Below are 70,708 nucleotides of genomic sequence, written 5' to 3'. Positions count from 1 at the left end.
TTCACCTGCTGGACCATTTCCCTCATCTTGCGCTGTGCAGTCTTGGGGAGGAGAGGGGAAAAGCAAGAGGTGGGGGTCAGGGCACTGTTTCTCCCACCACCACCCACCCCCGAGCCCCCACCGAGCATCTTGCTGCTCCCAACTTGTCACTCTGGACAAGCCATAATTAATTCGGGGGGCGGTTTTGGGTGTTGTTTTTTGTTTTGTTTTTTTTTTTTTTTTTTTAACTTGTGCTTCCTCCATCGCTCCTCGAGAGCACCTGAATTTTTCTGGGGGGCTGCGATCCTGCTCGAGTGGACAGGAGACAAGGTTATGGAAGATGCACCCAGGTGGGATGCGCATGGATTTGCCCGCACCGGGGAGTCCATTCACACCCCGGGTGCTGCTCTGCACGGCATCCAAAACACCCATTTTTAGATCAATCGAGCCAATCTTCAATTTCAGTTCTCGCACAGCCAGGGGAAGCTACCGAAACACCTTCAGTGCCTCTTGGGGGCACAGGGACCTCCCAAAAGAAGAGCAGCATGTCGCTCGGGTGGTGCTGGGCTCAGCCACCCCACGCCTTTCCTCAGTGGATGAAAGCGGCCGGGGAAGATCAGGTAAAGCCACAGCCAAACCGTACCTGACTGGCAAAGAAATGCCCAATGACTTTAACGATGACGTCCTCGTTCTTGTCCGGGGTTTGGTCTCGTGGCACAAGGACTTCCGCGCTGGTTAAGTTTTAGAGTTCGTTCACCTGGAGCGAACCACAAGAGGCTTCTGTTGTCGAAGAGCCAAAATCCTCCACTGCCGGTGTCACCACGGCACCAGGCACCCTGTGTGTCTCCCCCTTCCTTGGGACCAACGAGAACCACCACCAGGACATGGGGGCTGAGGGTCAAGACATCGCTGAGGCCACTGAGCACCCGGGATTTGTCCCCCTGGGGTGGGCAGGGGTGATGGGTGATGCCCAACTTTGCATCCCCGGGGCACCACCCCCCACCGTTTTGCCACCTTTGCCTGTCACGTGGCCGGCGGCGAAGGAAGGCACCTTGATGTGGACTTCAAGCTTCACTTCTTTCAGGTTAAAGAAGTTATCCTCTTTCAGCTTCCCAAATATTCACCCCTGGGCCTGGGGAGGAGACAGACAGGAAGGAAAACCATCAGGCAGCACCCGCTGTGCCCCTCCATCCCCAAAGCTGATGATGTCCCCATGTCCAGCAGCATCAAAACCACTGTACCCAGCAAAGAGCTCCCCTGGTGCTGAGGGAGGCCAAGCCAGGCTGGCAGCACCGTGGTGACCACAGGGATGGTCTCGTCCCTTACCGTCTCCCCCACCCACAGCCCCCCCCAGCGCACCTTGAACTGAGCCTTGGGCGGCCCCGTGATGATGACCATCCGCTCACTGGCCTTGGGACCTTCTGATGGGGCGATCTGGGGAGGGATGGGGGAGAGGGAGCATGAGCGCGGCCCCCACTTCAGCAAGACCTTCCCTCGGTGGGATGTCCCCCCCAGTGCAGGGCAACCCCACCATGCAGGAGCATCCCCTCCCACCAGAGCCGGGTTGATAACCGGGGTGCTGCAGGCCTGGCCTTCTACTAATGACAGGCTGGAGAGGTGGGCACATGCCAACCTCATGAAGTTCAACCAGGCCCAGTGCAAGGTCCTGCACCTGGGTCGGGGCAATCCAAGCACAAATCCAGGCTGGGCAGAGAATGGATGGAGAACAGCCCTGAGGAGAAGGTCCTGGGGGTGCTGACTGATGAGAAGCTCAACATGAGATGGCAATGCGTGATCACAGCCCAGAAAACCACACATATCCCAGCCTGCATCAGAAGTGTGGCCAGCAGGGCGAAGGATGGGGTTCTGTCACTCTGCTTTGCTCTGGTGATACACCACCTGGAGTACTGCATCCAGCTCTGGAGCCCCCAACATAGGAAAGACATGGACCTGCTGGAGTGGGGCCAGAGGAGGCCACGGAGATGCTGTGAGGGCTGGAGCCCCTCTGCTGGGAGGACAGGCTGAGTGTTGGGGTTGTTCAGCCTGGAGCAGGTGCCGGCCAGGTGGCTCCGTACAGACCTGAGAGGTACGCCCAGGAGCTCTATGGTGGGAGAGAAAATGAGAGTCAGTGATGGCCCCAGCATGCCAGACTTTTCCCAGCCACCCCCAGCCCGACGCAGAGCAGCGTGCCACCACTGTGAGCCCGGCAGGGACACGGGGACAACCCTTCAAGCCCTGAAACCCTGGGGTGATGTGCAGCCCCATCCCAGCACGATGGGGCTGGGAGGCGGATGGGGGGTCCCAGTTACTCCCAGTCCCTCCCCACTGCCACGTTTCCACCCATGTCTTGCCTTTGTAGGGGAAAACCAGGACACAACTCTCTCCCGCTCTGTGTTCCAGCAAGTGCAACCAGATGCTACCTGCAAACCACCATTTCTCACATGGAGGACGAGCAGACCCAGCTCCCCTGCCCAGGCTGGATGCCGCTCTCGCTCCCAGCCCTCTAGTTAAACCCGCTGCGCCGAGGTCATGCTCCCTCTCACATTGAGCCCATGCTCCCTGTGTCCACCCTCTGCTTCTGGCCACAGGCTGCTCCATGGCTCCTACACCAACATGTCCTCTCCTGCCCAGCCAGTCCTCAAGGCCAGCGTGGACACTGCACCTCCTCACTTCCCTCCCTTCACCAGGAGCCTCATTCCTTCTCCTCCATCCTTCCCAGGTCTCTCGAGCTCCACAGTTGAAGCTACTGCCACCGGCCCCAGGTCCTGCTGAGGATGCAGTCAGAAATGACCACTCCACGGTGTGAAACGTAAAGTACTTGGGTGGAAGGAGCAGAGGCCTCACCAGGGTGGCTTCAATAAGGTCCCACAAAGTTTTGGGCTGAAGGGGGTCCCACCAAACACTGCCCTTTGGGACACCTGCCCAGCTCTTCTCCAGCACACCAACAAACGCTCAACCAGATGCTTCCCCAAGGCCGCGCTTGCTCGGGCCGTCGCTGCAGGCAGAGCATCCTCCCGCGCAGCCAGACCAACCGACCCTTCTCAGTGCCCTCCGGGGCTACCGCGCACATCACACTCACGCCCCTCCGCACCACCAGCCTGGCACTCACCCTTCTCCTCCGACCACTCTGCTGCTGGCGTTGCCAGGGGAAGAAAACAGCACAAGTAAATGAACCTGCGCGAAACTAGAAGTTAAAGAGGACCGGCCAGTAAGGATAAAACAATATCCCGTATCTTATGAGGGGAGGAAAGGTCTAAAACCAGTAATTGATTCATTGTTGAAGGATGGATTGTTGGAACCCTGGATGTCACCTTACAATAGTCCAATTCTACCGGTCAAGAAGGCTGAGGGGAGATAGAGATTAGTCGCAGACCTACGAGAAGTCAATAAACGAGTACAGACTCGGCAGCCTGTGGTTTCGAACCCATATACCGTCCTGAGTAAAATATCGCATAATCATAAATGGTTTAGTGTAATAGACCTTAAAGATGCCTTTTGGGCCTGTCCGTTAGCAGAGGAGAGTAGAAACTTATTTGCCTTTGAATGGGAAGATCCGGACACCGGGAGGAAGCAGCAACTCCGCTGGACCTCCCTGCCTCAAGGGTTCACAGAATCCCCAAATCTATTTGGACAGACGCTAGAGAAAATTTTAGGGGAGTTCCAGGCAGAACCCGCAGTACGAATCTTGCAATATGTAAATGATCTGTTGGTATTGGGAGAGAGGGAGCAAAAAGTCAGAAAGAGACATCGATATGTTTGCTGAATGGTTTTTTTTGGAGAACAAGAGTTAAGAGTCTCAACAACACAACTGCAGTTTGTACAAAAAGAAGTAAAGTATTTAAGGCATCTAATTAACAAAAGAAAAAGAAAAATCAATCCAGAACGAATTACAGCATTAAGTGTCCCAAGAACGAAATGAGAAATAAAGAATATTTTAAGGTTACTAGAGTACTGTAAATTATGGGTTAAAGGATACACTCAATCAATAAAATTTCTGTATGACAAACTTGTAAAAGACAGTCCAATACAGCGGACAGAAGACAAACAAGAGTAATTTAAAGAATTGAAGCAGAAGTTAATAGAAGCCCCGGTTTTAGCCCTCCCCTCCCTGGAAAAAAAAAACAAAGATTTTCACCTTCTTCTAAACACGGAAGAAGGGATAGCGCATGGAGTTGTAATGCAGGAACGGGGCGGAGAAAGGAAACCGGTGGCATACTTATCCAAAATGAATGGACCTGGTATGTTGGGGGTGGCCCACATGCATACAGGCAGTAGTGGCCACAGCAATATTAGTAGAAAAAAGCCAAAAATTAACCTCTAGAAGAACCCTAATCATACATACCCCCCACACACTGTAAGAACTATATTATCTCAAAAGTCTGGCCGGTGGTTAACAGATTCCAGAACTTTGAAGTACGAAAACATTTTAATAGAAAAGAATGATTTGACCCTCGTAGTAGACGGAAACCTGAATCCTTCACAACTCCTGTAGGGACAGGCAAGTGGGGAGCCGCATCATGATTGATTAGATTTTATAAATTACCAAACCAGGGTAAGAGAAGAGCTAATACACACACCAATGTCCTATGTAAAAAAACAAACAAACAAACAAACAAAAAAACCAAAAAACCAAACCCAAAAAACTATCCAACAACTTTTTATAGACGGTTCCTCCTGATGTATAGATGGAAAGAGAGCAAGTAGTTATGTCATTGAAGCAACAAAAGGGGGAAGGGGGAGGGAGAGGGGGAGGGGGAGGGGCAGGGCAGGGCCATTTTGAATGGGAGGAGAGGGAAAGGGGGGCACGAGAGATAAGGGGGGGCGAGAGAGGAAGAGAGGATGGTTGGGGGTGTGGGAGCGACTGTGTGAGGGGGGAGTGAGGGGAATGGGTGTTTGTGAGGGGGGAATGGGTTTTCGTGAGAGGGAGAGGCGAAGGAGAGGAGGTTTGCAGGGCTGTGAGGTGCCTGTGAGAGAGGAGGCCCCGGAGGGAGGTGAGTGGAAAGGGCTGTGTGTGGAAAGAAAAGCTTTAAGGACAGGCTGGGCTGGGGAAAGGTGGTGGGCCCCGAGGGAGGGCTTGGGGAGCGGGGCTAGAAGCGTGGGTTTGGGGCAAAACTCTGGGAAAGAAACTGCAGGAAAGGGCCAATCTGAGTATACAGTTTTAGCGAAGCTTCAAGCAAAGGGTGACCAAAGGTGCCTCTTGTCCTTTTGTGGGCTGGTTCTGTCTAAGTTATTCATGCGAGTGGATTTTTGCCACACGGGATGGGAACGTTCGCTTCCCGGGATAGCTGATGCCCCTGGATAACCACTGCCCGCGAAGCACTGCGAAACCCCGTGTTCAAAAATGAGAACAAAGGCCGGGTTTTGCCTCTCGGAAGGATCTCTAAGCACCGTCTCCACGTTATTTTCAGTACCTTTCTGGTTGTTTTCTTTGCCCCCATCCCCGTGATGTCCGTCGGGGGGGCTGGCGGAGCTCTGCAGGCGGACGTCCGTCTCATTTTGGAGAAGGCTGGGCTGGTTTCGGGCGGTCCCGGCTGATTTTGGGGAGGGCAGGGATGGTTTCGAACTCGCAGTGCCCGGTGCGGGGCTGCGGTGGGGCCCGGCCCCCTCGTTCTCCTCGGCGCGGCCCCGCCCCTCTCGCCCGCTTTCGCCGCGGCGACGCTGGGGGGCGTGGCCCGGGTTTGCCCTTCGGCGCGTGCGCGGTTGGGCGGACGCGAAGGAGAACGTTTCCGGTGTGCGTCGGCGGTCGGGAGCTGCGACGGTCGGTACCGGGAGAGACGGGGGGGACCGGGGCCGAGGAGAGCGGGAGGGGGAGCGGGAGAGGGAGAGTGGGCGGGCGGGGCGGCGGCGGCGGCAGGAGCGGTGGTGCGGAGGTGTCCAGGGCCAGTTCGGGGGGTTTGTGGGGTGGCGGGACCGGGCTGGGGGGCTCGGGGGGCGGCCTGGGCCTGTTTGGGGGGGACAGAGCCGAGTGGGGGGTCCCCGGGGAGAACAGGGCCGATTCAGGCTCCCCCGTCCCCCGCTGCCGCCCCCTCACCCCCCGCTCGCTCCCCGCAGGTGGCGGCAGCCCCGGCCGCAGCGCAGGGTGCCCGGGGCCGGCCTGGCCGGGCGCTTGGCTCCGCTCTGGGCTCCGTTCTCAGCCCCCCCCGGCAGGTCAGCCCGGCCGTGCCCCCTTCGCCCGCCTCCAGTCCACGGCCGAGTCCCCCCAGGTACCCCCGAGATGGGTCGGGGGGTGTCAGCGCTGGGCCCCCTGAAGCGGGGGTGGGTGGTGGGCACGGGCATTGCTGGGAGCCCGTGGGCAGCCCTGGGACCCCCTTAAAGCCCACGGAGAGCCCCGGGGCCCCCTTGTCTCCCCCAGAGCCGACGGGGAGCCGTAGCTGTGGAGTCAGCTTAAGGAGTCTGCCCTAAGGACTGCTGCTTTTTGGAGCGTTGGGGGAGGGGGAGGGTTGGCGGTGTGGGGAGTGGAGGTGTGTGGGAGGAGTCCCGTATGTTTGGGGAGCTTTGGGGATGTTGGGGGCAGATTTGTGGGAGTGGGGGAGGGGTCCCCTCCTTTGGAGCTCCCTGGTTCTTTTCTTCCAAACTGTGGGAGGCAGTGGGCGAAGGGGGAAGGCAATAGAGTGAGTTGCTGTATTTCAGTCCTTGGTTGAGAGTCAGCGACTCTGCTCCCTTGCTGCTCAGCAGACTCTTAGCTCCGTGGGGCTCTTTCTCCAGGCAGGCTACGACTACAGAGACGGCCCCACTTCCTCGGAAGAGTTGTCAGCGGTGACGTCTCCTGGGAACATACTGCCTGACGTTGGATAGACCTGGCACCACGCAGCAGCTCAGAGCTCCAGAGCATATGCTTCCACACTCAGTCCCGTCCCCTGCCTGGGAACCCACTCTTTCTCCGTCCCTGCTGGCAGCTCCTGTGGAGGCTCCTGGCCCAGGACCGGCCCCGGTTTCCCCACTGCTCCAGTAGCAGCCATGGGAGAGCGGGGTTGTCCTGAGTGTGTGAGCACCACTAGCTCTGTTGCTGCACTGGGCCAGGGCTCCAGGATGTCGTAGAGGGAGCTCTGAGAAGAGAAGCTGCTCCTCAACAGGCTGCTGCAGTCCTCCGAGTTGGCCAGCGAGCACAAGCTGCAGGGTGCAGCCGCGCAACCCTGGGGTGCCCGCCGTGGGAAATGTTAAAGAAATAAAATGTTGGTCTCTATCCCTGGTGCTGTGGTTCCTCCTGCCATCCCGCGGCTGGGGCTGTGCCCCCCTCACTGCCCGACCCAGTGGGACAGGCTGGCACTGCGGGCACCCACCAACCTGGGTGGGTGGTGGTGTCGGGGGAGCTGGGTGGGCTGGAGAAAGGGAGGAAGCACCTCTTGAAACCAGCTGGGCCCTCTCCAGCCACAAAACCCTCCCCAGAGGCACCAGAGGGGACCCCCAGATCCTTGAAGGGCTGCCCCAGACACCCTCTGGCCTGCAAGACTCCCCCCCCCAGGACCCCATAAGGGCCGCCCAGGACCCCTTATGGACACCCCAGTGGTGTCCCAAATCTGGGTTCTTTACCTGCGGGGCAAGCCAGTAACACACTGTGTGGGAGCAGCCAGCCAAGCCGGTTTCAGAGCACAAGAGGTGAGAGGCAGGGAGCTGCCATCCCACTCAGCTCCATCCCCGCCGTGCCGTGGCTGTGCAGAGAGAACTTGGGGGGAGCTGCAAAACAGCTCAGCCCGGGCTTATCTCAAGATGGCACAGAACAACCAAAACCAAATGGCCCTTAACAAACAAAATGCCCCGAGTCCCATCCCACCACTCCTCCCGTGACGTTGAGTGCCGGACATCACAAATTGGCAACAGAGACTTCGCTATGGCCCCACCAGAAAGAAATATCCCAGACAGTGTAATCCCCTCAGGCATAATCCTGCACCCTCACCGAGTCAGGAAATATAAACCGCAGGGTCTGGGGAGACAAATGGGGAATCCTCCAAGGATACAGCTGGCCCCTAGGAGATCCTTCCCCCCATCCAGGACGCTGTACAGGGTAACTTCCCCGGGATGGAGCGACCTCACCTGAGAGAGAGAGGGTAAGTGACTAAGAAACATCCGTACGGTATAGGGCATGCGATTGAGTTTGTGACTGGTGCACTCTTCTAAGGCATTAATATCTAGCGCCCTCGTGGTTTGTGTTGCTACTTGTCGGGGGCATTTGTAGCTCGCAATAGTGGATCCCGCTAATTTCTTTTAAACCGCAATAGTGTAATCGCCATCGCACACACAGAACTTGCAATAGTGACGTATTGGACCTGTGAGCGAAGTCCAAAGAAATTGTTAATTTGAACCTCTCAGTGAAGCCCTTTTTCCCGTTTTTTCACACACACACAGCAGAGCTATTTCTAAGTTTATGCTATTAATGCGCAGAAATGGGCTGCTTGTCCCAAAACAGGAGTGCTCACACCTTAGTTCCAAAAATCTCCACTTTCATTCATTGATTATTACATATTCAAACAATTAATACATATTCCCTGTCATTCCCTCTAATGACTGGTCGAGATTTCTTTGCTTCCCACGTAAAGGAGTGCGCAGACTCTGTCTTATTTTTCCTTCTTTTGAGTAGGTGGTACCGTTTGGGGAGGTGGTCAATGAGTGGGTGGTCACCATCTCCCCCTGCCGGAACTCCCTTTTACCTGCTTTTCCTCTCATCTTGGCACTTCCGAGTGGTTTTCGGGGTTTGCTGACCAGGCCTACAGTTCATGGCTCTCTCGACAGGAACCCCCTGCTTCTCAACAGTGCTCCATCGCCTGCTGGGTAGTTCCTTAACTGAACCATAGATAAATCGTGTCCAGTAACTATTTCTCTATGTGAAGATGAGGTCAAGAAATAGCGTTGGGGCAGTAGAGAGGACTTGAGCAGCAGCACGTTTCCTTTGTTGCTTCAATGACATTTAATTTTCCTAGTTGATGTCCGTTTTACTACAACAATTCCCCCCTTTGAGACTTATCCAAGTCTTTCTGTACTTGGATGAGCCTCATTTTCTATCCCGTATCACTAATACATAAGATTGAGATAATTGCTTGATAGCGAGACTCTTAAGACATTCGAACAAAACTCACTATGATGACAAAAACCTTTGCAGCCATCCGGTCAGGGAAAACTCCAATGTCATTCCCTGGACTAATCCAACTGCCATTTTCACTGCCGAAAGCCGCGTTATTTGTGCAATCAAACACCGATGGGCGCTACAGTGCAGCACGAAAGGCCAACGCCGACTCTGGCGGATAACCGAGAGGCTTCGCGGCCATCCAACGCCTTCACCCACCCCAATCCTGCTGCTGGCTCTGCCACGGTGGTGCCACAGTGCTTTCCAGTGGGAAAACCAACCAGGGAACAGCACCACGCGGCGCGGACCCAGGTTCTCCTTCACTTTGCACCACCAACCGTGTGGAACGGGTTTTGACGGCTTCAGTTATTTACAGCACAAACCCAGCAAGAGCAGCCCCAGGACTGGAACGTTCAACAACCCAATGTAATAAATTAAGGACAACAACACATAACCCCCCCCACTTACTCCTATAACAAGATAAACATCCTGACTCGTACCAGAACAACAAACCTCACTCCTATCAGAAGAACACTAAAGCCTAAAACTAAGACCTAAAGGATGGCTAGCTAAGACCTAAAACCTACACGGGACTATTACCTAAGGGGGAAACACTATTAAATATGATAACTCTTTCTCTGCCATTCTCATCTTGTGGGTCTTTCGTGAGTGGGGGCGACCTCGTGGTGGTGGACCCTCCGCAGAGCTCAGGTGCTGCCGGAGGCGAGAGATGGTGGGTGGGTTTTCCCAGAGCAGGAAAGGGACCTGGTTGCCGGGCTGAACCGGCAGTTGCCCAGTTGCCAACTAGAGGCGGTCACCCTCTGGGCTTCTGCCGGCTTCGCCGCCCTTTAAAGACTCCTCTGGGGCCTTCCGATCCTCCTGCAGGCGATGGTGTTTCACGTGCGCATTCCTCCCGTTGACTGTCCCAAACACCCTGGAAGGGAGAAAACAAACAGGGATTTTGAATTCCTTTTTTTTTTTTTTTTTAAAAAAAAATAATCATTAGATGACATTTCATTATTTCTACTTTTGTGAGCTTCTGGTCTGTTTTGCTGCGTGGTGCCATACAGCTTGTGCCAGTACCCCCGGGTGGGTGGGACCTCGGTGGTTAAACACGGCAGATCATTAGGGATTAAAATAAGAGAAGTAACGGCGAGACGGCTTAAAATCGGGTCAGACTGAAACTCAAGTGGCTCTGCGTGGCACAAGCGACTGTAGCGCGGGAGCCCTCGGGCCGCAAACCGCAAGAAGGAACTTCAGTGGAACCTTTTTCTCAGCCAAAAAAAACGAGAAACGCTGGGATTCTCGCCCGAGGAGATGAACCGCCCCAGGCCTGTAATGGGAGGAAAGGGCCTTCAAAGGGAGAGAGAGAGAGAGAGACCCTTGTGGCTGCAGTCAGCGGGAGACGGAGGAGCCCCGAGTGCGGAGGAGATGGGAAGAGGATGGAAATGCCGAGTCTCCATCGGTTTGAGCCCAAAGCAGCGGGTTTTGAGAAGAAAAAACGAGCGGCTCACCTTCCACACTGCCCGCAGGGAAACCCAGCCACATCGCCTGCGCCTCCAGCCCCGCACGGAGCGTCCCCGGAATGGCGGGAGGGACTGCCTGTGCCACGGGGCGTCTTTTCGCTGCTCTTCTGCTTCTTGGTGAGCTTTTCATTGGGCCCGAGCCGGCGCCTCTTCTTCGGGCTGCAACCAGCCTGCAAAGCAGACAGCCTGTGCTCATTTCTCCTTCTCCTCAGCAAGGGGGACAGCTAAAGCGAAAAACTGGCTGGAAACATCCCCAAACGGCCCAGGCAGTGAGGGGTCTATTTGTGTGCCGGGTGGAACGTGTTCTATCAGCCCCAGCCTGCCCCGGTGAGCTCCTCCGAACGCTAAAACAGCCCAAACAATGCTGAAACTCGGCGGGGAGGATGGGGTGCGAAGACAGATGGTGAAAGAAAAACCGTATTATTTCTACCGTCCTCAGCGGAACAGCACTTTCCTCCACAAAAGTCTGTAAAATGGGTTTAAAACGTAGAATTACTGAGCACTGAAGGGACATGGTTACCCGGTGTCTACCACCAAAAAAACCCCTAAATAATATGTGTTTCTGTGAGCCAAAGTCCCATTTCCTGGCAAGGAAGGTTTTGGCAACACCCGCGCAGAGGTGGGTCACCAACAGTTCCTTTGACGGAGCACTGGGACGTTACGAAACATCCCCAAATATCATCATCAGCAAGTTTAACACGAAGTGGATCGTTTCCCAGAGCCTGGGACAAAGGGTTCATGGAGGAGCGGCATCTCGCACCCACCCCCGGCAGTTTTCCTACCTTCTCTTCGTCCTCCTCCACCTCATCCGTGCCTCGCTGCAGCCTTTTGGCTGTCCATCCTGGTCGGGTGGCGCCAAACCTGATGTGTTTTTTCCAGGTGTAGTAATATTCCACGCACTGGGCCACGGTCTTCGTCTGAATCTGTCGGGAGAAAACCAGAAGCGATCGATGAGGGAAATACCACAGGAAAACAATGAAGGCACAGACCCAGGACAGATCTATCCAGCACTGTTTGTCCTCCCCTGTGTCTGCGGTTCCCACAGCGCAACGCACAGGTGAGATCAGGCCGAAAACGAGCCCCCTTCTTCTGAAAGGGCCGTAAAGAAGCCTTGGGAGGGCAGAACTGTACGTTTCGTGCCGATGGTCAGCGGAACGTGTCAGTATTCTTCTAGTATTTCCTGTATTTTGTACTGGAGAGATTAAATATTCGGTTGATATTCGGGCAAATTCGGTAGACATTAGAGCCAATTATGTCTTGTACCGGTATCTTTTTGGAATGAAGCGGCATCCCAAGGACAGGATTCCAATGCACCATTCAAAAGACGACTTTTCTGGGTTAAAACTCCCCTCCACGCTACCAACACGTGACCCGCCTCAGTCTAATGGCTTTACCTTCTTCTGGATCAGGTGGAAATTCTTCTTATGCACATAAAAAGCCTCTTTAAACAACTGCTCCTCCTGGGGCGTCCAAGTGTCTGAGCCTGGGAAGAAACAGCCACGTGCAAACGATTAGACCCCTTGCAACCTCACGGAAACGCGCACGATTTATTCGTCACGCGTCCACATGTCTCCTCCTTCGGAAAGCAATTAGCCAACACCGCAGGCAGTTTGTTAGCACGAGCAGTTATGGCTGCCAGCAGAGCAAGCCCTGCACGCAGTAAAGCCGGGGCGCGAGGGAAAGGAGGAGCGTTGGGCGGCGTGGGGTGTCACCGCAAGGGACAGCAGCAGGCTAGAACACAGGGACGAGGCATTCCCCGTGCCAAAAGGCCCCCAGAACAGATTAAAAAGACTATTTCCCTGCCCCAAAAAACACGAACCGCTGCTCGCATGTTTCTAAAAATCACTTCTTTCAATCAGAACAAAGGGAACGGCAGTACCCGCTCGCATTCCCGGAGAAGCAACAAGCTCTGCTTCCACTTTACCTGCGTAATGATAATCAGCCAGGGGATGGGATTCAGGTCGCTGGGGTGCCCCAGACTGCAACATCTCCAGACCCTCCTGCAGGAGTTCAGAGAACAAGACTTAGATTCCCCCTCAACAGGGGCCAAAAGGTCAACTCTTCAGCCCACTGTGGGAAGACGGTGCTCAGTCGATGCTCAGCAACAGCGTGTCGGGGTCACCTCCGCCCACGGCAGTTGATGAGAATATTTCCTAGTCCAGTAGGAATTCGAAAAGAGCTGCTTCTTACCAGAGCTTCATGCAGGCGGTGCAAGGCGTGCTCCAGGTTGGCTCTTCCCCCCGGCATGACATTGGAGCAGGCGAAGTTGAGCAGATTTGTCACTAGAAATGCAACAAAAACCAACAGAAAGTCAGTTCCCATCAAGAAAGGGGGAAAGGTACGATACAAGGCAGAGGGCAAACAGAGGAGACAGACTGGAGACCCAGAAAAGGCACCGAAAAAAAGGCAGGTTATCCGGTATCGCGCTCTCTCCCTTCAGAGCAGCTTTGGGACTGGTAGCTCCAGAGACAGATCTCCCCTCTCCCGAGGTCGCTGCAGCTGATGTGGGACAGCTACAAACGCCCCTGACCGTCTCTCCCAGAGGACGCAACTCAGAGCACCACCGGTTGTTATCTGTTCACTGTCCCACCAGATCTGAGCCACCCTCGGGTGCTACCAGCCATGAAGGCGGTCAAGCAAAAGAGGGAGAGGGTCCCAACGGACAAACAGCTGCTGTGAAAACGTGCAGTTTTCGACCCTTAGTATCTCGGGGGGGGAACTGACAAGAAAAGCGTTAAGAGAAACCTCTGTCCTGTGTTTCCGGGTTCGTTGCGATGTCTCCCCAGGGCTTCCACACTAGCGACGCTCCCTCCTCCTCCTCTTCCAAACGGGATCTCTCCTGCAGGTCTGGGATCTCTGCCTGAAAGTCGCTGCCAATGTTGACGTGTCTGAAATTGTTAAGGCAGAGGAGGTGAGGAAGGAGAGCTGGGAACAGCACGCTAGCACGCACCCGCTTCGAAGGAGGGGACGTGTCAGGTACGGCAGTTATTTCCCAGCACAGCGTCACCAACTGCCCTCTAACAACTCCCACAGTCCCTTCTCGCCACCAACAGCATTACCGTTCCACCACGTGAGCCCTTTTGCGCCCCATCGGGCAAGAAAATTGCCGCTTCCTTCCTCAAACCCTGAGCAAACTGGCGAGGTTCACTCTGAGACCGACAGCCAGCAGCAGAAGAGCTGCGACGGTGGGCCAAGACCACCGTTGGAATGTTGTGTAGAACGCGGGAGGCCGGCAACCGGCATCATGAGGTCAGCCTGAGTGGCAAGCCCAGCCTGGGCTAGCACTGGCCATTTCTGGCAAGCACGGGGGTATACTCCAGCCAAAATAACCCCTCCGTTACCCTCTGCAGCGCTGCGGGGCAGTGGGAGAACTGGCCAAGCCATGGGGAGCAACAGCAAGGACTGGCAGAGCCCCGGTGCCGAACCAACCGTGCACCCGCTCCTCAGCCCCCTTTCCCCAGGGTTTGCGGTTATTCTGACCGCTGGGCCGGAACTCACGGCCCAACGCTGATTTTAGGGTTATCCTTCTTCGGCTAAACCCAAAGTCCCCATCCATTCTGCCCAAAAGATGTATAGAATAAACAGCACAAGTTAAAATCATCGAGATCATCCTTTAGCCTTCCTCGCCGCCCTCATCATCACACACCGCTCCCCATTCTCCCAGAATTTCCCTCCTTTCGGGGAAACTGCTCACTGGACACGGAAGCTGTGGAGATGGACCCTCCGGATCTCCTGGCACAGCTGCCCCTCACCCTGCTCAGAGTTGGCCCCACAGGGATCAAACCGTTCAGGGCTTTTTCCAAGCCAAAGCCAGGAGTGGAGCAAAACCCCCGTGGGTTGTTTCCATCCCCTCTGCCACAACAGCAATCCCAAAGGAGAAAGGCACCTCCTTTTTCACTTTTCCAGACTTTCATTAAAAGGTAGGAACCTCTGAACAACGTAGTTTAATTACCATCAACGTTGGATCCGCGCTCACATTCCTGCGTAGAGCTCACTGCCTGTCTAGCTGGGAAATCTCTGCCGCTCATTTAGTGGCAAAAGGTGGAAACTGGAGAAAAATCTCCAGCGCGACATCAATCCCCGGCATTATCACGATACAGCCTAAAATCAGAAATGCGGTTAAGATCCCTTCTCCTTTGAGCGGCTACGTGAATTGTACCCGTTGACAGATGCATACAAATATTCGTTTCAAAGTTACAGACGTCACGTTTTAACCGCGACACCAAAAAAGAATGACCTGCATTAAAAACTCCAGGAGCGTTTTCTTTCCATAACGCACTGGAATTTCTGAAAAGTCCATTTCCTGCATGGAAAAACACGTCGTTTGTGGATAACAAATGGCAAACTCAGCGTTTGGGGAAGGTGAGCTCCCAAGTGCTGCGGATCCATCTCTCCATCTGGAAGACAGCAAAGGCAGTCAAAGCTCCCCAGCACAGCATCCTTACTGCCTCCCCTTTCCTACAGCCCAGGAGATCCTCGGAGCCTTCCCACAGGGAAAGGGAGGAGCAGACTGATCACCAAGGCTGGCTGGACCAGGTCACCATTGTCACCACATTCGTTTGTTGCCAAAGAACGATGAAATTCGTCCACCTAACGATATAGCAGGTCCCTTCCCTGCCATGGTTCCAGCACTGGAGGAAAGGTGCCTCTCCCGAGGCCGCATTGGGACGGCACTGCTGCACAGAAGGACAGAGATTTTTAAATCTCTTTATTTCTTCCAGGGAAAAACTTGCTTTCTCACTCAGTAAAGGACAAGCTCCCCAGGCTGGGCAGGAAGGCGGCACAGCCATGATTTACTTACAGAGAAAGGACCAGAGGGGTGTGCGGTCCCTGTGCCCAAGGAAAGCGGCCATTGCCAAAGCAGAGGGAAGGACGTGTCTCACCTTCAGCACAGAGAACCGATTCAGAGACTCACTCTAAAAAAAAAAAGCAATAACCACAAAATTATCTAATGGCTTCCCAAACCTGAATTCAGGGCCTCCCTCCGTGATTATAAAGTAATAATGGTCTCAACAGGCAGGCAGCTCACCAGGAATGAGATGGAGAGTGACCCCCATATTCCCCTGGAAACCCTTCGATGAGGCAAATCCCTGAACGCCCTCCCAGATTGTCGGTTCTTTACCTCCATGAGGAACTTGTGGCCTTTTATTGTCATAGTGTGTGACCAGAACAAGCCCCGCCATTCCTCATTCCATCCTTAACAGCCTTCAGCGTTTCACTCCGGTCACCTCCCTGTCCCGCTTCCGTCCCTGCACAATTTTTAAGATGGCGACTGAGAAATTAGGTCTTGTGGTTCCCATTGAAACACCCATTAATTCATACAACCAAGAGCTAGGCAAATGAAAAGGCCGTGTTAAACCTCAGCCCCCAGGGAAAAGAAATGTGCCCGACGAGGTGCTAAAAGGCGCTCTGGCAAACCACCCCCCTCTCCAAACTGCAGTTTGCTCCAGGAAACTGACAAGTTTTCTTCCTCTGCGGCCTTAGCGAGGCTGTAGATTTTCCCACCCTGCAGGGAAAGAAACAATCCTCAAAAGCAGATGTCATTCTGCCTGCAAGGAAAGCTTTAAAATAGGCATTCTGCCTTTAAAATAAGAAAAATAAACGGAACATATGAGCTGGTTTCTCCATGAAAATAACACTTCGCACTTGCACAGCAAAGCAACGCTCATTAACCAATCTCATAAAGCTTCACAGGCATTAAGAAACACTCCGTGTAACACACGTGCATGCACAAGCTGTGATGGAAATGGGCCACGCTCCCATTCCTTGGCTCCAGAGCTCCGGCGATGCCGGGATCATGCCGACCCTCAGCCGCTGCGGGCATCAGCTCTGCTAACACCCCGCTGCCGGGTCAGTGACAGGAATCTGGGAGCAGGAAGGGGATTGTACCACCCAGGCTCCCCAAAATCCCCCGCACTTAAGAGGAATGCAAATCTCGGGCTCCCCTAAGCCAACACATTTCTCACCGTGACCGCTGCACTAACACCCAGAGCAGTTTTTAAGCAGCACCCACCAGGTTTAACCTCCACACCTGAGAAAGTCCCTGTCCTGAGGGCTGCCGGTCCCCTCGGCCCAATGCAGGAGGCAGCAGCAAACTCCTCCAGACAGGGCAAGAGGTGCTTGTAAGAGTGACATCCAGCTAATAACCAAAAAGCACTTAAACCAACCCCAAACTTTGGAGACATTTAGTCTCGGGCCGGCAGCAGCATGTTGCTCAGGAAGGCACACTTCCACGACTCCCCTCAATTAACCGTCACCTCCAGAGCGCGACCTCTGAAGGTGAGAAGTTCCTTTAGGTTGACTCTTGACGTCCCTTTCCCTCCCACAGGCAACGAGACCCCAAGTATTGCCACTTGAGAGTGCGGTTCCCCTTCCACGGGCACCCAGCTCGCTCTGCAGTTTTGGATTATCACCGACCTCTGCACCAGCTCCACCAAGAAGCCAGGTGAGAGGCTCCGAATCACGTTACTAAAGATCCCAAGGCTTGACCTTGTTCCATTTATTTCTAAACCTTTGGCCCTGGATCAATGAGTTCATTGTTTTCAGGGAGTTCCAGATGTAAGCGCTGAGTACTGTTATTGGTGAATCCAGAACTGTCAACAGTGATAAAAAACAGAGTGCAGGAAGACAGTAAGGCCTCCGAGTCCCAAACTCAAATAACAGATGGCTAAAAGGGAAGGAGGAGCACGTAGACACACTCGAATCCTGCTGAAAATAGTCAGCCATGGCCAACAGGAGCTGAGGAGGCAGTGGCCGTGGCCACCTGGCTCGGGGGAGCCGCGCAGCTCAGCACGTATTTCGAGAGCTTTTCAGAACAAGTAATAAAAGCTTGACAGCAGCAGGGAGTGCGGGAGTCGCGGCAGCAGTTGCATCGATAAGCAATCTGTGCAACAGTTCCTAAAACAGGGGCTGCCCACAATCAGAAGTTGACTCTTTGGTACAAACTCCCTCCACACCAGTCATCACACAGGGGAAAAAAAACAACCAAGCTATTGTAGGGCTCAGTATTACCCATTTCTCTGCAGCTGGACAGAAATACACACTTCTGCGGTTTTTCCCACACTGGAAAATTCAAAGCACCCAAACAGGGCGCGCTTTTACAGCCATCAGCAATTAAGTTCTCTGTCCCCTCCAGAAAAGCCTTTTCCTAAAGGCGTTCTCCTCCCAAGGGCAGACCCACAAAAAGAAGCCCTCTCTGCTTAATCCATTTCACAGAGAATTTGAAATGCAAACAAGAATTAAACAGGACGTCTTTTCCCCGCTTCAGGGAAAGCCACTAATATAGACCTTGGCAACATATTTAGCAAATCTATCATTGTAATGCCTTTGCATTGCCCATTTCCACCTGGAGAGCAGGCTGAAAGGACTCTTATAAAAAAACCCAAACCAACCACAAAACATATTCCTGTCTAGGGGGTAATTTTATGAAACGATTTGAACATCTTTTTACAGGTACAAGGCAACAAGAAACATTCTCGAGGTGAAAAAAACCAAACCACCTATTCACCTCTTTACCCCAAAGATCTTTTCACCACACGGATTCCACCACCAATACACAGCTGCTAAATATCCCCGGCTGCTGCCGATCCGTAAGAAACCCTTCAAAATACAAGAGAACGCTGAGCCCAGCGCGCTGACGGTGCTGCCAGGGCTGTGAGTCGGAGCTGGACAGAGTCGCAGCCCCTGAGGTTGAAATCAGCCCCACGTTTAGGCACAGCCCGGGGTTTTAAGCCTCGCTACAAACCAGCCCCCCGCTTCTCAAGAAAAACAGGGAGATTCACCTCAAAATAAACCACGTTCTCGACGCCGAAGGGGCGCTGGTCCATGGCCGCCGCCGCCCTTAGGGCCAGTTCCATGGGGCTTCGCTTCACCTGGAGCAGAACTCGCGGGCGTGAGGACAACGAGCCCCCTACACAAAATCTAAAAAAAAGGAAAAGTTCAATAAGATTTGCTGTTACTCACCCACCAAAGCCTAACCACTACAACTGGCCCTTTCACAACCATGCCTGATCGCAGAAGAAAACTGAAACATCCCAATTCCCGCTTCAAACACAAGGCGTGGAGCTGCCCACACCCCACGTGTGGGCTGGGAAGACAGGGGGCTCTTCTTCTCAAAACCCGCAGGAAGAGAAAGGGCAGGAGTGTTTTCCCAGCCCTGGAAGAGCTGTGGGGAGAAGGTGGGAGGGAGGAAAAGGCTGCCCAGGAGTGGGGTAGGGGGAAGGAGAGGGCTCCATCCATGGGGGAAACGCCGTTCCTGGCCACACAGGCGGCTGTGGGACCACCCTGGGGATGGATTTGGGGGCTCTCCCTGAGGGAAACACTGCTCCCAGCCATGCAGGAGGCTGTGGGACCACCCTGGGGATAGGTTTGGGGATGAGGGGGGATCTATCCCTGAGGGAATCACTGCTCCCAGCCATGCAGGAGGCTGTAGGGCAATGACAGAGATGGATTTCGGGACTCTCCCTGAGGGAAACCCCATTCCCGGACACACAGGAGGCTGTGGAGCCGCCCGGGGGACAGATTTGGGGGCTCTCCCTGAGGACAGCCTGTGGGGAGGAGGGAGGCGGGGGCCGCCCCAGGGCCGGGGCCACTCCTGGAAGGGGAGGGGGGGATCTCCAGCCGCCCACGCGGGGCTGCCCGAAGCCTGAGGAGATGAAAAGAAGAGGAAAAAAGAGGAAAATTCCCTCACCGCCATCGCCTCTCACAGCCCCGGCCCTCCCCGCCGCGCCTCATGGCGGCTGTGTGCGGTGTCACCTGAGCGGGGGGCGGGGGCTGAGGCAGGAAAAGGCGAGAGGGGGAGGGAAGGGCCATTTTGAATGGGAGGAGAGGGGAAGGGGGGGCGAAAGATGGGGGGAGGGGAGGGGAGGAGAGAGGAAGAGAGGATGGTGGGGGGGGTGGGAGCGAGTGTGTGAGGGGAAGAGGTGTTGCGTGAGGGGGGAATGGGTTTTCGGGAGAGGGAGGTTTGCAGGGCTGTGAGGTGCCTGTGAGAGAGGAGGCCCCGGAGGGAGGTGAGTGGAAAGGGCTGTGTGTGGAAAGAAAAGCTTTAAGGACAGGCTGGGCTGGGGAAAGGTGGTGGGCCCCGAGGGAGGGCTTGGGGAGCGGGGCTAGAAGCGTGGGTTTGGGGCAAAACTCTGGGAAAGAAACTGCAGGACAGGGCTAATCTGAGTATACAGTTTTAGCGAAGCTTCAAGCAAAGGCTGACCAAAGGTGCCTCTTGTGGGCTGGTTCTGTCTAAGTTATTCATGCGAGTGGACTTTTGCCACACGGGATGGGAACTTTCGCTTCCCGGGATAGCTGATGCCCCTGGATAACCACTGCCCGCGAAGCACTGCGAAACCCCGTGTTCGAAAATGAGAACAAAGGCCGTGTTTTGCCTCTCGGAAGGATCTCTAAGCACCGTCTCCACGTTGTTTTCAGTACCTTTCTGGTTGTTTTCTTTGCCCCCATCCCCGTGATGTCCGTCGGGGGGGCTGGCGGAGCTCTGCAGGCGGACGTCCGTCTCCTTTTGGAGAAGGCTGGGCTGGTTTCGGGCGGTCCCGGCTGATTTTGGGGAGGGCAGAGATGGTTTCGAACTCGCAGTGCCCGGTGCGGGGCTGCGGTGGGGCCCGGCCCCCTCGTTCTCCTCGGCGCGGCCCCGCCCCTCTCGCCCGCTTTCGCCGCGGCGACGCTGGGGGGCGTGGCCCGGGTTTGCCCTTCGGCGCGTGCGCGGTTGGGCGGACGCGAAGGAGAACGTTTCCGGTGTGCGTCGGCGGTCGGTACCGGGAGAGACGGGGGGGACCGGGGCCGAGGAGAGCAGGAGCGGGAGAAGGAGAGCAGGAGCGGGAGAAGGAGAGTGGGCGCGGGAGAAGGAGAGTGGGCGCGGGAGAAGGAGAGTGGGCGGGCGGGGCGGCGGCGGCGGCAGGAGCGGTGGTGCGGAGGTGTCCAGGGCCAGTTCGGGGGATTGTGGGGTGTCGGGACCGGGCTGGGGGACTCGGGGGGCGGTCTGGGCCTCTTTGGGGGGGACAGAGCCGAGTGGGGGGTCCCCGGGGGGAACAGGGCCGATTTAGCTCCCCCCCCCCTCCTCCGCTGCCGCCCCCTCACCCCCCGCTCGCTCCCCGCAGGTGGCGGCAGCCCCGGCCGCAGCGCAGGGTGCCCGGGGCCGGCCTGGCCGGGCGCTTGGCTCCGCTCTGGGCTCCGCTCTCAGCTCCCCCGCCCCCGGCCGGTCAGCCCGGCCGTGCCTCCAGCCCACGGCCGAGTCCCTCCAGGTACCCCCGAGATGGGTCGGGGGGTGTCAGCGCTGGGCCCCCTGAAGCGGGGGTGGGTGGTGGGCACGGGCATTGCTGGGAGCCCGTGGGCAGCCCTGGGACCCCCTTAAAGCCCACGGAGAGCCCCGGGGCCCCCTTGTCTCCCCCGGAGCCGACGGGGAGCCGTAGCTGTGGAGTCAGCTTAAGGAGTCTGCCCTAAGGACTGCTGCTTTTTGGAGCGTTGGGGGAGGGGGAGGGTTGTCGGTGTGGGGAGTGGAGGTGTGTGGGAGGAGTCCCGTGTCTTGAGGGAGCTTTGGAGGTGTTGGGCAGATTTGGGGGAGTGGGGGAGGGGTCCCCTCCTTTGGAGCTCCCTGGTTCTTTTCTTCTAGACTGTGGGAGGCAGCGGGCGAAGGGGGAAGGCAATAGAGTGAGTTGCTGTATTTCAGTCCTTGGTTGAGAGTCAGCGACTCTGCTCCCTTGCTGCTCAGCAGACTCTTAGCTCCGTGGGGCTGTTTCTCCAGGCAGGCTACGACAACAGAAACGGCCCCACTTCCTCGGAAGAGTTGTTAGCAGTGAAGTCTCCTGGGAACGTACTGCCTGACGTTGGATAGACCTGGCACCACGCAGCAGCTCAGAGCCCCGCAGCGTATGCTGCCGCTCTCAGTTGGCTCCATCAAATCCTCCGACCTGAGAATGCCAGAGGTACAGAGTTGAAACGGGCCCTTCCTCACCCACTGAGTCAGATGAACCTTTTTGCGCCCAAGTTGGCTGGAGACTGCTTCTGCCTCGCCGCCTTCAGGCGGAGCATGGCTGTGAGCAGGGGAGCTCAACACAGAGTGCTTGCTGATTGCAGCCTGCTCCCTCGGGGGAGCACCCGCAGCCGTGGGACGGGAGGAGGAAGGACAGCACGAGGGCTAGAGACAAACATTTTATTTCTTTAACGTTTCACATAGGGGGTACCCCAGAGGGGTTCCTGGCCCCACACCCCACAGCCGCTCAGTATTCGGGGCACTGTTGGTCTTCTGGGCCTGGTGCTGTCACCGCTTGCAGGGCTGGCAGAAGCAGACACGGCTAGTGGCATCTCCACCAGCCCTTCAAGTAGCCCCACAGCCAGGCGCAGCCCTGCCGCGGGCACCTTCCTGTCCTGCACAGCCCTGGGTCTGCCTGGCCACACTCCCTGCCCATGGTCTTGCAGGACTCCTCCGTCTTTGCCTTCAAGGCCTGGAAAGTGCGGGTGATCTCCAGCACCCGTTCCACCTGGTCCATGTCCATGGCTGGGGGCCTTCCGGGGGACAGGTGCTTGTCCGTGGGCCTCTGTGTCCTGTCCATCCCCTACCTGGGAACCCACTCTTTCTCGGTCCCTGCTGGCAGCTCCTGGCTGAGGACCAGCCCGTTTCCCCACTGCCCCACCAGCAGCCATGGGAGAGCGGGGTTGTCCTGAGTGTGTGAGCACCACTGGCTCTGTTGCTGCACTGGGCCAGGGCTCCAGGAAGTGGTAGAGGGAGCTGTGGGAAGAGGAGCTGCTCCTCAACAGGCTGCTGCAGTCCTCCGAGTTGGCCAGCGAGCACAGGCTGCAGGGGCTCTTGCGGTGGCCCTCGGGGGGCCCAGGAGCCCGGGGGGTGCCTGGACCAGAAGGAGCTGTCCCCACTGATAGGACCTATAGGCGGCAGAGGAGGGCAGGGGGACCTGGGGGCTTGGTGGGGGGGGGCAGGGGGTAGAGAGAAGCATCACTGCTCAGATGGTATATGGTTGGCAGGGAGCCCAGTGGGTCCTGTGGGGCCTGGTGCTCCCTCCTCGCTGCCTCCTTGGTTGCCCTGCAGAGGAGGAGAGAGAAGAGACCCGCTGCACCCCGTCTCCTCCGCTGGAGCCCGTGGGCAGCACCCCCTCCTCAGCAGGCGGGCAGGGCTGCCCAGCGCAGGCAGGGCAGGGCACGGGCTGAGGGTCTGGGGCAGGATCTGGGGGTCTCCCCCACACTCCCTGCTTCTCCTGTGTCGACTTGAGCTCCCATCCTTCATCCGCTAGCCGAGAAGCTGCTGAGGGAGGGGACGGAGTGAGCGGCCGGCAGCCCCTGGCACAGCCCCGGCTCAGGGCTGCCGTGGGGTGTGGGCTGTTTGCACGGTGCTCGGTGCCAGGGCCACTCACCTCTCTGCTCCTGCGCGTGGGCTCTTGCATCCGTTATCCCTTGATTCGGCTTCTTCCAGTCCCTCTGCAGGACCCCGGGAGCTGGGTGAGACAGGAGCAGCTCCCAGCCCCGTGCCGCAGCCCCCCACCCCACCCCACGCTGCGGCACAGTGCGGTGCAGCAGTCGCCTACCTGGAGCCGCTTGGTCCGTAGCACAGAAGAGACCGCGCTGAGCCCCATCAAAAGCATCACGAGCGGAGCCAGGTGAGCTGCGGGGGGGACGTTGGAGTCCCTCCTGGCACCAGCTGCGGTGCAGCCACGCAACCCTTTGGTGACCCCATGGGAAACGTTAAAGAAATAAAATGTTGGTCTCTATCCCTGGTGCTGTGGTTCCTCCTGCCATCCCGTGGCTGGGGCTGTGCCCCCCTCAGTGCCCGACCCAGTGGGACAGGCTGGCACTGCTGGCACCCGCCAACCTGGGGGGTGGTGGTGTCGGGGGAGCTGGGTGGGCTGGAGAAAGGGAGGAAGCACCTCTTGAAACCAGCTGGGCCCTCCCCAGCCACAAAACCCTCCCCAGAGGCACCAGAGGGGACCCCCAGATCCTTGAAGGGCTGCCCCAGACTCCCTCTGGCCTGCAAGAGTCCCCCCCAGGACCCCTTACAGACACCCCAGTGGCGTCCCAAATCTGGGTTCTTTACCTGCTGGGCAAGCCAGTAACACACTGTGTGGGAGCAGCCAGCCAAGCCGGTTTCAGAGCACCAGAGGTGAGAGGCAGGGAGCTGCCATCCCACTCAGCTCCATCCCCGCCGTGCCTTGGCTGTGCAGAGAGAACTTGGGGGAGCTGCAAAACAGCTCAGCCCGGGCTTATCTCAAGATGGCACAGAACAACCAAAACCAAATGGCCCTTAACAATCAAAATGCCCCGAGTCCCATCCCACCACTCTTCCCGTGACGTTGAGCACCGGACGTCACAAATTGGCAACAGAGACTTCGCTATGGCACCACCAGAGGGAAATATCCCAGACAGTGTAATCCACTCGGGCATAATCCTGCACCCTCACCGAGTCAGGAAATATAAACCGCAGGGTCTGGGGAGACAAATGGGGAATCCTCCAAGGATACAGCTGGCCCCTCGGAGATCTGTCCCCCCCATCCAGGACGCTGGAGGGGAGCATTTACATCTGAGCACGGCCTTTCCTTTAACCTCTAGAAAAGCCGGCTTTTGCTGAAAACCAAATGTTCCCCTCCCGCCCCGGCCCCCTCTGAAATGAAATAAATAAATAAATAATTAAAATCCTTACAAAACTTAAAAATCACCCTTAGTTTCGTTAGTGTTATATTAATTCTAAAAACTGATGAGCCGCTGCGCTGTGCGCCGCAGCCCAACCTCCCCCCCTCAACGCTGGGCGAGCTCCTCTGGCCATGCCTGGGATGAAAACCCGGTGGCTTTTTGGAAATAAAAAATAAAAAATTAAAAAAAAAAGAATAATAAAACCTCTCTTTCTCTCTCTCTCTGCCTGTGTTAGTCCAACGAAAGGGATAGCGTCGGGAGGCGAGGGAGGAGGAAGGGGGAGGCTGTGGGATGGAGAGAGCCCTCCCCGTACCCCTCAGCTGTGCATCCTCGCAGCGCCGCGGGGAATGGGGGGAGTGGGGTGTGTTTGGGGGGGTCTTTGGTTTGCACAGGGTGGCCGTGGTGGGGGCTCAGCCCCATCCTTACAGTGCTGGGGCGCACGGGGCTACCAGGCACAGGGTCCCTCCCCCAGTGAGGTGCTTTGGTGCATTGAGGTGTTAGATGGGGTGGCACAGCCCCTGCCCGCCCCGGGAGGGGGGACACCGCCTCTCTGGTGGCACTGGATGGGTGGGAGGGATCAGAGCTGTGGGAGCCATGGAGAAAGGCGTGGGGGTGTCCCTCGTCATGGCAGCCCCCAACAGCCCTAACCCGCCACCCCAAGGGACACCCAAGCCCCATCTTGGTCCTCTCCCCGTTGGGTGACGCCCTTCCACCCACCCCGGAGGTGCACTCCTCTCCTGCGGGGGGGACGCCCAGCGCTCGCCTGGCTAGAGAAGCACCGGGGGGGGGGTTGGTTAGGGGGCATCTGAGCTTCCCCATTACACGGGCCTAATTACTGTGCCGTTAATAACCATTAATAACCACTTTGGCTCTGCTAACCAACTGCGGCGAGGTCCCCACCCCGCTTTAGCGCAGGCTTCCTGATGCCAACACCTCCCACAGCCACTGGGTAAAGCGACGCCTGGCAAAAAACCACCACCCCTCAAAAAAACCCCCACACCACATCCCCCACTCCCCACCCACCCCTTCTCCCCCCATCACAGCCATGGGGCAAACTCCCACCATCACCACCCCCCAATCTCAGCTCGGCCGTGACCCCCCCCCGAGACACTGGAAAGAGAGCAACGGAGAGCGAGCTCAGGCTCGTGTGAGCTGGAGAGATTTCTCTTTGGGTTTTGATGTTGTCGTTGGGTGGGATTTGGTTGTTTTTTTCACAGAACACTTTGCAGTAGAGGACAAAAACGTGGTGTCGCAGCCCCCGGGGCCGGCGCTGGCACCGCCACCTCCCCCCACGCCCCGACCCCCCGGGTCCTGTCCCTCCTCCTGCCCGGCGGCTGTTCCCACTTTCCTTCCTTGGTTTGTTTGGTTTTTCCTTTCTACCATTCTTTTTTAATATGTGGGGGTTTTCTTCTTTCTCCCTTTTGTTTTTTGCTTCCCCCTCCTTTATTCTCTTTTTCCCCTTTTTTTCTTTTTCCCTTTTTTTTTGCTTTTTCCCCCTTTTTTCTGTTTCCCCTTTTCCCCATATTTTTTTTCTCCCTTTTTTCACTTCTTTTCCCCCTTTTCTCTTTTCCCCTTTTTCCTTTTTCCCTTTTTTTTTTCTTTTCCCCCCTTTTTCTGTTTCCCGTTCCCCCCGTTTTACTTTTTCTCTTTTTTTACTTTTTTCCTCTTTTTCCCCTTTGTTTTTTCCCTTTTTTTTTGCCTTTTCCCCCTTTTTTCTCTGTTTCCCCCTTTTCCCCCGTTTTCACTTTTCTCTTTTTTTACTTTTCTCCCCTTTTTTCTTTTCCCCCCCTTTTTTTTTCCACCCTGTCACAAGTGAGACCTGCACAGACAAAAGGCTCCTGAGTGAGGGCACTGGGGCAGCCCCACCTTAGAAGCAGCAGAGGAGCAGAGCCATCCGGAGCCATCAAGAGCACAGGAAGGGCTATTCAGGGCCTCATTGTCTGCGCCGAGTGACCGTCTGCTGAGAACCGCTCTGGCGGCTCAGAGCTCAGCCCCAGCAGCAGTCTGGAGCCAACGGGGAAAAGTACACTGGGAGGAAGACTGGCAGCCTTCCTCCACAATGCCCCGGAGAGAATGACCACAGTGCTGCCTATCCCCATCGTTTTGTCCAACTCGGTTCTTTTTTTATTAGAAAATTAATAAAAAAACCCTCCAACTCTCAGGTTTCCAAGGCATACAGAATCTCTGAAAGGGAGACACAAGCGTGAGGTGCTGAGGTACCCAAACCTGCCCACGTTAGTCCAACTAAAGGGAGAGCGTCGGGAGGCGAGGGAGGAGGAAGGGGGAGGCTGTGGGATGGAGAGAGCCCTCCCCGTACCCCTCGGCTGTGCATCCTCGCAGCGCCGCGGGGAATGGGGGGGGGGTGTTTGGGGGGTCTTTGGTTTGCTCCCCTGACCTGCTGGGGGGGGGGGGAGGAGGATTTGGGAGGGGGGGGATGTCCGGCGGCGGGGTTACATTCATCGGGCGGTGCTGGGCGGCACGGCGGGAGCCTCCCTTGCTGTGCTGCGAGGCCGGGGCTCCCGGAGCGTGTTTCTGCTCCTGCTGCTTCACCTGCTGGAGCATTTCCCTCATCTTGCGCTGTGCAGTTATGGAAGATGCACCCAGGTGGGATGCGGGTGGCTTTGCCTGCACAGAGGAGTCCATTCACACCCTGGGCGCTGCTCTGCACGGCCTCCAGAACACACATTTTTAGCTCAATCGAGCCAATCTTCAATTTCAGCACTTGCACAGCTGGGGGGAAGCTACCGAAACACCTTCAGTGCCTCTTGGGGGCACAGAGACCACCCAAAAGAAGAGCAGCAGGTCGCTCGGGTGCTGCTGGGCTCAGCAAGCCCCACACCTTTCCTCGGTGGATGAAAGCGGCCGGGGAATATGGGGTAACACCACGGCCAAACCGTACCTGACTGGCAAAGAAATGCCCAATGATTTTAACGATGACCTCCTCGTTCTCGTCTGGGGTTTGGTCTCGTGGCACAATGACTGCCGCGCTGGTTAAGTTTTGCAGTTCGTTTACCTGGAGCGAACCACAAGAGGGTGACGCCCTTCCACCCACCCCGGAGCTGCGCTCCTCTCCTGCGGGGGGGACGCCCAGCGCTCGCCTGGCTAGAGAAGCACCGGGGGGGGGGGCGGTGGTTAGGGGGCATCTGAGCTTCCGCATTACACGGGCGTAATTAGTGTGCCATTAACCACCATTAATAACCACTTTGGCTTTGCTAACCAACTGCCCCCACCCCGCTTTAGTGCAGGCTTCGTGATGCACACGCCTCCCTGTGTGGGAGCAGCCAGCCAAGCCGGTTTCAGAGCACCAGAGGTGAGAGGCAGGGAGCTGCCATCCCACTCAGCTCCATCCCCGCCGTGCCTTGGCTGTGCAGAGAGAACTTGGGGGCAGCTGCAAAACAGCTCAGCCCGGGCTTATCTCAAGATGCCGCAGAACAACCAAAACCAAATGGCCCTTAACAATCAAAATGCCCCGAGTCCCATCCCACCACTCTTCCCGTGACGTTGAGCACCGGACATCACAAACTGGCAACAGAGACTTCGCTATGGCACCACCAGAGGGAAATATCCCAGACAGTGTAATCCACTCAGGCATAATCCTGCACCCTCACCGAGTCAGGAAATATAAACCGCAGGGTCTGGGGAGACAAATGGGGAATCCTCCAAGGATACAGCTGGCCCCTAGGAGATCTGTCCCCCCCATCCAGGACGCTGTACAGGGTAACTTCCCCGGGATGGAGCGACCTCACCTGAGAGAGAGAGGGTAAGTGACTAAGAAACATCCGTACGGTATAGGGCATGCGATTGAGTTTGTGACTGGTGCACTCTTCTAAGGCATTAATATCTAGCGCCCTCGTGGTTTGCGTTGCTACTTGTCGGGGGCATTTGTAGCTCGCAATAGTGGATCCCGCTAGTTGCTTCTAAACCGCAATAGTGTAATCGCCATCGCACACACAGAACTTGCAATAGTGACGTATTGGACCTGTGAGAGAAGTCCAAAGAAATTGTTAATTTGAACCTCTCAGTGAAGCCCTTTTTCCCGTTTTGTCACACACACAGAGCAGAGGTATTTCTAAGTTTATGCCATTAATGCGCAGAAATGGGCTGCTTGTCCCAAAACAGGAGTGCTCACACCTTAGTTCCAAAAATCTCCACTTTCATTCATTGATTATTACATATTCGAACAATTAATACATATTCCCTGTCATTCCCTCTAATGACTGGTCGAGATTTCTTTGCTTCCCACGTAAAGGAGTGCGCAGACTCTGTCTTTTTTTTCCTTCTTTTGAGTAGGTGGTACCGTTTGGGGAGGTGGTCAATGAGTGGGTGGTCACCATCTCCCCCTGCCGGAACTCCCTTTTACCTGCTTTTCCTCTCATCTTGGCACTTCCGAGTGGTTTTCGGGGTTTGCTGACCAGGCCTACAGTTCATGGCTCTCTCGACAGGAACCCCCTGCTTCTCAACAGTGCTCCATCGCCTGCTGGGTAGTTCCTTAACTGAACCATAGATAAATCGTGTCCAGTAACTATTTCTCTATGTGAAGATGAGGTCGGGGCAGTAGAGAGGACTTGAGCAGCAGCAGGTTTCCTTTGTTGCTTCAATGACATTTAATTTTCCTAGTTGATGTCCGTTTTACTACAACAATTCCCCCCTTTGAGACTTTCTGTACTTGGATGAGCCTCATTTTCTATCCCGTATCACTAATACATAAGATTGAGATAATTGCTTGATAACGAGACTCTTAAGACATTCGAACAAAACTCACTATGATGACAAAAACCTTTGCAGCCATCCGGTCAGGGCAAACTCCAATGTCATTCCCTGGACTAATCCAACTGCCATTTTCACTGCCGAAAGCCGCGTTATTTGTGCAATCAAACACCGATGGGCGCTACAGTGCAGCACGAAAGGCCAACGCCGACTCTGGCGGATAACTGAGAGGCTTCGCGGCCATCCAACGCCTTCACCCACCCCAATCCTGCTGCCAGCTCTGCCACGGTGGTGCAACGGTGCTCTCCAGTGGGAAAACCAACCAGGGAACAGCACCACGCGGCGCGGACCCAGGTTCTCCTTCACTTTGCACCACCAACCGTGTGGAACGGGTTTTGACGGCTTCAGTTATTTACAGCACAAACCCAGCAAGAGCAGCCCCAGGACTGGAACGTTCAACAACCCAATGTAATAAATTAAGGAGAACAACACATAACCCCCCCCACTTACTCCTATAACAAGATAAACATCCTGACTCGTACCAGAACAACAAACCTCACTCCTATCAGAAGAACACTAAAGCCTAAAACTAAGACCTAAAGGATGGCTAGCTAAGACCTAAAACCTACACGGGACTATTACCTAAGGGGGAAACACTACACTATTAAATATGATAACTCTTTCTCTGCCGTTCTCAACTTGTGGGTCTTTCGTGAGTGGGGGCGACCTCGTGGTGGTGGACCCTCCGCAGAGCTCAGGTGCTGCCGGAGGCGAGAGATGGTGGGTGGGTTTTCCCAGAGCAGGAAAGGGACCTGGTTGCTGGGCTGAACCGGCAGTTGCCCAGTTGCCAACTAGAGGCGGTCACCCTCTGGGCTTCTGCCGGCTTCGCCGCCCTTTAAAGACTCCTCTGGGGCCTTCCGATCCTCCTGCAGGCGATGGTATTTCACGTGCGCATTCCTCCCGTTGACTGTCCCAAACACCCTGGAAGGGAGAAAACAAACAGGGATTTTTTAATTCCTTTTTTTTTTAAAAAAAAAAAAAAATCATTAGATGACATTTCATTATTTCTACTTTTGTGAGCTTCTGGTCTGTTTTGCTGCGTGGTGCCATACAGCTTGTGCCAGTACCCCCGGGTGGGTGGGACCTCGGTGGTTAAACACGGCAGATCATTAGGGATTAAAATAAGAGAAGTAGCGGCAAGACGGCTTAAAATCGGGTCAGACTGAAACTCAAGTGGCTCTGCGTGGCACAAGCGACCGTAGCGCGGGAGCCCTCGGGCCGCAAACCGCAAGAAGGAACTTCAGTGGAACCTTTTTCTCAGCCAAAAAAACCGAGAAACGCTGGGATTCTCGCCCGAGGAGATGAACCGCCCCAGGCCTGTAATGGGAGGAAAGGGCCTTCAAAGGGAGAGAGAGAGAGAGAGAGACCCTTGTGGCTGCAGTCAGCGGGAGACAGAGGAGCCCCGAGTGCGGAGGAGATGGGAAAAGGATGGAAATGCCGAGTCTCCATCGGTTTGAGCCCAAAGCAGCGGGTTTTGAGAATTAAAAACGAGCGGCTCACCTTCCACACTGCCCGCAGGGAAACTCAGCCACATCGCCTGCGCCTCCAGCCCCGCACGGAGCGTCCCCGGGATGGTGGGAGGGACTGCCTGTGCCACGGGGCGTCTTTTCGCTGCTCTTCTGCTTCTTGGTGAGCTTTTCATTGGGCCCGACCTGGCGCCTCTTCTTCGGGCTGCAACCAGCCTGTAAAGCAGACAGCCTGTGCTCATTTCTCCTTCTCCTCAGCAAGGGGGACAGCTAAAGCGAAAAACTGGCTGGAAACATCCCCAAACGGCCCAGGCAGTGAGGGGTCTATTTGTGTGCCGGGTGGAACGTGTTCTATCAGCCCCAGCCTGCCCCGGTGAGCTCCTCCGAACACTAAAACAGCCCAAACAATGCTGAAACTCGGTGGGGAGGATGGGGTGCGAAGACAGATGGTGAAAGAAAAACCGTATTATTTCTACCGTCCTCAGCGGAACAGCACTTTCCTCCACAAAAGTCTGTAAAATGGCTTTAAAACGTAGAATTACTGAGCACTGAAGGGACATGGTTACCCGGTGTCTACCACCAAAAAAACCCCTAAATAATATGTGTTTCTGTGAGCCAAAGTCCCATTTCCTGGCAAGGAAGGTTTTGGCAACACCCGCGCAGAGGTGGGTCACCAACAGTTCCTTTGACGGAGCACTGGGACGTTACGAAACATCCCCAAAAATCATCATCAGCAAGTTTAACACGAAGTGGATCGTTTCCCAGAGCCTGGGACAAAGGGTTCATGGAGGAGCGGCATCTCGCACCCACCCCCGGCAGTTTTCCTACCTTCTCTTCGGCCTCCTCCACCTCATCCGTGCCTCGCTGCAGCCTTTTGGCTGTCCACCCTGGTCGGGTGGCGCCAAACCTGACGTGTTTTTTCCAGGTGTAGTAATATTCCACACACTGGGCCACGGTCTTCGTCTGAATCTGTCGGGAGAAAACCAGAAGCGATCGATGAGGGAAATACCACAGGAAAACAATGAAGGCACAGACCCAGGACAGATCTATCCAGCACTGTTTGTCCTCCCCTGTGTCTGCGGTTCCCACAGCGCAACGCACAGGTGAGATCAGGCCGAAAACGAGCCCCCTTCTTCTGAAAGGGCCGTAAAGAAGCCTTGGGAGGGCAGAACTGTACGTTTCGTGCCGATGGTCAGCGGAACGTGTCAGTATTCTTCTAGTATTTCCTGTATTTTGTACTGGAGAGATTAAATATTCGCTTGATATTCGGGCAAATTCGGTAGACATTAGAGCCAATTATGTCTTGTACCGGTATCTTTTTGGAATGAAGTGGCATCCCAAGGACAGGATTACAATGCACCATTCAAAAGACGACTTTTCTGGGTTAAAACTCCCCTCCACGCTACCAACACGTGACCCGCCTCGGTCTAACGGCTTTACCTTCTTCTGGATCAGGTGGAAATTCTTCTTATGCACATAAAAAGCCTCTTTAAACAACTGCTCCTCCAGGGGCGTCCAAGTGTCTGAGCCTGGGAAGAAACAGCCACGTGCAAACGATTAGACCCCTTGCAACCTCACGGAAACGCGCACGATGTATTCGTCACGCGTCCACATGTCTCCTCCTTCGGAAAGCAATTAGCCAACACCGCAGGCAGTTTGTTAGCACGAGCAGTTATGGCTGCCAGCAGAGCAAGCCCTGCACGCAGTAAAGCCGGGGAGCGAGGGAAAGGAGGAGCGTTGGGCGGCGTGGGGTGTCACCGCAAGGGACAGCAGCAGGCTAGAACACAGGGACGAGGCATTCCCCGTGCCAAAAGGCCCCCAGAACAGATTAAAAAGACTATTTCCCTGCCCCAAAGAACACGAACCGCTGCTCGCATGTTTCTAAAAATCACTTCTTTCAATCAGAACAAAGGGAACGGCAGTACCCGCTCGCATTCCCGGAGAAGGAACAAGCTCTGCTTCCAGTTTACCTGCGTAATGATAATCAGCCAGGGGATGGGATTCAGGTCGCTGGGGTGCCCCAGCCTGCAACATCTCCAGACCCTCCTGCAGGAGTTCAGAGAACAAGACTTAGATTCCCCCTCAACAGGGGCCAAAAGGTCAACTCTTCAGCCCACTGTGGGAAGACGGTGCTCAGTCGATGCTCAGCAACAGCGTGTCGGGGTCACCTCCGCCCACGGCAGTTGATGAGAATATTTCCTAGTCCAGTAGGAATTCGAAAAGAGCTGCTTCTTACCAGAGCTTCATGCAGGCGGTGCAAGGCGTGCTCCAGGTTGGCTCTTCCCCCCGGCATGACATTGGAGCAGGCGAAGTTGAGCAGATTTGTCACTAGAAATGCAACAAAAACCAACAGAAAGTCAGTTTTCGTCAAGAAAGGAGAAAAAGTGCGATACAAGGCAGAGGGCAAACAGAGCAGACAGACTGGAGACCCAGAAAAGGCACCGAAAAAAAGGCAGGTTATCCGGTATCGCTCTCTCTCCCTTCAGAGCAGCTTTGGGACCGGTAGCTCCAGAGACAGATCTCCCCTCTCCCGAGGTCGCTGCAGCTGACGGGGGACAGCTACAAACGCCCCTGACCGTCTCTCCCAGAGGACGCAACTCAGAGCACCACCGGTTGTTAATCTGTTCACTGTCCCACCAGATCTGAGCCACCCTCGGGTGCTACCAGCCACGAATGCTGTCAAGCAAAAGAGGGAGAGGGTCCCAATGGACAAACAGCTGCGGTGAAAACGTGCAGTTTTCGACCCTTAGTATCTCGGGGGGGGAACTGACAAGAAAAGCGTTAAGAGAAACCTCTGTCCTGTGTTTCTGGGTTCGTTGCGATGTCTCCCCAGGGCTTCCACACTAGCGACGCTCCCTCCTCCTCCTCTTCCAAACGGGATCTCTCCTGCAGGTCTGGGATCTCTGCCTGAAAGTCGCTGCCAATGTTGACGTGTCTGAAATTGTTAAGGCAGAGGAGGTGAGGAAGGAGAGCTGGGAACAGCACGCTAGCACGCACCCGCTTCGAAGGAGGGGACGTGTCAGGTACGGCAGTTATTTCCCAGCACAGCGTCACCAACTGCCCTCTAACAACTCCCACAGCCCCTTCTCGCCACCAACAGCATTACCGTTCCACCACGTGAGCCCTTTTGCGCCCCATCGGGCAAGAAAATTGCCACTTCCTTCCTCAAACGCTGAGCAAACTGGCGAGGTTCACTCTGAGACTGACAGCCAGCAGCAGAAGAGCTGCGACGGTGGGCCAAGACCACCGTCGGAATGTTGTGTAGAAGGCGGGAGGCCGGCAACCGGCATCATGAGGTCAGCCTGAGTGGCAAGCCCAGCCTGGGCTAGCACTGGCCATTTCTGGCAAGCACGGGGGTATACTCCAGCCAAAATAACCCCTCTGTTACCCTCTGCAGCGCTGCGGGGCAGTGGGAGAACTGGCCAAGCCATGGGGAGCAGGTCAACAGCAACAGCAAGGACTGGCAGAGCCCCGGTGCCGAACCAACCGTGCACCCGCTCCTCAGCCCCCTTTCCCCAGGGTTTGCGGTTATTCTGACCGCTGGGCCGGAACTCACGGCCCAACGCTGATTTTAGGGTTATCCTTCTTCGGCTAAACCCAAAGTCCCCATCCATTCTGCCCAAAAGATGTATAGAAAAAACAGCACAAGTTAAAATCGTTGAGATCATCCTTTAGCCTTCCTCACCGCCCTCATCATCACACACCGCTCCCCATTCTCCCAGAATTTCCCTCCTTTCGGGGAAACTGCTCACTGGACACGGAAGCTGTGGAGATGGACCCTCTGGATCTCCTGGCACAGCTGCCCCTCACCCTGCTCAGAGTTGGCCCCACAGGGATCAAACCGTTCAGGGCTTTTTCCAAGCCAAAGCCAGGAGCGGAGCAAAACCCCCGTGGGTTGTTTCCATCCCCTCTGCCACAACAGCAATCCCAAAGGAGAAAGGCACCTCCTTTTTCACTTTTCCAGACTTTCATTAAAAGGAGGAACCTCTGAACAACGTAATTTAATTACCGTCAACGTTGGATCCGCGCTCACATTCCTGCGTAGAGCTCACTGCCTGTCTAGCTGGGAAATCTCTGCCGCTCATTTAGTGGCAAAAGGTGGAAACTGGAGAAAAATCTCCAGCGCGACATCAATCCCCGGCATTATCACGATACAGCCTAAAATCAGAAATGCGGTTAAGATCCCTTCTCCTGTGAGCGGCTATGTGAATTGTACCCGTTGACAGATGCATACAAATATTCATTTCAAAGTTACAGACATCACGTTTTAACCGCTACACCAAAAAAGAATGACCTGCATTAAAAACTCCAGGAGCGTTTTCTTTCCATAACACGCTGGAATTTCTGAAAAATCCATTTCCTGCACGGAAAAACACGTCGTTTGTGGATAACAAATGGCAAACTCAGCGTTTGGGGAAGGTGAGCTCCCAAGTGCTGCGGATCCATCTCTCCATCTGGAAGACAGCAAAGGCAGTCAAAGCTCCCCAGCACAGCATCCTTACTGCCTCCCCTTTCCTACAGCCCAGGAGATCCTCGGAGCCTTCCCACAGGGAAAGGGAGGAGCGGACTGATCACCAAGGCTGGCTGGACCAGGTCACCATTGTCACCACATTCGTTTCTTGCCAAAGAACGATGAAATTCGTCCACCTAACGATATAGCAGGTCCCTTCCCTGCCATGGTTCCAGCGCTGGAGGAAAGGTGCCTCTCCCGAGGCCGCATTGGGACGGCACTGCTGCACAGAAGGATAGAGATTTTTAAATCTCTTCATTTCTTCCAGGGAAAAACTTGCTTTCTCACTCAGTAAAGGACAAGCTCCCCAGGCCGGGCAGGAAGGCGGCACAGCCACAATTTACTTACCGAGAAACGTGCAGAGGGCTGTGTGGTCCCTGTGCCCAAGGAAAGCGGCCATTGCCAAAGCAGAGGGAAGGACGTGTCTCACCTTCAGCACAGAGAACCGATTCACAGACTCACTCTGAAAAAAAAAAAAAGCATTAACCACAAAATTAGCTAATGGCTTCCCAAACCTGAATTCAGGGCCTCCCTCCGTGATTATAAAGTAATAATGGTCTTAACAGGCAGGCAGCTCACCAGGAATGAGATGGAGAGTGACCCCCATATTCCCCTGGAAACCCTTCGATGAGGCAAATCCCTGAACGCCCTCCCAGATTGTCGGTTCTTTACCTCCACGAGGAACTCGTGGCCTTTTATTGTCATAGTGTGTGACCAGAACAAGCCCCGCCATTCCTTATTCCAGCCTTAACAGCCTTCAGCGTTTCACTCCGGTCACCTCCCTGTCCCACTTCCGTCCCTGCACAATTTTTAAGATGGCGACTGAGAAATTAGGTCTTGTGGTTCCCATTGAAACACCCATTAATTCATACAACCAAAAGCTAGGCAAATGAAAAGGCCGTGTTAAACCTCAGCCCCCAGGGAAAAGAAATGTGCCCGACGAGGTGCTAAAAGGTGCTCTGGCAAAACACACCTCCCCTCCTCCAAACTGCAGTTTGCTCCAGGAAACTGACAAGTTTTCTTCCTCTGCGGCCTTAGCGAGGCTGTAGATTTTCCCACCCTGCAGGGAAAGAAACAATCCTCAAAAGCAGATGTTATTCTGCCTGCAAGGAAAGCTTTAAAATATTTTTCTTTTTTTAAAGGCAGAATGCCTAAACGGAACATCCGAGCTGGTTTCTCCATGAAAATAACACTTTGCACTTGCACAGCAAAGCAACGCTCATTAACCAATCTCGTAAATCTTCGCAGGCATTAAGAAACACTCCACGTAACACACATGCGTGCACCCTGTAAGCACATGTGCAAAGAGGAATCCCCGTTTACGCACCCCGGCTATATCAAACCGCACTATTTCCCTCACAAGCTGTGATGCAAATGGGCCACGCTCCCATTCCTTGGCTCCAGAGCTCCGGCGATGCCGGGATCATGCCGACCCTCAGCCGCTGCGGGCATCAGCTCTGCTAACACCCCGCTGACGGGTCAGTGACAGGAATCTGGGAGCAGGAAGGGGATTGTACCACACAGGCTCCCCAAAATCCCCCGCAGTTAAGAGGAATGCAAATCTCAGGCTCCCCTAAGCCAACACATTTCTCACCGTGACCGCCGCACTAACACCCAGAGCAGTTTTTAAGCAGCACGCACCAGGTTTAACCTCCGCGCCTGAGAAAGTCCCTGTCCTGAGGGCTGCCGGTCCCCTTGGCCCAATGCAGGAGGCAGCAGCAAACCCCTCCAGACAGGGCAAGAGGTGCTTCTAAGAGTGACATCCAGCTAATAACCAAAAAGCACTTAAACCAATCCCAAACTTTGGAGACATTTAGTCTCGGGCCAGCAGCAGCATGTTGCTCAGTAAGGCACACTTCCACGACTCCCCTCAATTAACCATCACCTCCAGAGCGCGACCTCTGAAGGTGAGAAGTTCCTTTAGGTTGACTCTTGACGTCCCTTTCCCTCCCACAGGCAACGAGACCCCAAGTATTGCCACTTGAGAGTGCAGTTCCCCTTCCACGGGCACCCAGCTCGCTCTGCAGTTTTGGATTATCACCGACCTCTGCGCCAGCTCCACCAAGAAGCCAGGTGAGAGGCTCCGAATCACGTTACTAAAGATCCCAAGGCTTGACCTTGTTCCATTTATTTCTAAACCTTTGGCCCTGGATCAATGAGTTCATTGTTTTCAGGGAGTTCCAGATGTAAGCGCTGAGCACTGTTATTGGTGAATCCAGAACTGTCAACAGTGATAAAAAACAGAGCGCAGGAAGACAGTAAGGCCTCCGAGTCCCAAACTCAAATAACAGATGGCTAAAAAGGAAGGAGGAGCACACAGACATATTCGAATCCTGCTGAAAATAGTCAGCCATGGCCAACAGGAGCCGAGGAGGCAGTGGCCGTGGACACCTGGCTCGGGGGAGCCGCGCAGCTCTGCACGTATTTCGAGAGCTTTTCAGAACAAGTAATAAAAGCTTGACAGCAGCAGGGAGTGCGGGAGTCGCGGCAGCAGTTGCATCGATAAGCAATCTGCGCAACAGTTCCTAAAACAGGGGCTGCCCACAATCAGAAGTTGACTCTTTGGTACAAACTCCCTCCACACCAGTCATCACACAGGGGAAAAAAACCAACCAAGCTATTGTAGGGCTCAGTATTACCCATTTCTCTGCAGCTGGACAGAAATACACACTTCTGCGGCTTTTCCCACACTGGAAAATTCAAAGCACCCAAACAGGGCGCGCTTTTAGAGACATCAGCAATTAAGTTCTCCGTCCCCTCCAGAAAAGCCTTTTCCTAAAGGCGTTCTCCTCCCAAGGGCAGACCCACAAAAAGAAGCCCTCTCTGCTTAATCCATTTCACAGAGAATTTGAAATGCAAACAAGAATTAAACAGGACGTCTTTTCCCCGCTTCAGGGAAAGCCACTAATATAGACCTTGGCAACAGATTTAGCAAATCTATCATTGTAATGCCTTTGCATTGCCCATTTCCACCTGGAGAGCAGGCTGAAAGGACTCATAAAAAAACCTCAAACCAACCACAAAACATATTCCTGTCTAGGGGGTAATTTTATGAAACGATTTGAACACCTTAACGATTTGAACATCTTTTTACAGGTACAAGGCAACAAGAAACATTCTCGAGGTGAAAAAAAAACAAACCACCTATTCACCTCTTTACCCCAAAGATCTTTTCACCACACGGATTCCACCACCAATACACAGCTGCTAAATATCCCCGGCTGCTGCCGATCCGTAAGAAACTCTTCAAAATACAAGAGAACGCTGAGCCCAGCGCGCTGACGGTGCTGCCAGGGCTGTGAGTCGGAGCCCCTGAGGACGGAGTCGCAGCCCCTGAGGTTGAAATCAGCCCCACACTTAGGCACAACCCGGGGTTTTAAGCCTCACTACAAACCAGCCCCCCGCTTTTCAAGAAAAACAGGGAGATTCACCTCAAAATAAACCACGTTCTCGACGCCAAAGGGGCGCTGGTCCATGGCCGCCGCCGCCCTTAGGGCCAGTTCCATGGGGCTTCGCTTGACCTGGAGCAGAACTCGCGGGCGTGAGGACAACGAGCCCCCTACACAAAAACTGAAAAAAAGGAAAAGTTCAATAAGATTTGCTGTTACTCACCCACCAAAGCCTAACCACTACAACTGGCCCTTTCACAACCAGGCCTGATCGCAGAAGAAAACTGAAATATCCCAATTCCCGCTTCAAACACAAGGCGTGGAGCTGCCCACACCCCACGTGTGGGCTGGGCAGACAGGGGGCTCTTCTCAAAACCCGCAGGAAGAGAAAGGGCAGGAGTGTTTTCCCAGCCCTGGAAGAGCTGTGGGGAGAAGGTGGGAGGGAGGAAAAGGCTGCCCAGGAGTGGGGTAGGGGGAAGGAGAGGGCTCCATCCATGGGGGAAACGCCGTTCCTGGCCACACAGGCGGCTGCGGGACCACCCTGGGGATGGATTTGGGGGCTCTCCCTGAGGGAAACACTGCTCCCAGCCATGCAGGAGGCTGTGGGACCACCCTGGGGATAGGTTTGGGGATGAGGGGGGATCTATCCCTGAGGGAATCACTGCTCCCAGCCATGCAGGAGGCTGTAGGGCAATGACAGAGATGGATTTGGGGGCTCTCCCTGAGGGAAACCCCTTTCCCGGACACACAGGAGGCTGTGGGGCCGCCCAGGGGACAGATTTGGGGGCTCTCCCTGAGGAGAGCCTGTGGGGAGGAGGGAGGCGGGGGCCGCCCCAGGGCCGGGGCCACTCCTGGAAGGGGAGGGGGGGATCTCCAGCCGCCCACGCGGGGCTGCCCGAAGCCTGAGGAGATGAAAAGAAGAGGAAAAAAGAGGAAAATTCCCTCACCGCCATCGCCTCTCACAGCCCCGGCCCTCCCCGCCGCGCCTCATGGCGGCTGTGTGCGGTGTCACCTGAGCGGGGGGCGGGGGCTGAGGCAGGAAAAGGCGAGAGGGGGAGGGAAGGGCCATTTTGAATGGGAGGAGAGGGGAAGGGGGGGCGAAAGATGGGGGGAGGGGGAGGAGAGAGGAAGAGAGGATGGTGGGGGGGGTGGGAGCGAGTGTGTGAGGGGAATAGGTGTTGCGTGAGGGGGGAGCGAGGGGGGAATGGGTTTTCGGGAGAGGGAGGTTTGCAGGGCTGTGAGGTGCCTGTGAGAGAGGAGGCCCCGGAGGGAGGTGAGTGGAAAGGGCTGTGTGTGGAAAGAAAAGCTTTAAGGACAGGCTGGGCTGGGGAAAGGTGGTGGGCCCCGAGGGAGGGCTTGGGGAGCGGGGCTAGAAGCGTGGGTTTGGGGCAAAACTCTGGGAAAGAAACTGCAGGACAGGGCTAATCTGAGTATACAGTTTTAGCGAAGCTTCAAGCAAAAGGTGACCAAAGGTGCCTCTTGCCCTTTTGTGGGCGGGTTTTGTCTAAGTTATTCATGCGAGTGGACTTTTGCCACACGGGATGGGAACGTTTGCTTCCCGGGATAGCTGATGCCCCTGGATAACCACTGCCCGCGAAGCACTGCGAAACCCCGTGTTCAAAAATGAGAACAAAGGCCGGGTTTTGCCTCTCGGAAGGATCTCTAAGCACCGTCTCCACGTTATTTTCAGTACCTTTCTGGTTGTTTTCTTTCCCCCCATCCCCGTGATGTCCGTCGGGGGGGCTGGCGGAGCTCTGCAGGCGGACGTCCGTCTCATTTTGGAGAAGGCTGGGCTGGTTTCGGGCGGTCCCGGCTGATTTTGGGGAGGGCAGGGATGGTTTCGAACTCGCAGTGCCCGGTGCGGGGCTGCGGTGGGGCCCGTTCTCCTCGGCGCGGCCCCGCCCCTCTCGCCCGCTTTCGCCGCGGCGACGCTGGGGGGCGTGGCCCGGGTTTGCCCTTCGGCGCATGCGCGGTTGGGCGGACGCGAAGGAGAACGTTTCCGGTGTGCGTCGGCGGTCGGCACCGGGAGAGACGGGGGGGACCGGGGCCGAGGAGAGCAGGAGCGGGAGAAGGAGAGCAGGAGCGGGAGAAGGAGAGTGGGCGGGCGGGGCGGCGGCGGCGGCAGCGGCAGGAGCGGTGGTGCGGAGGTGTCCAGGGCCAGTTCGGGGGATTGTGGGGTGTCCGGACCGGGCTGGGGGACTCGGGGGGCGGCCTGGGCCTTTTTGGGGGGGAGCAGAGCCGAGTGGGGGGTCCCCGGGGGGAACAGGGCCGATTTAGCTCCCCCGCCCCGTCCTCCGCTGCCGCCCCCTCACCCCCCGCTCGCTCCCCGCAGGTGGCGGCAGCCCCGGCCGCAGCGCAGGGTGCCCGGGGCCGGCCTGGCCGGGCGCTTGGCTCCGCTCTCAGCTCCCCCCGGCAGGTCAGCCCGGCCGTGCCCCCTTCGCCCGCCTCCAGCCCACGGCCGAGTCCCCCCAGGTACCCCCGAGATGGGTCGGGGGGTGTCAGCGCTGGGCCCCCTGAAGCGGGGGTGGGTGGTGGGCACGGGCATTGCTGGGAGCCCGTGGGCAGCCCTGGGACCCCCTTAAAGCCCACGGAGAGCCCCGGGGCCCCCTTGTCTCCCCCGGAGCCGACGGGGAGCTGTAGCTGTGGAGTCAGCTTAAGGAGTCTGCCCTAAGGACTGCTGCTTTTTGGAGCGTTGGGGGAGGGGGAGGGTTGCGGTGTGGGGAGTGGAGGTGTGTGGGAGGAGTCCCGTGTCTTGAGGGAGCTTTGGAGGTGTTGGGCAGATTTGGGGGAGTGGGGGAGGGGTCCCCTCCTTTGGAGCTCCCTGGTTCTTTTCTTCCAAACTGTGGGAGGCAGCGGGCGAAGGGGGAAGGCAATAGAGTGAGTTGCTGTATTTCAGTCCTTGGTTGAGAGTCAGCGACTCTGCTCCCTTGCTGCTCAGCAGACTCTTAGCTCCGTGGGGCTGTTTCTCCAGGCAGGCTACGACAACAGAAACGGCCCCACTTCCTCGGAAGAGTTGTTAGCAGTGATGTCTCCTGGGAACGTACTGCCTGACGTTGGATAGACCTGGCACCACGCAGCAGCTCAGAGCCCCGCAGCGTATGCTGCCGCTCTCAGTTGGCTCCATCAAATCCTCTGACCTGAGAATGCCAGAGGTACAGAGTTGAAACGGGCCCTTCCTCACCCACTGAGTCAGATGAACCTTTTTGCGCCCAAGTTGGCTGGAGACTGCTTCTGCCTCGCCGCCTTCAGGCGGAGCATGGCTGTGAGCAGGGGAGCTCAACACAGAGTGCTTGCTGATTGCAGCCTGCTCCCTCGGGGGAGCACCCGCAGCCGTGGGACGGGAGGAGGAAGGACAGCACGAGGGCTAGAGACAAACATTTTATTTCTTTAACGTTTCACATAGGGGGTACCCCAGAGGGGTTCCTGGCCCCACACCCCACAGCTGCTCAGTATTCGGGGCACTGTTGGTCTTCTGGGCCTGGTGCTGTCACCGCTTGCAGGGCTGGCAGAAGCAGACACGGCTAGTGGCATCTCCACCAGCCCTTCAAGTAGCCCCACAGCCAGGCGCAGCCCTGCCGCGGGCACCTTCCTGTCCTGCACAGCCCTGGGTCTGCCTTGCCACACTCCCTGCCCGTGGTCTTGCAGGACTCCTCCGTCTTTGCCTTCAAGGCCTGGAAAGTGCGGGTGATCTCCAGCACCCACTCCACCTGGTCCATGTCCATGGCTGGGGGCCTTCCGGGGGACAGGTGCTTGTCCGTGGGCCTCTGTGTCCTGTCCATCCCCTACCTGGGAACCCACTCTTTCTCGGTCCCTGCTGGCAGCTCCTGGCTGAGGACCAGCCCGTTTCCCCACTGCCCCACCAGCAGCCATGGGAGAGCGGGGTTGTCCTGAGTGTGTGAGCACCACTGGCTCTGTTGCTGCACTGGGCCAGGGCTCCAGGAAGTGGTAGAGGGAGCTGTGGGAAGAGGAGCTGCTCCTCAACAGGCTGCTGCAGTCCTCCGAGTTGGCCAGCGAGCACAGGCTGCAGGGGCTCTTGCGGTGGCCCTCGGGGGGCCCAGGAGCCCGGGGGGTGCCTGGACCAGAAGGAGCTGTCCCCACTGATAGGACCTATAGGCGGCAGAGGAGGGCAGGGGGACGTGGGGGCTTGGTGGGGGGGGGCAGGGGGTAGAGAGAAGCATCACTGCTCAGATGGTATATGGTTGGCAGGGAGCCCAGTGGGTCCTGTGGGGCCTGGTGCTCCCTCCTCGCTGCCTCCTCGGTTGCCCTGCAGAGGAGGAGAGAGAAGAGACCCGCTGCACACCGTCTCCTCCGCTGGAGCCCGTGGGCAGCACCCCCTCCTCAGCAGGCGGGCAGGGCTGCCCAGCGCAGGCAGGGCAGGGCACGGGCTGAGGGTCTGGGGCAGGATCTGGGGGTCTCCCCCACACTCCCTGCTTCTCCTGTGTTGACTTGAGCTCCCATCCTTCATCCGCTAGCCGAGAAGCTGCTGAGGGAGGGGACGGAGTGAGCGGCCGGCAGCCCCTGGCACAGCCCCGGCTCAGGGCTGCCGTGGGGTGTGGGCTGTTTGCACGGTGCTCGGTGCCAGGGCCACTCACCTCTCTGCTCCTGCGCGTGGGCTCTTGCATCCGTTATCCCTTGATTCGGCTTCTTCCAGTCCCTCTGCAGGACCCCGGGAGCTGGGTGAGACAGGAGCAGCTCCCAGCCCCGTGCCGCAGCCCCCCACACCACCCCACGCTGCGGCACAGTGCGGTGCAGCAGTCGCCTACCTGGAGCCGCTTGGTCCGTAGCACAGAAGAGACCGCGCTGAGCCCCATCAAAAGCATCACGAGCGGAGCCAGGTGAGCTGCGGGGGGGACGTTGGAGTCCCTCCTGGCACCAGCTGCGGTGCAGCCACGCAACCCTTTGGTGACCCCATGGGAAACGTTAAAGAAATAAAATGTTGGTCTCTATCCCTGGTGCTGTGGTTCCTCCTGCCATCCCGCGGCTGGGGCTGTGCCCCCCTCAGTGCCCGACCCAGTGGGACAGGCTGGCACTGCTGGCACCCGCCAACCTGGGGGGGTGGTGGTGTCAGGGGAGCTGGGTGGGCTGGAGAAAGGGAGGAAGCACCTCTTGAAACCAGCTGGGCCCTCCCCAGCCACAAAACCCTCCCCAGAGGCACCAGAGGGGACCCCCAGATCCTTGAAGGGCTGCCCCAGACTCCCTCTGGCCTGCAAGACTCCCCCCCCCCCCCCCCCCGGACCCCATAAGGGCAGCCCAGGACCCCTTACGGACACCCCAGTGGCGTCCCAAATCTGGGTTCTTTACCTGCTGGGCAAGCCAGTAACACACTGTGTGGGAGCAGCCAGCCAAGCCGGTTTCAGAGCACCAGAGGTGAGAGGCAGGGAGCTGCCATCCCACTCAGCTCCATCCCCGCCGTGCCTTGGCTGTGCAGAGAGAACTTGGGGGGAGCTGCAAAACAGCTCAGCCCGGGCTTATCTCAAGATGGCACAGAACAACCAAAACCAAATGGCCCTTAACAATCAAAATGCCCCGAGTCCCATCCCACCACTCTTCCCGTGACGTTGAGCGCCGGACATCACAAACTGGCAACAGAGACTTCGCTATGGCACCACCAGAGGGAAATATCCCAGACAGTGTAATCCACTCGGGCATAATCCTGCACCCTCACCGAGTCAGGAAATATAAACCGCAGGGTCTGGGGAGACAAATGGGGAATCCTCCAAGGATACAGCTGGCCCCTCGGAGATCCGTCCCCCCCATCCAGGACGCTGTACAGGGTAACTTCCCCGGGATGGAGCGACCTCACCTGAGAGAGAGAGGGTAAGTGACTAAGAAACATCCGTACGGTATAGGGCATGCGATTGAGTTTGTGACTGGTGCACTCTTCTAAGGCATTAATATCTAGCGCCCTCGTGGTTTGCGTTGCTGCTTGTCGGGGGCATTTGTAGCTCGCAATAGTGGATCCCGCTAGTTGCTTCTAAACCGCAATAGTGTAATCGCCATCGCACACACAGAACTTGCAATAGTGACGTATTGGACCTGTGAGAGAAGTCCAAAGAAATTGTTAATTTGAACCTCTCAGTGAAGCCCTTTTTCCCGTTTTGTCACACACACAGAGCAGAGGTATTTCTAAGTTTATGCCATTAATGCGCAGAAATGGGCTGCTTGTCCCAAAACAGGAGTGCTCACACCTTAGTTCCAAAAATCTCCACTTTCATTCATTGATTATTACATATTCGAACAATTAATACATATTCCCTGTCATTCCCTCTAATGACTGGTCGAGATTTCTTTGCTTCCCACGTAAAGGAGTGCGCAGACTCTGTCTTATTTTTCCTTCTTTTGAGTAGGTGGTACCGTTTGGGGAGGTGGTCAATGAGTGGGTGGTCACCATCTCCCCCTGCCGGAACTCCCTTTTACCTGCTTTTCCTCTCATCTTGGCACTTCCGAGTGGTTTTCGGGGTTTGCTGACCAGGCCTACAGTTCATGGCTCTCTCGACAGGAACCCCCTGCTTCTCAACAGTGCTCCATCGCCTGCTGGGTAGTTCCTTAACTGAACCATAGATAAATCGTGTCCAGTAACTATTTCTCTATGTGAAGATGAGGTCAAGAAATAGCGTTGGGGCAGTAGAGAGGACTTGAGCAGCAGCAGGTTTCCTTTGTTGCTTCAATGACATTTAATTTTCCTAGTTGATGTCCGTTTTACTACAACAATTCCCCCCTTTGAGACTTATCCAAGTCTTTCTGTACTTGGATGAGCCTCATTTTCTATCCCGTATCACTAATACATAAGATTGAGATAATTGCTTGATAGCGAGACTCTTAAGACATTCGAACAAAACTCACTATGATGACAAAAACCTTTGCAGCCATCCGGTCAGGGAAAACTCAAATGTCGTTCCCTGGACTAATCCAACTGCCATTTTCACTGCCGAAAGCCGCGTTATTTGTGCAATCAAACACCGATGGGCGCTACAGTGCAGCACGAAAGGCCAACGCCGACTCTGGCAGATAACCCAGAGGCCTCACGACCATCCAACGCCTTTACCGGCCCCAATCCTGCTGCCGGCTCTGTCACGGCGGTGCCGTGGCGCTCTCCGGTGGGAAAACCGACCAAGGAACAGCACAACACGGCACGGGCCCGGGTTCTCCTTCACTTTGCACCACCAACCGTGTGGAACGGGTTTTGACGGCTTCAGTTATTTACAGCACAAACCCAGCAAGAGCAGCCCCAGGACTGGAACGTTCAACAACCCAATGTAATAAATTAAGGAGAACAACACATAACCCCCCCCACTTATTCCTATAACAAGATAAACATCCTGACTCGTACCAGAACAACAAACCTCACTCCTATCAGAAGAACACTAAAGCCTAAAACTAAGACCTAAAGGATGGCTAGCTAAGACCTAAAACCTACACGGGACTATTACCTAAGGGGGAAACACTATTAAATATGATAACTCTTTCTCTGCCATTCTCATCTTGTGGGTCTTTCGTGAGTGGGGGCGACCTCGTGGTGGTGGACCCTCCGCAGAGCTCAGGTGCTGCCGGAGGCGAGAGATGGTGGGTGGGTTTTCCCAGAGCATGAAAGGGACCTGGTTGCCGGGCTGAACCGGCAGTTGCCCAGTTGCCAACTAGAGGCGGTCACCCTCTGGGCTTCTGCCGGCTTCGCCGCCCTTTAAAGACTCCTCTGGGGCCTTCCGATCCTCCTGCAGGCGATGGTATTTCACGTGCGCATTCCTCCCGTTGACTGTCCCAAACACCCTGGAAGGGAGAAAACAAACAGGGATTTTGAATTCCTTTTTTTTTTTTTAAAAAAAAAAAAATAAAAATCATTAGATGACATTTCATTATTTCTACTTTTGTGAGCTTCTGGTCTGTTTTGCTGCGTGGTGCCATACAGCTTGTGCCAGTACCCCCGGGTGGGTGGGACCTCGGTGGTTAAACACGGCAGATCATTAGGGATTAAAATAAGAGAAGTAACGGCGAGACGGCTTAAAATCGGGTCAGACTGAAACTCAAGTGGCTCTGCGTGGCACAAGCGACTGTAGCGCGGGAGCCCTCGGGCCGCAAACCACAAGAAGGAACTTCAGTGGAACCTTTTTCTCAGCCAAAAAAAACGAGAAACGCTGGGATTCTCGCCCGAGGAGATGAACCGCCCCAGGCCTGTAATGGGAGGAAAGGGCCTTCAAAGGGAGAGAGAGACCCTTGTGGCTGCAGTCAGCGGGAGACGGAGGAGCCCCGAGTGCGGAGGAGATGGGAGGAGGATGGAAATGCCGAGTCTCCATCGGTTTGAGCCCAAAGCAGCGGGTTTTGAGAAGAAAAAACGAGCGGCTCACCTTCCACACTGCCCGCAGGGAAACCCAGCCACATCGCCTGCGCCTCCAGCCCCGCACGGAGCGTCCCCGGGATGGTGGGAGGGACTGCCTGTGCCACGGGGCGTCTTTTCGCTGCTCTTCTGCTTCTTGGTGAGCTTTTCATTGGGCCCGAGCCGGCGCCTCTTCTTCGGGCTGCAACCAGCCTGTAAAGCAGACAGCCTGTGCTCATTTCTCCTTCTCCTCAGCAAGGGGGACAGCTAAAGCGAAAAACTGGCTGGAAACATCCCCAAATGGCCCAGGCAGTGAGGGGTCTATTTGTGTGCCGGGTGGAACACATTCTATCAGCCCCAGCCTGCCCCGGTGAGCTCCTCCGAACGCTAAAACAGCCCAAACAATGCTGAAACTCGGCTGGGAGGATGGGGTGCAAAGACAGATGGTGAAAGAAAAACCGTATTATTTCTACCGTACTCAGCGGAACAGCACTTTCCTCCACAAAAGTCTGTAAAATGGGTTTAAAACGTAGAATTACTGAGCACTGAAGGGACATGGTTACCCGGTGTCTACCACCAAAAAAAACCCTAAATAATGTGTTTCTGTGAGCCAAAGTCCCATTTCCTGGCAAGGAAGGTTTTGGCAACACCCGCGCAGAGGTGGGTCACCAACAGTTCCTTTGACGGAGCACTGGGACGTTACGAAACATCCCCAAAAATCATCATCAGCAGGTTTAACACGAAGTGGATCGTTTCCCAGAGCCTGGGACGAAGGGTTCATGGAGGAGCGGCATCTCGCACCCACCCCCGGCAGTTTTCCTACCTTCTCTTCGGCCTCCTCCACCTCATCCGTGCCTCGCTGCAGCCTTTTGGCTGTCCATCCTGGTCGGGTGGCGCCAAACCTGACGTGTTTTTTCCAGGTGTAGTAATATTCCACACACTGGGCCACGGTCTTCGTCTGAATCTGTCGGGAGAAAACCAGAAGCGATCGATGAGGGAAATACCACAGGAAAACAATGAAGGCACAGACCCAGGACGGATCTATCCAGCACTGTTTGTCCTCCCCTGTGTCTGCTGTTCCCACAGCGCAACGCACGGGTGAGATCAGGCTGAAAACGAGCCCCCTTCTTCTGAAAGGGCCGTAAAGAAGCCTTGGGAGGGCAGAACTGTACGTTTCGTGCCGATGGTCAGCGGAACGTGTCAGTATTCTTCTAGTATTTCCTGTATTTTGTACTGGAGAGATTAAATATTCGCTTGATATTCGAGCAAATTCGGTAGACATTAGAGCCAATTATGTCTTGTACCGGTATCTTTTTGGAATGAAGTGGCATCCCAAGGACAGGATTACAATGCACCATTCAAAAGACGACTTTTCTGGGTTAAAACTCCCCTCCACGCTACCAACCCGTGACCCGCCTCGGTCTAACGGCTTTACCTTCTTCTGGATCAGGTGGAAATTCTTCTTATGCACATAAAAAGCCTCTTTAAACAACTGCTCCTCCAGGGGCGTCCAAGTGTCTGAGCCTGGGAAGAAACAGCCACGTGCAAACGATTAGACCCCTTGCAACCTCACGGAAACGCGCACGATGTATTCGTCACGCGTCCACATGTCTCCTCCTTCGGAAAGCAATTAGCCAACACCGCAGGCAGTTTGTTAGCACGAGCAGTTATGGCTGCCAGCAGAGCAAGCCCTGCACGCAGTAAAGCCGGGGAGCGAGGGAAAGGAGGAGCGTTGGGCGGCGTGGGGTGTCACCGCAAGGGACAGCAGCAGGCTAGAACACAGGGACGAGGCATTCCCCGTGCCAAAAGGCCCCCAGAACAGATTAAAAAGACTATTTCCCTGCCCCAAAGAACACGAACCGCTGCTCGCATGTTTCTAAAAATCACTTCTTTCAATCAGAACAAAGGGAACGGCAGTACCCGCTCGCATTCCCGGAGAAGCAACAAGCTCTGCTTCCACTTTACCTGCGTAATGATAATCAGCCAGGGGATGGGATTCAGGTCGCTGGGGTGCCCCAGACTGCAACATCTCCAGACCCTCCTGCGGGAGTTCAGAGAACAAGACTTAGATTCCCCCTCAGCAGGGGCCAAAAGATCAACTCTTCAGCCCACTGTGGGAAGATGGTACTCAGTCGACGCTCAGCAACAGCGTGTCGGGGTCACCTCCGCCCACGGCAGTTGATGAGAATATTTCCTATTCCAGTAGGAATTCGAAAAGAGCTGCTTCTTACCAGAGCTTCATGCAGGCGGTGCAAGGCGTGCTCCAGGTTGGCTCTTCCCCCCGGCATGACATTGGAGCAGGCGAAGTTGAGCAGATTTGTCACTAGAAATGCAACAAAAACCAACAGAAAGTCAGCTTTCGTCAAGAAAGGAGAAAAAGTGCGATACAAGGCAGAGGGCAAACAGAGCAGACAGACTGGAGACCCAGAAAAGGCACCGAAAAAAAGGCAGGTTATCCGGTATCGCTCTCTCTCCCTTCAGAGCAGCTTTGGGACCGGTAGCTCCAGAGACAGATCTCCCCTCTCCCGAGGTCGCTGCAGCTGACGTGGGACAGCTACAAACGCCCCTGACCGTCTCTCCCAGAGGACGCGACTCAGAGCACCACCGGTTGTTAATCTGTTCACTGTCCCACCAGATCTGAGCCACCCTCGGGTGCTACCAGCCACGAATGCTGTCAAGGAAAAGAGGGAGAGGGTCCCAACGGACAAACAGCTGCTGTGAAAACGTGCAGTTTTCGACCCTTAGTATCTCGGGGGGGACCTGGGAAGAAAAGCGTTAAGAGAAACCTCTGTCCTGTGTTTCCGGGTTCGTTGCGATGTCTCCCCAGGGCTTCCACAGTAGCGATGCTCCCTCCTCCTCCTCCTCCAACCGGGATCTGTCCTGGAGGTCTGGGATCTCGGCCTGAAATTCACTGCCGACGTTGACGTGTCTGAAATTGTTAAGGCAGAGGAGGTGAGGAAGGAGAGCTGGGAACAGCACGCTAGCACGCACCCGCTTCGAAGGAGGGGACGTGTCAGGTACGGCAGTTATTTCCCAGCACAGCGTCACCAACTGCCCTCTAACAACTCCCACAGCCCCTTCTCGCCACCAACAGCATTACCGTTCCACCACGTGAGCCCTTTTGCGCCCCATCGGGCAAGAAAATTGCCACTTCCTTCCTCAAACGCTGAGCAAACTGGCGAGGTTCACTCTGAGACCAACAGCCAGCAGCAGAAGAGCTGCGACGGTGGGCCAAGACCACCGTTGGAATGTTGTGTAGAACGCGGGAGGCCGGCAACCGGCATCATGAGGTCAGCCTGAGTGGCAAGCCCAGCCTGGGCTAGCACTGGCCATTTCTGGCAAGCACGGGGGTATACTCCAGCCAAAATAACCCCTCTGTTACCCTCTGCAGCGCTGCGGGGCAGTGGGAGAACTGGCCAAGCCATGGGGAGCAGGTCAACAGCAACAGCAAGGACTGGCAGAGCCCCGGTGCCGAACCAACCGTGCACCCGCTCCTCAGCCCCCTTTCCCCAGGGTTTGCGGTTATTCTGACCGCTGGGCCGGAACTCACGGCCCAACGCTGATTTTAGGGTTATCCTTCTTCGGCTAAACCCAAAGTCCCCATCCATTCTGCCCAAAAGATGTATAGAAAAAACAGCACAAGTTAAAATCGTTGAGATCATCCTTTAGCCTTCCTCACCGCCCTCATCATCACACACCGCTCCCCATTCTCCCAGAATTTCCCTCCTTTCGGGGAAACTGCTCACTGGACACGGAAGCTGTGGAGATGGACCCTCTGGATCTCCTGGCACAGCTGCCCCCCACCCTGCTCAGAGTTGGCCCCACAGGGATCAAACCGTTCAGGGCTTTTTCCAAGCCAAAGCCAGGAGCGGAGCAAAACCCCCGTGGGTTGTTTCCATCCCCTCTGCCACAACAGCAATCCCAAAGGAGAAAGGCACCTCCTTTTTCACTTTTCCAGACTTTCATTAAAAGGAGGAACCTCTGAACAACGTAATTTAATTACCGTCAACGTTGGATCCGCGCTCACATTCCTGCGTAGAGCTCACTGCCTGTCTAGCTGGGAAATCTCTGCCGCTCATTTAGTGGCAAAAGGTGGAAACTGGAGAAAAATCTCCAGCGCGACATCAATCCCCGGCATTATCACGATACAGCCTAAAATCAGAAATGCGGTTAAGATCCCTTCTCCTTTGAGCGGCTACGTGAATTGTACCCATTGACAGATGCATACAAATATTCGTTTCAAAGTTACAGACGTCACATTTTAACCGCGACACCAAAAAAGAATGACCTGCATTAAAAACTCCAGGAGCGTTTTCTTTCCATAACGCACTGGAATTTCTGAAAAGTCCATTTCCTGCACGGAAAAACACGTCGTTTGTGGATAACAAATGGCAAACTCAGCGTTTGGGGAAGGTGAGCTCCCAAGTGCTGCGGATCCATCTCTCCATCTGGAAGACAGCAAAGGCAGTCAAAGCTCCCCAGCACAGCATCCTTACTGCCTCCCCTTTCCTACAGCCCAGGAGATCCTCGGAGCCTTCCCACAGGGAAAGGGAGGAGCGGACTGATCACCAAGGCTGGCTGGACCAGGTCACCATTGTCACCACATTCGTTTCTTGCCAAAGAACGATGAAATTCGTCCACCTAACGATATAGCAGGTCCCTTCCCTGCCATGGTTCCAGCGCTGGAGGAAAGGTGCCTCTCCCGAGGCCGCATTGGGACGGCACTGCTGCACAGAAGGATAGAGATTTTTAAATCTCTTTATTTCTTCCAGGGAAAAACTTGCTTTCTCACTCAGTAAAGGACGAGCTCCCCAGGCCGGGCAGGAAGGCGGCACAGCCACAATTTACTTACCGAGAAACGTGCAGAGGGCTGTGTGGTCCCTGTGCCCAAGGAAAGCGGCCATTGCCAAAGCAGAGGGAAGGACGTGTCTCACCTTCAGCACAGAGAACCGATTCACAGACTCACTCTGAAAAAAAAAAAAGCATTAACCACAAAATTAGCTAATGGCTTCCCAAACCTGAATTCAGGGCCTCCCTCCGTGATTATAAAGTAATAATGGTCTTAACAGGCAGGCAGCTCACCAGGAATGAGATGGAGAGTGACCCCCATATTCCCCTGGAAACCCTTCGATGAGGCAAATCCCTGAACGCCCTCCCAGATTGTCGGTTCTTTACCTCCACGAGGAACTCGTGGCCTTTTATTGTCATAGTGTGTGACCAGAACAAGCCCCGCCATTCCTTATTCCAGCCTTAACAGCCTTCAGCGTTTCACTCCGGTCACCTCCCTGTCCCACTTCCGTCCCTGCACAATTTTTAAGATGGCGACTGAGAAATTAGGTCTTGTGGTTCCCATTGAAACACCCATTAATTCATACAACCAAAAGCTAGGCAAATGAAAAGGCCGTGTTAAACCTCAGCCCCCAGGGAAAAGAAATGTGCCCGACGAGGTGCTAAAAGGCGCTCTGGCAAAACACACCCCCCCTCCTCCAAACTGCAGTTTGCTCCAGGAAACTGACAAGTTTTCTTCCTCTGCGGCCTTAGCCAGGCTGTAGATTTTCCCACCCTGCAGGGAAAGAAACAATCCTCAAAAGCAGATGTTATTCTGCCTGCAAGGAAAGCTTTAAAATATTTTTCTTTTTTTAAAGGCAGAATGCCTAAACGGAACATCCGAGCTGGTTTCTCCATGAAAATAACACTTTGCACTTGCACAGCAAAGCAACGCTCATTAACCAATCTCGTAAATCTTCGCAGGCATTAAGAAACACTCCACGTAACACACCTGCGTGCACCCTGTAAGCACATGTGCAAAGAGGAATCCCCGTTTACGCACCCCGGCTATATCAAACCGCACTATTTCCCTCACAAGCTGTGATGCAAATGGGCCACGCTCCCATTCCTTGGCTCCAGAGCTCCGGCGATGCCGGGATCATGCCGACCCTCAGCCGCTGCGGGCATCAGCTCTGCTAACACCCCGCTGACGGGTCAGTGACAGGAATCTGGGAGCAGGAAGGGGATTGTACCACCCAGGCTCCCCAAAATCCCCCGCAGTTAAGAGGAATGCAAATCTCAGGCTCCCCTAAGCCAACACATTTCTCACCGTGACCGCCGCACTAACACCCAGAGCAGTTTTTAAGCAGCACGCACCAGGTTTAACCTCCACGCCTGAGAAAGTCCCTGTCCTGAGGGCTGCCGGTCCCCTTGGCCCAATGCAGGAGGCAGCAGCAAACCCCTCCAGACAGGGCAAGAGGTGCTTCTAAGAGTGACATCCAGCTAATAACCAAAAAGCACTTAAACCAATCCCAAACTTTGGAGACATTTAGTCTCGGGCCAGCAGCAGCATGTTGCTCAGTAAGGCACACTTCCACGACTCCCCTCAATTAACCATCACCTCCAGAGCGCGACCTCTGAAGGTGAGAAGTTCCTTTAGGTTGACTCTTGACGTCCCTTTCCCTCCCACAGGCAACGAGACCCCAAGTATTGCCACTTGAGAGTGCAGTTCCCCTTCCACGGGCACCCAGCTCGCTCTGCAGTTTTGGATTATCACCGACCTCTGTGCCAGCTCCACCAAGAAGCCAGGTGAGAGGCTCCGAATCACGTTACTAAAGATCCCAAGGCTTGACCTTGTTCCATTTATTTCTAAACCTTTGGCCCTGGATCAATGAGTTCATTGTTTTCAGGGAGTTCCAGATGTAAGCGCTGAGTACTGTTATTGGTGAATCCAGAACTGTCAACAGTGATAAAAAACAGAGCGCAGGAAGACAGTAAGGCCTCCGAGTCCCAAACTCAAATAACAGATGGCTAAAAAGGAAGGAGGAGCACACAGACATACTCGAATCCTGCTGAAAATAGTCAGCCATGGCCAACAGGAGCCGAGGAGGCAGTGGCCGTGGACACCTGACTCGGGGGAGCCGCGCAGCTCTGCACGTATTTCGAGAGCTTTTCAGAACAAGTAATAAAAGCTTGACAGCAGCAGGGAGTGCGGGAGTCGCGGCAGCAGTTGCATCGATAAGCAATCTGCGCAACAGTTCCTAAAACAGGGGCTGCCCACAATCAGAAGTTGACTCTTTGGTACAAACTCCCTCCACACCAGTCATCACACAGGGGAAAAAAAACAACCAAGCTATTGTAGGGCTCAGTATTACCCATTTCTCTGCAGCTGGACAGAAATACACACTTCTGCGGCTTTTCCCACACTGGAAAATTCAAAGCACCCAAACAGGGCGCGCTTTTAGAGACATCAGCAATTAAGTTCTCCGTCCCCTCCAGAAAAGCCTTTTCCTAAAGGCGTTCTCCTCCCAAGGGCAGACCCACAAAAAGAAGCCCTCTCTGCTTAATCCATTTCACAGAGAATTTGAAATGCAAACAAGAATTAAACAGGACGTCTTTTCCCCGCTTCAGGGAAAGCCACTAATATAGACCTTGGCAACAGATTTAGCAAATCTATCATTGTAATGCCTTTGCATTGCCCATTTCCACCTGGAGAGCAGGCTGAAAGGACTCATAAAAAAACCTCAAACCAACCACAAAACATATTCCTGTCTAGGGGGTAATTTTATGAAACGATTTGAACACCTTAACGATTTGAACATCTTTTTACAGGTACAAGGCAACAAGAAACATTCTCGAGGTGAAAAAAAAACAAACCACCTATTCACCTCTTTACCCCAAAGATCTTTTCACCACACGGATTCCACCACCAATACACAGCTGCTAAATATCCCCGGCTGCTGCCGATCCGTAAGAAACTCTTCAAAATACAAGAGAACGCTGAGCCCAGCGCGCTGACGGTGCTGCCAGGGCTGTGAGTCGGAGCCCCTGAGGACGGAGTCGCAGCCCCTGAGGTTGAAATCAGCCCCACACTTAGGCACAACCCGGGGTTTTAAGCCTCACTACAAACCAGCCCCCCGCTTTTCAAGAAAAACAGGGAGATTCACCTCAAAATAAACCACGTTCTCAACGCCAAAGGGGCGCTGGTCCATGGCCGCCGCCGCCCTTAGGGCCAGTTCCATGGGGCTTCGCTTGACCTGGAGCAGAACTCGCGGGCGTGAGGACAACGAGCCCCCTACACAAAAACTGAAAAAAAGGAAAAGTTCAATAAGATTTGCTGTTACTCACCCACCAAAGCCTAACCACTACAACTGGCCCTTTCACAACCAGGCCTGATCGCAGAAGAAAACTGAAATATCCCAATTCCCGCTTCAAACACAAGGCGTGGAGCTGCCCACACCCCACGTGTGGGCTGGGCAGACAGGGGGCTCTTCTCAAAACCCGCAGGAAGAGAAAGGGCAGGAGTGTTTTCCCAGCCCTGGAAGAGCTGTGGGGAGAAGGTGGGAGAGAGGAAAAGGCTGCCCAGGAGTGCGGTAGGGGGAAGGAGAGGGCTCCATCCATGGGGGAAACGCCGTTCCTGGCCACACAGGCGGCTGCGGGACCACCCTGGGGATGGATTTGGGGGCTCTCCCTGAGGGAAACACTGCTCCCAGCCATGCAGGAGGCTGTGGGACCACCCTGGGGATAGGTTTGGGGATGAGGGGGGATCTATCCCTGAGGGAATCACTGCTCCCAGCCATGCAGGAGGCTGTAGGGCAATGACAGAGATGGATTTGGGGGCTCTCCCTGAGGGAAACCCCTTTCCCGGACACACAGGAGGCTGTGGGGCCGCCCAGGGGACAGATTTGGGGGCTCTCCCTGAGGAGAGCCTGTGGGGAGGAGGGAGGCGGGGGCCGCCCCAGGGCCGGGGCCACTCCTGGAAGGGGAGGGGGGGATCTCCAGCCGCCCACGCGGGGCTGCCCGAAGCCTGAGGAGATGAAAAGAAGAGGAAAAAAAATTCCCTCCCCGCCATCGCCTCTCACAGCCCCGGCCCTCCCCGCCGCGCCTCATGGCGGCTGTGTGCGGTGTCACCTGAGCGGGGGGTGGGGGCTGAGGCAGGAAAAGGCGGGAGGGGAAGGGCCATTTTGAATGGGAGGAGAGGGGAAGGGGAGGCGAAAGATGGGGGGAGGGGAGGGGAGGAGAGGAGAGAGGAAGAGAGGATGGTGGGGGGGGTGGGAGCGAGTGTGTGAGGGGAAGAGGTGTTGCGTGAGGGGGGAGCGAGGGGGGAATGGGTTTCCGGGAGAGGGAGGTTTGCAGGGCTGTGAGGTGCCTGTGAGAGAGGAGGCCCCGGAGGGAGGTGAGTGGAAAGGGCTGTGTGTGGAAAGAAAAGCTTTAAGGACAGGCTGGGCTGGGGAAAGGTGGTGGGCCCCGAGGGAGGGCTTGGGGAGCGGGGCTAGAAGCGTGGGTTTGGGGCAAAACTCTGGGAAAGAAACTGCAGGACAGGGCCAATCTGAGGATACAGTTTTAGCGAAGCTTCAAGCAAAGGGTGACCAAAGGTGCCTCTTGCCCTTTTGTGGGCGGGTTTTGTCTAAGTTATTCATGCGAGTGGACTTTTGCCACACGGGATGGGAACGTTCGCTTCCCGGGATAGCTGATGCCCCTGGATAACCACTGCCCGCGAAGCACTGCGAAACCCCGTGTTCAAAAATGAGAACAAAGGCCGAGTTTTGCCTCTCGGAAGGATCTCTAAGCACCGTCTCCACGTTATTTTCAGTACCTTTCTGGTTGTTTTCTTTGCCCCCATCCCCGTGATGTCCGTCGGGGGGGCTGGCGGAGCTCTGCAGGCGGACGTCCGTCTCATTTTGGAGAAGGCTGGGCTGGTTTCGGGCGGTCCCGGCTGATTTTGGGGAGGGCAGGGACGGTTTCGAACTCGCAGTGCCCGGTGCGGGGCTGCGGTGGGGCCCGGCCCCCTCGTTCTCCTCGGCGCGGCCCCGCCCCTCTCGCCCGCTTTCGCCGCGGCGACGCTGGGGGGCGTGGCCCGGGTTTGCCCTTCGGCGCGTGCGCGGTTGGGCGGACGCGAAGGAGAACGTTTCCGGTGTGCGTCGGCGGTCGGGAGCTGCGACGGTCGGTACCGGGAGAGACGGGGGGGACCGGGGCCGAGGAGGGCGGGAGCGGGAGCGGGAGCGGGAGCGGGAGCGGGAGAGTGGGCGGGCGGGCGGGCGGGCGGCGCGGCGGCGGCAGGAGCGGTGGTGCGGAGGTGTCCAGGGCCAGTTCGGGGGATTGTGGGGTGGCGGGACCGGGCTGGGGGGCTCGGGGGGCGGCCTGGGCCTCTTTGGGGGGGAGCAGAGCCGAGTGGGGGGTCCCCGGGGAGAACAGGGCCGATTCAGGCTCCCCCGTCCCCCGCTGCCGCCCCCTCACCCCCCGCTCGCTCCCCGCAGGTGGCGGCAGCCCCGGCCGCAGCGCAGGGTGCCCGGGGCCGGCCTGGGCGGGCGCTTGGCTCCGCTCTCAGCCCCCCCCGGCAGGTCAGCCCGGCCGTGCCCCCTTCGCCCGCCTCCAGCCCACGGCCGAGTCCCCCCAGGTACCCCCGAGATGGGTCGGGGGGTGTCAGCGCTGGGCCCCCTGAAGCGGGGGTGGGTGGTGGGCACGGGCATTGCTGGGAGCCCGTGGGCAGCCCTGGGACCCCTTCAAAGCCCACGGAGACCCCCCGGGGCCCCCTTGTCTCCCCCAGAGCCGACGGGGAGCCGTAGCTGTGGAGTCAGCTTAAGGAGTCTGCCCTAAGGACTGCTGCTTTTTGGAGCGTTGGGGGAGGGGGAGGGTTGTCGGTGTGGGGAGTGGAGGTGTGTGGGAGGAGTCCCGTATGTTTGGGGAGCTTTGGGGATGTTGGGCAGATTTGGGGGAGTGGGGGAGGGGTCCCTTCCTTTGGAGCTCCCTGGTTGGTTTCTTCCAAACTGTGGGAGGCAGCGGGCGAAGGGGGAAGGCAATAGAGTGAGTTGCTGTATTTCAGTCCTTGGTTGAGAGTCAGCGACTCTGCTCCCTTGCTGCTCAGCAGACTATTAGCTCCGTGGGGCTGTTTCTCCAGGCAGGCTACGACTACAGAAACGGCCCCACTTCCTCAGAAGAGTTCTTAGCAGTGATGTCTCCTGTGAACGTACTGCCTGACATTGGATAGACCTGGCACCATGCAGCAGCTCAGAGCCCCACAGCGTATGCTGCTGCTCTCAGTTGGCTCCATCAAATCCTCCGACCTGAGAATGCCAAAGGTACAGAGTTGAAACGGGCAGTTCCTCACCTGCTGAGTCAGATGAACCTTTTTGCGCCCAAGTCAGCTGGGGGCTGCTCCTGACTCACCGCCTTCAGGCGGAGCATGGCTGTGAGCAGGGGAGCTCAACACACAGTGCTTGCTGATTGCAGCCTGCTCCCTCGGGGGAGCACCCGCAGCCGTGGGACGGGAGGAGGAAGGACAGCACGAGGGCTAGAGACAAACATTTTATTTCTTTAACGTTTCACATAGGGGGTACCCCAGAGGGGTTCCTGGCCCCACACCCCACAGCCGCTCAGTATTTGGGGCACTGTTGGTCTTCTGGGCCTGGCGCTGTCACCACTTGCAGGGCTGGCAGAAGCAGACACGGCTAGTGGCATCTCCACCAGCCCTTCAGGTAGTCCCACAGCCAGGCGCAGCCCTGCCGCGGGCACCTTCCTGCCCTGCACAGCCCTGGGTCTGCCTGGCCACACTCCCTGCCCGTGGTCTTGCAGGACTCCTCCGTCTTTGCCTTCAAGTCCTGGAAAGTGCGGGTGATCTCCTGCACCCGCTCCACCTTGTCCATGTCCATGGCTGGGGGCCTTCCGGGGGACAGGTGCTCGTCCGTGGGCCTCTGTGTCCTGTCCACCCCCTACCTGGGAACCCACTCTTTCTCGGTCCCTGCTGGCAGCTCCTGGCTGAGGACCAGCCCTGGTTTCCCCACTGCCCCACCAGCAGCCGTGGGAGAGCGGCAGTGTCCTGAGTGTGTGAGCACCACTGGCTCTGTTGCTGCACTGGGCCAGGCCTCCAGGATGTCGTAGAGGGAGCTCTGAGAAGAGAAGCTGCTCCTCAACAGGCTGCTGCAGTCCTCCGAGTTGGCCAGCGAGCACAGGCTGCAGGGGCTCTTGCGGTGGCCCCCGGGGGGTGCCTGGACCAGAAGGAGCTGTCCCCACTGATAGGACCTATAGGCGGCAGAGGAGGGCAGGGGGACCTGGGGGCTTGGGGGGGGGGGGCAGGGGGTAGAGAGAGGCATCACTGCTCAGATGGTATATGGTTGGCAGGGAGCCCAGTGGGTCCTGTGGGGCCCGGTGCTGCCTCCTCGCTGCCTCCTCGGTTGCCCTGCAGAGGAGGAAAGAGAAGAGACCCGCTGCACACCGTCTCCTCCGCTGGAGCCCGCGGGCAGCACCCCTCCTCAGCAGGCGGGCAGGGCTGCCCAGCGCAGGCAGGGCACGGGCTGAGGGTCTGGGGCAGGATCTGGGGGTCTCCCCCACACTCCCTGCTTCTCCTGTGTCTGCTTGAGCTCCCATCCTTCATCCGCTAGCCGAGAAGCTGCTGAGGGAGGGGACGGAGTGAGCGGCCGGCAGCCCCCGGCACAGCCCCGGCTCAGGGCTGCTGTGGGGTGTGGGCTGTTTGCATGGTGCTCGGTGCCGGGGCCACTCACTGCTCTGCTCCTGCGGGCGGGCTCTCGTGTCCGTCGTCCCTTGCTTTGGCTTTTTCCAGTCCCTCTGCAGGACCCCGGGAGCTGGGTGAGACGGGAACAGCTCCCAGCCCCGCGCCGCAGCCCCCCACACAACCCCACGCTGCGGCACAGTGCGGTGCAGCAGTCGCCTACCTGGAGCCGCTTGGTCCGTAGCACAGAAGAGACCGCGCTGAGCCCCATCAAAAGCATCACGCGCGGAGCCAGGTGAGCTGTGGGGGGGACGTTGGAGTCCCTCCTGGCACCAGCTGCGGTGCAGCCGCGCAACCCTGGGGTGCCCCCCATGGGAAATGTTAAAGAAATAAAATGTTGGTCTCTATCCCTGGTGCTGTGGTTCATCCTCCCATCCCGCGGCTGGGGCTGTGCCCCCCTCAGTGCCCGACCCAGTGGGACAGGCTGGCACTGCTGGCACCCACCAACCTGGGGGGGTGGTGGTGTCGGGGGAGCTGGGTGGGCTGGAGAAAGGGAGGAAGCACCTCTTGCAACCAGCTCGGCCCTCTCCAGACACAAAAGCCTCCCCAGAGGCACCAGAGGGGACCCCCAGATCCTTGAAGGGCTGCCCCAGACACCCTCTGGCCTGTAAGATTCCCCCCCCCCCGGACCCCATAAGGGCCGCCCAGGACCCCTTACGGACACCCCAGTGGTGTCCCAAATCTGGGTTCTTTACCTGCTGGGCAAGCCAGTAACACACTGTGTGGGAGCAGCCAGCCAAGCCGGTTTCAGAGCACCAGAGGTGAGAGGCAGGGAGCTGCCATCCCACTCAGCTCCATCTCCGCCGTGCCTTGGCTGTGCAGAGAGAACTTGGGGGGAGCTGCAAAACAGCTCAGCCCGGGCTTATCTCAAGATGGCACAGAACAACCAAAACCAAATGGCCCTTAACAAACAAAATGCCCCGAGTCCCATCCCACCACTCTTCCCGTGACGTTGAGCGCTGGACATCACAAACTGGCAACAGAGACTTCTCTATGGCACCACCAGAGGGAAATATCCCAGACAGTGTAATCCACTTGGGCATAATCCTGCACCCTCACCGAGTCAGGAAATATAAACCGCAGGGTCTGGGGAGACAAATGGGGAATCCTCCAAGGATACAGCTGGCCCCTCGGAGATCTGTCCCCCCCATCCAGGACGCTGGAGGGGAGCATTTACAGCCGAGCACGGCGTTTCCTTTAACCTCTAGAAAAGCCGGCATTTGCTAAAAAACAAATGTTCCCCTCCTGCCCCGGCCCCCTCTGAAAAGAAATAAATAAAGAAAGAATTAAAATCCTTGCAAAACTTAAAAATCGCCGTTAGTTTCGTTAGCGTTACATTAATTCTAAAAACTGACGAGCCGCTGCGCTGTGCGCCGCAGCCCAACCTCCCCCCCTCAATGCTGGGCGAGCTCCTCTGGCCATGCCTGGGATGAAAAACCGGTGGCTTTTAGGAAATAAAAAATTTAAAAAAAAAGAAGAAGAATAAAACCTCTCTTTCTCTCTCTCTCTGCCTGTGTTAGTCCAACGAAAGGGATAGCGTCGGGAGGCGAGGGAGGAGGAAGGGGGAGGCTGTGGGATGGAGAGAGCCCTCCCCGTACCCCTCGGCTGTGCATCCTCGCAGCGCCGCGGGGAATGGGGGTGGGGGGGTCTGTGTGGGGGTCTTTGGTTTGCACAGGGTGGCCGTGGTGGGGGCTCAGCCCCATCCTTACAGTGCTGGGGAGCACGGGGCTACCAGGCACAGGGTCCCTCCCCCAGTGAGGTGCTTTGGTGCGCTGAGGTGTTAGATGGGGTGGCACAGCCCCTGCCCGCCCCGGGAGGGGGGACACCACCTCTCCGGTGGCACTGGATGGGTGGGAGGGAGGGAGGGAGCAGAGCTCTGGGAGCCATGGAGAAAGGCGTGGGGGTGTCCCTCATCGTGGCAGCCCCCAGCAGCCCTACCCCGCCACCCGGCCACCCCAAGGGACACCCAAGCCCCATCTTGGTCCTCTCCCCGTTGGGTGACGCCCTTCCACCCACCCGGGAGGTGCGCTCCTCTCCTGCGGGGGGGACGCCCAGCGCTCGCCTGGCTAGAGAAGCACGGGGGGGGGGGGGTGCTTAGGGGGCATCTGAGCTTCCCAGTTACACGGGCGTAATTAGTGCACCATTAATAACCATTAGTAACCACTTTGGCTCTGCTAACCAACTGCGGCGAGGCCCCCACCCCGCTTTAGCACAGGCTTCCTGATGCCAACGCCTCCCCGAGCCACTGGGTAAAGCGACACCTGGCAAAAAACCACCACCACCCCAAAAAAACCCCACAGCACATCCCCCACTCCCCACCCAGCCCTTCTCCCCCCATCACAGCCATGGGGCAAACTCCCACCACCACTCCCCCCAATCTCAGCTCGGCCGTGACCCCCCCGAGACACTGGAAAGAGAGCAACGGAGAGCGAGCTCAGGCTCGTGTGAGCTGGAGAGATTTCTCTTTGGGTTTTGATGTTGTCGGTGGGTGGGATTTGGTTGGTTGTTTTTCACAGAACACTTTGCAGTAGAGGACAAAAACGTGGTGTCGCAGTCCCCGGGGCCGGCGCTGGCACCGCCACCTCCCCCCACGGCCCCCCCTCCCCCGGCTCCTGTCCCTCCTCCTGCCCGGCGGCTGTTCCCACTTTCCTTCCTTGTTTTTTTTTTTTTTTTTTTTTTCCTTTTCTACCTTTGTTTTTTAATATGTGGGGTTTTTTTTCCGTTTTCCCTTTTTCTTTTTTCTCCCTTTTGTTTTTTGCTTCCCCCTCCTTTTTCCTCTTGTTCCCCTTTTTGCTTTTTCCCCCTTTTTTCTGTTTCCCCTTCCCCCCCCCCCCGTTTTTTTCTCTCCCCCGCCTTTTCCCCTGTTTTTCTTTTTCATTTTTCCCCCTTTTTTTCTATTTCCCCTTTTTTCTTTTCCCACTTTTTTTTTTCTCCCCCCCCCCCTCCCATTTTTTTTTTCTCTTTTTAAACAAGCTCTCTCCCGAAGGAGCGGCCCCTGGCTCTCCGCTGGCAGAAGGAGCCTACGGAAGAGCTCTGGCACTGACACGGGCAGGAACACCCACTCCCACATCGCAACACAGCAGTTAGTTTGGCAACACCCCCACCCCCTGTCACAAGTGAGACCTGCACAGACAAAAGGCTCCTGAGTGAGGGCACTGGGGCAGCCCCACCTTAGAAGCAGCAGAGGAGCAGAGCCATCCGGAGCCATCAAGAGCACAGGAAGGGCTCTTCAGGGCCTCATTGTCTGCGCCGAGTGACCGTCTGCTGAGAACCGCTCTGGCGGCTCAGAGCTCAGCCCCAGCAGCAGTCTGGAGCCAACGGGGAAAAGTACACTGGGAGGAAGACTGGCAGCCTTCCTCCACAACGCCCCGGAGAGAATGACCAGAGTGCTGCCTATTCCCATCGTTTTGTCCAACTCGGTTCTTTTTTTATTAGAAAATTAATAAAAAAACCCTCCAACTCTCAGGTTTCCAAGGCACACAAAATCTCTAAAAGGGAGACACAAGCGTGAGGTGCTGAGGTACCCAAACCTGCCCACGTTAGTCCAACGAAAGGGAGAGCGTCGGGAGGCGAGGGAGGAGGAAGGGGGAGGCTGTGGGATGGAGAGAGCCCTCCCCGTACCCCTCGGCTGTGCATCCTCGCAGCGCCGCGGGGAATGGGGGGCTGTGTGTTTGGGGGGGTCTTTGGTTTGCTCCCCTGACCTGCTGGGGGTGGGGGAGGGGGGGGGGATGTCTGGCGGCGGGGTTACAGTCATCGGGCGGTGCTGGGCGGCACGGCGGGAGCCTCCCTTGCTGTGCTGCGAGGCCGGGGCTCCCGGAGCGTGTTTCTGCTCCTGCTGCTTCACCTGCTGGAGCAATTCCCTCATCTTGCGCTGTGCAGTTATGGAAGATGCACCCAGGTGGGATGCGGGTGGCTTTGCCTGCACAGAGGAGTCCATTCACACCCTGGGCGCTGCTCTGCACGGCCTCCAGAACACACATTTTTAGCTCAATCGAGCCAATCTTCAATTTCAGCACTTGCACAGCCGGGGGGAAGCTACCGAAACACCTTCAGTGCCTCTTGGGGGCACAGGGACCACCCAAAAGAAGAGTGGCAGGGTGCTCGGGTGCTGCTGGGCTCAGCAAGCCCCACGCTTTTCCTCGGTGGATGAAAGCGGCCGGGGAAGATCAGGTAAAGCCACGGCCAAACCGTACCTGCCTGGCAAAGAAATGCCCAATGATTTTAACGATGACCTCCTCGTTCTCGTCTGGGATTTGGTCTCGTGGCACAATGAGTGCCGCGCTGGTTAAGTTTTGCAGTTCGTTTACCTGGAGCGAACCACAAGAGGGTGACGCCCTTCCACCCACCCCGGAGCTGCGCTCCTCTCCTGCGGGGGGGACGCCCAGCGCTCGCCTGGCTAGAGAAGCACCAGGGGGGGTGGGGTGGTTAGGGGGCATCTGAGCTTCCGCGTTACACGGGCGTAATTAGTGTGCCATTAACCACCATTAATAACCACTTTGGCTTTGCTAACCAACTGCCCCCACCCCGCTTTAGCACAGGCTTCGTGATGCACACGCCTCCCTGTGTGGGAGCAGCCAGCCAAGCCGGTTTCAGAGCACCAGAGGTGAGAGGCAGGGAGCTGCCATCCCACTCAGCTCCATCCCCGCCGTGCCTTGGCTGTGCAGAGAGAACTTGGGGGCAGCTGCAAAACAGCTCAGCCCGGGCTTATCTCCAGATGGCACAGAACAACCAAAACCAAATGGCCCTTAACAATCAAAATGCCCCGAGTCCCATCCCACCACTCTTCCTGTGACGTTGAGCGCTGGACATCACAAACTTGCAACAGAGACTTCGCTATGGCACCACCAGAGGGAAATATCCCAGACAGTGTAATCCACTCGGGCATAATCCTGCACCCTCACCGAGTCAGGAAATATAAACCGTGGGGTCTGGGGAGACAAATGGGGAATCCTCCAAGGATACAGCTGGCCCCTCGGAGATCCGTCCCCCCCATCCAGGACGCTGTACAGGGTAACTTCCCCGGGATGGAGCGACCTCACCTGAGAGAGAGAGGGTAAGTGACTAAGAAACATCCGTACGGTATAGGGCATGCGATTGAGTTTGTGACTGGTGCACTCTTCTAAGGCATTAATATCTAGCGCCCTTGTGGTTTGCGTTGCTACTTGTCGGGGGCATTTGTAGCTCGCAATAGTGGATCCCACTAATTTCTTTTAAACCGCAATAGTGTAATCGCCATCGCACACACAGAACTTGCAATAGTGACGTATTGGACCTGTGAGAGAAGTCCAAAGAAATTGTTAATTTGAACCTCTCAGTGAAGCCCTTTTTCCCGTTTTTCACACACACAGAGCAGAGGTATTTCTAAGTTTATGCCATTAATGCGCAGAAATGGGCTGCTTGTCCCAAAACAGGAGCGCTCACACCTTAGTTCCAAAAATCTCCACTTTTATTCATTGATTATTACATATTCAAACAATTAATACATATTCCCTGTCATTCCCTCTAATGACTGGTCGAGATTTCTTTGCTTCCCACGTAAAGGAGTGCGCAGACTCTGTCTTTTTTTTCCTTCTTTTGAGTAGGTGGTACCGTTTGGGGAGGTGGTCAATGAGTGGGTGGTCACCATCTCCCCCTGCCGGAACTCCCTTTTACCTGCTTTTCCTCTCATCTTGGCACTTCCGAGTGGTTTTCGGGGTTTGCTGACCAGGCCTACAGTTCATGGCTCTCTCGACAGGAACCCCCTGCTTCTCAACAGTGCTCCATCGCCTGCTGGGTAGTTCCTTAACTGAACCATAGATAAATCGTGTCCAGTAACTATTTCTCTATGTGAAGATGAGGTCGGGGCAGTAGAGAGGACTTGAGCAGCAGCAGGTTTCCTTTGTTGCTTCAATGACATTTAATTTTCCTAGTTGATGTCCGTTTTACTACAACAATTCCCCCCTTTGAGACTTTCTGTACTTGGATGAGCCTCATTTTCTATCCCGTATCACTAATACATAAGATTGAGATAATTGCTTGATAACGAGACTCTTAAGACATTCGAACAAAACTCACTATGATGACAAAAACCTTTGCAGCCATCCGGTCAGGGCAAACTCCAATGTCATTCCCTGGACTAATCCAACTGCCATTTTCACTGCCGAAAGCCGCGTTATTTGTGCAATCAAACACCGATGGGCGCTACAGTGCAGCACGAAAGGCCAACGCCGACTCTGGCGGATAACTGAGAGGCTTCGCGGCCATCCAACGCCTTCACCCACCCCAATCCTGCTGCCAGCTCTGCCACGGTGGTGCAACGGTGCTCTCCAGTGGGAAAACCAACCAGGGAACAGCACCACGCGGCGCGGACCCAGGTTCTCCTTCACTTTGCACCACCAACCGTGTGGAACGGGTTTTGACGGCTTCAGTTATTTACAGCACAAACCCAGCAAGAGCAGCCCCAGGACTGGAACGTTCAACAACCCAATGTAATAAATTAAGGAGAACAACACATAACCCCCCCCACTTACTCCTATAACAAGATAAACATCCTGACTCGTACCAGAACAACAAACCTCACTCCTATCAGAAGAACACTAAAGCCTAAAACTAAGACCTAAAGGATGGCTAGCTAAGACCTAAAACCTACACGGGACTATTACCTAAGGGGGAAACACTACACTATTAAATATGATAACTCTTTCTCTGCCGTTCTCAACTTGTGGGTCTTTCGTGAGTGGGGGCGACCTCGTGGTGGTGGACCCTCCGCAGAGCTCAGGTGCTGCCGGAGGCGAGAGATGGTGGGTGGGTTTTCCCAGAGCATGAAAGGGACCTGGTTGCCGGCTGAACCGGCAGTTGCCCAGTTGCCAACTAGAGGCGGTCACCCTCTGGGCTTCTGCCGGCTTCGCCGCCCTTTAAAGACTCCTCTGGGGCCTTCCGATCCTCCTGCAGGCGATGGTATTTCACGTGCGCATTCCTCCCGTTGACTGTCCCAAACACCCTGGAAGGGAGAAAACAAACAGGGATTTTTTAATTCCTTTTTTTTTTAAAAAAAAAAAAAAATCATTAGATGACATTTCATTATTTCTACTTTTGTGAGCTTCTGGTCTGTTTTGCTGCGTGGTGCCATACAGCTTGTGCCAGTACCCCCGGGTGGGTGGGACCTCGGTGGTTAAACACGGCAGATCATTAGGGATTAAAATAAGAGAAGTAGCGGCGAGACGGCTTAAAATCGGGTCAGACTGAAACTCAAGTGGCTCTGCGTGGCACAAGCGACCGTAGCGCGGGAGCCCTCGGGCCGCAAACCGCAAGAAGGAACTTCAGTGGAACCTTTTTCTCAGCCAAAAAAACCGAGAAACGCTGGGATTCTCGCCCGAGGAGATGAACCGCCCCAGGCCTGTAATGGGAGGAAAGGGCCTTCAAAGGGAGAGAGAGAGAGAGAGAGACCCTTGTGGCTGCAGTCAGCGGGAGACAGAGGAGCCCCGAGTGCGGAGGAGATGGGAAAAGGATGGAAATGCCGAGTCTCCATCGGTTTGAGCCCAAAGCAGCGGGTTTTGAGAATTAAAAACGAGCGGCTCACCTTCCACACTGCCCGCAGGGAAACTCAGCCACATCGCCTGCGCCTCCAGCCCCGCACGGAGCGTCCCCGGGATGGTGGGAGGGACTGCCTGTGCCACGGGGCGTCTTTTCGCTGCTCTTCTGCTTCTTGGTGAGCTTTTCATTGGGCCCGACCTGGCGCCTCTTCTTCGGGCTGCAACCAGCCTGTAAAGCAGACAGCTTGTGCTCATTTCTCCTTCTCCTCAGCAAGGGGGACAGCTAAAGCGAAAAACTGGCTGGAAACATCCCCAAACGGCCCAGGCAGTGAGGGGTCTATTTGTGTGCCGGGTGGAACGTGTTCTATCAGCCCCAGCCTGCCCCGGTGAGCTCCTCCGAACACTAAAACAGCCCAAACAATGCTGAAACTCGGTGGGGAGGATGGGGTGCGAAGACAGATGGTGAAAGAAAAACCGTATTATTTCTACCGTCCTCAGCAGAACAGCACTTTCCTCCACAAAAGTCTGTAAAATGGCTTTAAAACGTAGAATTACTGAGCACTGAAGGGACATGGTTACCCGGTGTCTACCACCAAAAAAACCCCTAAATAATATGTGTTTCTGTGAGCCAAAGTCCCATTTCCTGGCAAGGAAGGTTTTGGCAACACCCGCGCAGAGGTGGGTCACCAACAGTTCCTTTGACGGAGCACTGGGACGTTACGAAACATCCCCAAAAATCATCAGCAGCAAGTTTAACACGAAGTGGATCGTTTCCCAGAGCCTGGGACAAAGGGTTCATGGAGGAGCGGCATCTCGCACCCACCCCCGGCAGTTTTCCTACCTTCTCTTCGGCCTCCTCCACCTCATCCGTGCCTCGCTGCAGCCTTTTGGCTGTCCACCCTGGTCGGGTGGCGCCAAACCTGACGTGTTTTTTCCAGGTGTAGTAATATTCCACACACTGGGCCACGGTCTTCGTCTGAATCTGTCGGGAGAAAACCAGAAGCGATCGATGAGGGAAATACCACAGGAAAACAATGAAGGCACAGACCCAGGACAGATCTATCCAGCACTGTTTGTCCTCCCCTGTGTCTGCTGTTCCCACAGCGCAACGCATGGGTGAGATCAGGCCGAAAACGAGCCCCCTTCTTCTGAAAGGGCCGTAAAGAAGCCTTGGGAGGGCAGAACTGTACGTTTCGTGCCGATGGTCAGCGGAACGTGTCAGTATTCTTCTAGTATTTCCTGTATTTTGTACTGGAGAGATTAAATATTCGCTTGATATTCGGGCAAATTCGGTAGACATTAGAGCCAATTATGTCTTGTACCGGTATCTTTTTGGAATGAAACAGCATCCCAAGGACAGGATTACAATGCACCATTCAAAAGACGACTTTTCTGGGTTAAAACTCCCCTCCACGCTACCAACACGTGACCCGCCTCGGTCTAACGGCTTTACCTTCTTCTGGATCAGGTGGAAATTCTTCTTATGCACATAAAAAGCCTCTTTAAACAACTGCTCCTCCAGGGGCGTCCAAGTGTCTGAGCCTGGGAAGAAACAGCCACGTGCAAACGATTAGACCCCTTGCAACCTCACGGAAACGCGCACGATGTATTCGTCACGTGTCCACATGTCTCCTCCTTCGGAAAGCAATTAGCCAACACCGCAGGCAGTTTGTTAGCACGAGCAGTTATGGCTGCCAGCAGAGCAAGCCCTGCACGCAGTAAAGCCGGGGCGCGAGGGAAAGGAGGAGCGTTGGGCGGCGTGGGGTGTCACCGCAAGGGACAGCAGCAGGCTAGAACACAGGGACGAGGCATTCCCCGTGCCAAAAGGCCCCCAGAACAGATTAAAAAGACTACTTCCCTGCCCCAAAGAACACGAACCGCTGCTCGCACGTTTCTAAAAATCACTTCTTTCAATCAGAACAAAGGGAACGGCAGTACCCGCTCGCATTCCCGGAGAAGCAACAAGCTCTGCTTCCACTTTACCTGCGTAATGATAATCAGCCAGGGGATGGGATTCAGGTCGCTGGGGTGCCCCAGCCTGCAACATCTCCAGACCCTCCTGCGGGAGTTCAGAGAACAAGACTTAGATTCCCCCTCAACAGGGGCCAAAAGGTCAACTCTTCAGCCCACTGTGGGAAGACGGTGCTCAGTCGATGCTCAGCAACAGCGTGTCGGGGTCACCTCCGCCCACGGCAGTTGATGAGAATATTTCCTAGTCCAGTAGGAATTCGAAAAGAGCTGCTTCTTACCAGAGCTTCATGCAGGCTGTGCAAGGCGTGCTCCAGGTTGGCTCTTCCCCCCGGCATGACATTGGAGCAGGCGAAGTTGAGCAGATTTGTCACTAGAAATGCAACAAAAACCAACAGAAAGTCAGTTTTCGTCAAGAAAGAAGAAAAAGTGCGATACAAGGCAGAGGGCAAACAGAGCAGACAGACTGGAGACCCAGAAAAGGCACCGAAAAAAAGGCAGGTTATCCGGTATCGCGCTCTCTCCCTTCAGAGCAGCTTTGGGACCGGTAGCTCCAGAGACAGATCTCCCCTCTCCCGAGGTCGCTGCAGCTGACGTGGGACAGCTACAAACGCCCCTGACCGTCTCTCCCAGAGGACGCAACTCAGAGCACCACCGGTTGTTAATCTGTTCACTGTCCCACCAGATCTGAGCCACCCTCGGGTGCTACCAGCCATGAAGGCGGTCAAGCAAAAGAGGGAGAGGGTCCCAATGGACAAACAGCTGCGGTGAAAACGTGCAGTTTTCGACCCTTAGTATCTCGGGGGGGGAACTGACAAGAAAAGCGTTAAGAGAAACCTCTGTCCTGTGTTTCTGGGTTCGTTGCGATGTCTCCCCAGGGCTTCCACACTAGCGACGCTCCCTCCTCCTCCTCTTCCAAACGGGATCTCTCCTGCAGGTCTGGGATCTCTGCCTGAAAGTCGCTGCCAATGTTGACGTGTCTGAAATTGTTAAGGCAGAGGAGGTGAGGAAGGAGAGCTGGGAACAGCACGCTAGCACGCACCCGCTTCGAAGGAGGGGACGTGTCAGGTACGGCAGTTATTTCCCAGCACAGCGTCACCAACTGCCCTCTAACAACTCCCACAGCCCCTTCTCGCCACCAACAGCATTACCGTTCCACCACGTGAGCCCTTTTGCGCCCCATCGGGCAAGAAAATTGCCGCTTCCTTCCTCAAACGCTGAGCAAACTGGCGAGGTTCACTCTGAGACTGACAGCCAGCAGCAGAAGAGCTGCGACGGTGGGCCAAGACCACCGTTGGAATGTTGTGTAGAACGCGGGAGGCCGGCAACCGGCATCATGAGGTCAGCCTGAGTGACAAGCCCAGCCTGGGCTAGCACTGGCCATTTCTGGCAAGCACGGGGGTATACTCCAGCCAAAATAACCCCTCTGTTACCCTCTGCAGCGCTGCGGGGCAGTGGGAGAACTGGCCAAGCCATGGGGAGCAGGTCAACAGCAACAGCAAGGACTGGCAGAGCCCCGGTGCCGAACCAACCGTGCACCCGCTCCTCAGCCCCCTTTCCCCAGGGTTTGCGGTTATTCTGACCGCTGGGCCGGAGCTCACGGCCCAACGCTGATTTAGGGTTATCCTTCTTCGGCTAAACCCAAAGTCCCCATCCATTCTGCCCAAAAGATGTATAGAAAAAACAGCACAAGTTAAAATCATCGAGATCATCCTTTAGCCTTCCTCGCGGCCCTCATCATCACACACCGCTCCCCATTCTCCCAGAATTTCCCTCCTTTCGGGGAAACTGCTCACTGGACACGGAAGCTGTGGAGATGGACCCTCTGGATCTCCTGGCACAGCTGCCCCTCACCCTGCTCAGAGTTGGCCCCACAGGGATCAAACCGTTCAGGGCTTTTTCCAAGCCAAAGCCAGGAGCGGAGCAAAACCCCCGTGGGTTGTTTCCATCCCCTCTGCCACAACAGCAATCCCAAAGGAGAAAGGCACCTCCTTTTTCACTTTTCCAGGCTTTCATTAAAAGGTAGAAACCTCTGAACAACGTAGTTTAATTCCCGTCAACGTTGGATCCGCGCTCACATTCCTGCGTAGAGCTCACT

The sequence above is a fragment of the Vanellus vanellus genome (genome assembly GCF_965231255.1).
Source record: "Vanellus vanellus genome assembly, contig: HAP1_SCAFFOLD_33, whole genome shotgun sequence".
Classification (NCBI taxonomy): Eukaryota; Metazoa; Chordata; class Aves; order Charadriiformes; family Charadriidae; genus Vanellus; species Vanellus vanellus.
The sequence above is the reverse complement of the archived record's forward strand: the minus strand, read 5'-3'. Positions refer to the sequence as shown.